This window comes from Ischnura elegans, chromosome 6, assembly GCF_921293095.1.
Source record: "Ischnura elegans chromosome 6, ioIscEleg1.1, whole genome shotgun sequence".
In the NCBI taxonomy this organism is placed as follows: Eukaryota; Metazoa; Arthropoda; class Insecta; order Odonata; family Coenagrionidae; genus Ischnura; species Ischnura elegans.
Window position 1 is genome coordinate 70,359,486 of NC_060251.1, and position 72,089 is coordinate 70,431,574.

Genomic DNA, 72,089 nt, shown 5'->3' on the forward strand with positions numbered 1-72,089 from the left:
GATGTCGCCGACTTATCATGAATCAGTGCTGTGGGGTACACAGGAATTTCATTCGGGGGGGGGGGGGGGGGGGCAAAACCATGGGGGAATATTTTTGAAACACAGAAACACAAGTGGAGGGTTTATAACGAATTTTAATTCGTTCACAATTGAAAAAACTTCGTGTCAAAGTAATGTTTTGTAAATTCATGATTTTTCAATATTTTGTTTTCTTTTATGAAGGAAAGTAATTGTGTTTTTATATCTCGGGGAGGGGGTTGAGGAGGAGGGGGCTCGAACACGCCGGACCTCCCCCATCCCTACACCACTGACTCAGTGACGTTATTGCTCGTTAATTCGTGAAGCGATAAAACTCAGTGAAGCATTGAATCTCTCTGGAGAAATTAAACAACAGTAAGCCGCAAGAGGACGATGGGCGAGGCTCAGGAGTAGCTAAAACGCGGTGACCCGCTTGGCAGGAGTGGGTGATGTCATCAACTAATCCTCTAAAGCGCTCACGGTCGATTAACGACGCAAATAGTTTGAAAAGACCTGCACGAATCGAAAAAAAGAAAAGAGCCGGTCTCTTAACCTTGCAAATACTTAATCGACAAAATTAATAGAGATGATAGAATAAAGAGAGAGAGCCCATTATAATTCGATTAACGCTAACTTTATATCTTGATTTTTTTTCTTCTGAGCTTTTGCTTATTATTACGGGGTAGGGGAATAATCTATAACAGGACCCAGTGCTCGTTTGCACCCTTCGGACCAGGCAATTATTCCATGCGAATGAGTGCAAAGGCTCTCCTTAAAAAATAATTTCCCTAAGCAAAAGCTTAACTCCTCCAATTACTCCCTTCCTCTTGCGTCCTAATCACCTAAAATTATATTTCTCCTCTCTTTCTCACTCACGTGGGATACGTGAGAAAACTGCGCCTCCTCCACCGTCTTTTTTTTGTTTTGTCTTCATTATCCAACGGACGAGGGCGCCTCCTCTCCTCCGCGGCGGATGTGATGTGTGGTGCGGTCGTTAAAATATTATTTCTTTTGTGGGCACGTGTGAAGGCTCGCTCATGAACCTTTATTTGTCTGTGTATTCCGCTGTTACCGCTGACCTCCAAAGGGGCGTTTATTTGCTTTTATTTGTCTCTAGGAGTGTGTATTCAGCGCGGTAAGTTTAGGAAGCAGACATGTGGTGGAAAGTTGTTTCTTAAAATATTTTACTGGTTAAGGTAGGGGTTAATGGAGTATTTAAGAAGTATTCTGGCACCCTCCCCTCCCTTCATGGACCCCCTCTTCAATTCACAGTGACGCCTATTCCCTTTCAGAATGCAGAGCAGATACGCCTCTCAGTTTTGTGAACGAGAAGAATGCGTTTAGTTAAAAAAAAAAAAATTATGCTACCACGGTCTGATGCTGTAAATATATATTTAATCCTTCGTTGAAAAAGCCTATTGCTATAATTTGTTTAAATTAATGCTTCGATATTTCATAGATATGAATAGATATAAGATGGCACACATTATTTAAATGATATAGCCTACCTTGACGAGAACTGAGCGTTATCTGAATCCAAAATGATTCGGAGGGTATTTCGATTACTCGTACCGAAGTATGCAATAGATAGGATTAATATCAGTCATTTTTATTCAACACAATATGAAAAACTGAAATGAATACATATATTTACCTTTTATAGCTCTTAAATTATCGCTATTTTCCATCATTTATTCAGATATAATTGATGACTTTGACGTTTTTATTATTAGAGCAATTTACCGATTAAGGTAGTTTTCCATGGAGTACTTAGAGAAGCGCTGTGGCCGCCTCCCCTTCTTTCATGTACTTTCTCTTCAATTCACAATAAGGCCTACTCCCATTTCATTCTATCCAAAAATCCTATTACTTCTTTCCTCTCCTTCGTTTACCTAACATTCTACCCTCTAACACTGTTTTCAACATCCTCTCTTCACTAAGTACTCAACCCATCTATACCTTTAGTCTCTTCCGTAAACACCTAGAAGTTTACTCTCCTCACCCACTATGTCCAGCACTAAGCCGTTCCTTCTCCTATCCGTCCACTTAACCATTTCCATTCTTCTCCTGAGTCACATTTTAAACGCCTTCAGTATTTTCTCGTCCTTCCAAATCTTCCACGTTTCTTCACCACTAAGTGTTGCATTCAAGGGCAGATCCTTTAGAGAATAAATATATTCAAGAACTCTTAAGGTGGCGACGTTTTCCAAAAGTAGCAAATTTTTTAAAAATATAACAGCTTTTATCGTATCATACAATGAGGAAGTTCTAAGAAGAGTAGTGGAAAAGAGAAGCCTTGAGATAACCAAAATAAGAAAGCGGAAGAAGGTTGCGGAACCCCAGAAGTTAGTAGCGCAGAGTTCTGGCAGTTCGCTCCTGCCACATCTGTGACGTATTTTATTGGGACGGCCTCTGGCAGGAGCTGATCCACGATTTTTTTCCCTCAGGGGTGGGGGAGGGGCACAGTGGTCTGACAGGTGTTCATATGATAATTAATATTAAAAATAAAAGAAAATATTTACTGTAGAAAATATTATCTCTGTTTTGATAATGAAGTTAATAGTATTGAATTAAATGATTAAGGTCCCATAATACACAAAATAAAAGGACGTAATGATAACCGTATTAAAAATATTGTCTTTTTTATAAGAGTTTGGGGAGCACGTGCCATTGTGCCTCCTCCTAAATCCGCCTATGGCCTCTAGCCTAGTCAATAATGGCGCCCCCATGTGCCTCTATCATTATGCCGATTATACAATATGTTGTTGGGACCATGTCATTTACACTTCCAATGAAAAGTGGCTTGTTGTTGAGGCCGCGGCGTAAGTCGGAACCAAGTGGCAGCACTTGCACTCCTCCCAGGCAGGCAAAGTTATGGCATTGAATTCCGAGCTAATTAGGGATAGATGTTTGGTGAATAAGTAGGATTCCATAGAAAGAAGGCCAAATCTTCATATTTTTAATTCAATAACCTTGGACCATGGGGTTGAGACCCAATGAGGGAGTGGTACAAAGAACTTCCATCCAGAGGACTCTGCCTCCACCTATGTAGTCTGTTAAAGGCAATCCAGAGGACTCTGCTCTCCTCCATCTGCTCCCATTGGCGCAAGGTCCCCGAGTGCGACATCTCCTCTAGACAGTGCCTAGAAGATGAGCCTGCGCGTGACCCATCTGTGGCCCACACCGTTCAAAATGGAATATACCCGTGTCCTCCGTGCCCGTAACCTACGCGTGGTAAAACCCGGGGACTTCGCAGCTAACGTTTTGAACAACGCCGGTCGAGTGAGAGTGATGACGTCATTTTTTAGTGGAGGAAAATTAATAATAGACGTCCAGGTGGTGCATCAATACTATTGTTCATAGGTAGTCACGTGATTAATAATATCGCATGGCGTTGAATCAGTGTATGTGAGCGTTAGTGGGTAAAATTTGTATCCTTTTGCCATGAAATTTAGCCGTATCAATGGGCGTGCCGAGCGTGGGTTCCAAGAGTGCCTTATCTCACGTTATCGTTCCAGGAGGCGCTGATATTGGGTTATTGGTGATTTGTGGTCAATTTTATGATGGCTGCCGATATTTTGTGAAGCTTCCTGAGGTCGAGTGTGAGCATAAATATTTAGATGAATAAAGGGAGAGGTGTTGTCTTTTTTATCTGAATACGCGAGAAAAATCAGTTGCTAGGGTTGACACCATCTAGTCACGCACTAGACTGTCTAAAAAGTGAGACGTGGGATTTTCTCCCTTTGTTTCGTCACTATTCCACGTCCCCAATTCCACGGCCGACTTAATGAATCCGAATCATTTTTATAAATTTGAGCTACAATATTTGAGTCTTGAAATATTATCCTGTTAAGGAGTCCTGTTAAGGATTTCTGGGTTTTAATACCGATAACCCACTTGAAACTTTCCCACAGCGATTGATTACACAGGTCTACAAAAAAATTCTCTTTGGAACCGAATTTTTGAACTGATCATTATTATATCTGTGATGCTGAATCGAAGTACGGAATATTTTTCTATCATCTATACTGTTGTAGCATTCTCATTCTTCAATCATTTAGATTTTACTGAAGTTTAGGAACTGATAGCGTACATGCTCACTCACATTTTGTATAGTTATTTTTACTAACGATTTCAGTTTATTTTTCCTTAGTATCTAGTTTATTTTTATCACAGAAAAAACCTTTTGAGATGAATTAAATATTTTTATACACTATTTTAACGAAAAGAGCATAATGTATTAAGTTTTCATATATGGCGTGCAGCATAAAAGTTCATTGCATCACAATGCAACTTCTAATAGGACTGTAATAAATGCAACTTCTAATAATGCTTCAGAAAGCTGCTATAGTTAATTTTATTTATTACTTTTATTTAACTTAACTGCCCAAAAACAGCCTTTACAACGGATATCTGGCAAATAACAATGATGGACGATCTCTAACACCATGCCCTGATTAGGGGAACCTACCTAGGTGCGACCAGAGCCTGCTACCTTCAGTACGGCAGGCGAAGACTTAATCCCACCGCCACCGAAAGGTTATATCCAGAAATGTTATCTGCTACACTTTGGGTTGTTATATTTTGTGTCATTTCTTTTGTCGCACGATCGAGGCTGGCGCAACCAAAGTTTTGTGTTGCTGTAAGTGCGTGGATTTAATTTTTACCGCAACTCTCTCGCTATCATGATTTTTCAGAAACATAAGCTTAAAATACTTTGAATGTTGTGGACAAAAATTTTAAACAGAGCAGAATGGTACTATTTAGCACTTGCTCGGAAGAGAGCCAGAAATCGGCCAATCACAGCTCAACAGCGAGAGAATGCAGCAGCGATGAATTAGGGCTGCATAAGCGCGGTGAAAATATCGATACCGCCACTTGTACCTGAAGACTCCTGGTGGAGTCCAGGCGGAACTGTTGTCACTCGAAGACAAGAATCACGCTACGACAACTCGAAAGATAGAGAGATAATCTAATATTACTTCAGTGTTGAAAAAATTTACTTTTTTGATACTTCCGCTCTGATTTCATTTGTGCTTGTGTCAGCATTGGATCTACCGAAATATCCTATGCCACTCGCAGTGGTGTGGAAGCTTAAAATAATGGATAAAGATTCTTCATTTTTAAAGAAGGTTCATTAATTAAAATATATTATAATTAATTGAAGTATATTTCAATTCTTTCGAAGGATTTTAAAGTGGCATTGAAGGCGTTAACTCCTCATTCCAGCATTTTTAACTTGCCGTTACTACTCTCTTGTTTCGAAGTGAAAAGCAAGTATGAGATCAAGTCGACCCTACTGAGTTTATCATCCCGATCTTTTGTGCAACACTTTAGGGAAATCCTTAAAAAAAAACAGACAAACTGATACTGACTTTGTAAAATGTGTATATCTAGGATATTTTGGGTTTCAACTCGGCAATTACAATAAAACTTGGGCAGCGCATGTAAAACGTATAATATGTGTGGAACATTTACGAAAGTGGGCCACTAGGAGTAACTAAATTTTGAAATTCAGTGTGCCTATGGTTTGGAGGGAACTTTTGAACCATATTGATGATTTTATTCTGCATGATGAAAGCTGATTAAATAAATCAGAACGATCATAGCAAGTGGATATATCCTAATATTGCCTCTGAAAGATGCCTAGTTCCAAAGTTGGATGAAGTACCTATTCCGAAGTATTTCCAGCTTCCAAAGCTCTGTTGTAATGAAAAAAAAATTTGAACTTCTTCTGATACAAATGATGACGGTGGTAGTGGCTATGAGGGAACATCCAAGGATATGAATATTCTTATTTTCTGTCAAGATGTTAGGGAACTCCTGAATAAAATGAATCTTCATGAATATATTCCCGATGATTGGTGTCCATGCATTGGCAAGTCTTACCGAAGTATGAAATGCATACTCATTCAAAATGGCAACACGTGTGTTTCATTGCCAATTGAAAATTCTATAAAAGATGAAAGGAGAATACGTCATCACTGCTTTGGCCATGAAGAAGATAATATATAAGTACATCAATGGGTATTTTGTGTGGATCTAAAATTGGTTTTTGGTAAAACTTTCTCCTAGGAAAAAAAAGTGGCTGTATGTAATATCCATGTTTCATATGCTTTATGGGAAGCCAGAGACAGAGAAAACCACTGGATGAGGAAGGAGTGTCTGGGAGAAGCCATTGTTGTTGGAGAGAAAAATTAAATTGAAAATCAATTAGTTAAATAAGATGAAATAATTTTTTCGACTGCACACAACAATAATCCTTTTGAAGCAGTTTTTAGAGGACCTTGATGAAAAGGAGCAGTGTTTTGTATACCTAGGAGGAAGAATTCGTCAAATCAGCTCAGAGAAGCTTATGGTTGGAATTTTTGGTGACCCAGAAATCAGAAAGCTAATTAGAGTTCCCTTGCTGCTCATGAATGAGGTTAAGAAAAATCCATGGATGTCAACTGCTAACGTTGTGCGGAAAGTTTTTAGAAATTCCAAAGCCAATAATTATGCAAAGCTACCAGATGAGATGCTTCAAAAGTTTAGCTACCTTGGATGCATAATAAGTGATAAGGTTCAGGGTTTACGTAGCCACCTTGACTATTTCTCGGAATATTTAGGAAAGACAAACGAAGAGCAAGGTGAGATATTTCTTCAGAGTATGAAAACTACAGAGGACCACTACTAAGGAGGTTGGGACACACATATGATGGCAGATTATTGGTGAAACCTTCATAAAGCCTCTTCTGGACAAAGTCACTCCAGAATTACTCGAAATGAAGCTTCAGAAGCGCAGACTTTTTTCAATGTTTGTTTTCAGGTGTGTTTGATTGGCGGTTTTTTGCTTACTTGACACATTTTGCGTGCATTTCTACATATCGAAGGAAATGGGGTGAAAGTTTTAATTATTCTAGTGCAGTAATCATAAATACAACTCTAATTATAATTGTAACAACTAATTATTGCAGTAGAATGTTTATTAACTTTAATAATTGTAGCTATGCTTTTAGGTCAAAATGAATGCATTTTTGCATTTAGCTATGATTTTCACGTAGAGTGATGATATAAGGGTGGGGGAATCAAGGATTCACAATTTGAAGGAATAACTGCCGGTGTATACATAAAAATATTTATTTGGGCCCGGTTACACGTTCACTTGATTTACAGCAAAAATATAATTACAAATACGTCTAGCTAACGCTGCCAGAGGAAATCCTCCCATTCCTGGCACCGGGCCCATGTGACTCCAGGTTGGCCTTCGGATTTCCAAAATGTATATATATAATTATTACAAATATTTATGCTATCCATTTTGCGAGTTTTTACCCTTCTACCATTTGGTCGGGCTATTTTTTTTTGTATTTTTTGTGCTGCGAGGAAAAAAATATAAAATGACAGTTCACAGTGTTTGAGAAATAGATTGAGCGAATAATTTCACCTCAGCTGCGAGGAAATGGAAAAAACAAAGATACAAAAAAGTACTCTTTTTTGAGATTAAAAAGCTTTCATTTTACTGATTGCGTTTTTTATTATAAAAATAATTATATTGTAGCAATGTAATGGAAGCACGCACGTCACCATTCGTTTCTCCAGCAAGTGGTTTATTATATAACTCTGCACACCCTGTTAATTTCTCCAAGAGAAAGCATTGAACTTGAATCTCACTTCCTCTATTTTCCTCTGAGTCCATGCTGGTGTTTTTCATGGTGGTGACAGGGTGAGGTATTGAACTAGGTTATCACTCCCTACATTGCCTGCCGCTATATTGGAGGCCAAGTTCAAGGTGTTGTCCATGCTGACGAACGGGTGTGAAGTGGAGTTGACCGCTTGAAGTGCATGCGTGTGGGTTAGTCGATCGGTTGAGAATTTTTGTCGATGAAGATGGCCGCTGTCGTGGTTGGTGGAGTATAATATAGGTGGCGCCACGCTGACCGTAGTCCACCGCTCGTCCATCCCTTTGGATCGCTTTGACATCCCGTGGTTTAGTTAGTTGTCTTCTGACGCCTATCTCCTCCTGTTGGGTCCCTCACCCTGGTCACCTTGCCTCTGGTTGGGCGGAAGGGATGCAATGTAGTCCAGCGCCCTCTGGATGGCCTCAGGGATTGGCGGCGGTGTCGGCAGGTGAGCTCCCTGTGTGAAAGAAAAAAGTTAGAAGGGTCTTCTCTCTACTTTCTTGCTAAGCTTTTTATTGGAGAATATTATCGTAGATTCGTGAGACGACTTCTACTTATGAACAGAAGTCAACTCCGAACGGTGGTAGGCCTGCTTACCATGTGTTTTCATTATGATTGGCATAATTTTGCTGATCATCAGAATGTACCGTTTACGCCTCGTCTAAAACGGCCTTAAAAGTTCAATTTATCAAAATGAAAAGGAGAATTCGTTGACATACCTGATGATGACCACTATGTTTGTTTACCAAGTTACTTGATAATCTCGAAACATCTCGTACGGATGAAATAAATCAGTGGAAGTCAACGAAGTCTCCTTTTCATTTTCGAATATCAACTTCCACATAGTTGAGCCTAATACCATTGAAAGAATTCAATTTATCAGTTTGGCTGTGGATTACTCGCTAAGCACGTAAAAGTTCCTTTCAAACTTACCACAGATACTTGTTATAAAAAATGTAAGACTATCTCGTAATGAGATTTGTGCACGTACTGGGAATAACAGTCTCGCATGAGTGTAGATGGTGCGATATGGGAGAATGAAAGACTGCCCATCTAATATGGGAATGCCCTGCAATCATGAGGGCTTGTTATAAATTCTTGGGCTCACTTCATATAGAGCCCAGGGAGGTGAGAGATCTTCCCATTGGGGTTCACTAAGATTGTAGGCCTCTATGAGTGATCAAATCATCGGTGATTGGCACAATAGACCCTAAGGTCTAAGTGCCCTGGGGGCTTAGCTCCCCTATTGATTTTTCAATCTAATATAATCTCTCTGGTATGAGATTGTTTTACAAGAGGCACTCACATGTAAACTGTGAGTACGCTGTAGATCAGAGCATACATATTATGTAGTCTTTTGTGTACTCCAGCGTGACTTGGAAAATATAATAGAACTTGTTGAAATCTGACTATTTACATCTTGTAGTTTTCAACGTGATTAGCATGGTTGCGCAGATTATAATGTATCCTGTCTGGCTCGTTTAAAACGGTTTTAAAACTCCTATTTTTCAGTCAGTGGATCGCTTGTTAGGCACGTAGACATTCCTATGCAATTTACCGCAGTTACTTATGGTGAAAAAATATAAACTCCAAAATGTAGTTCTTTTTAAATAGGGCCGTCATTAAAATATATTGTTTTATATATTAAAAATTGTAAATGTGGATGTATATTATTTAAATTTTTTAAGTTTGTTGTTAAAACATTTTTCACTCGATGAAAAAAATGAAATTATTTCTATACAACCGATCAAAGGAACTCATGTTTTAATGAAAAATACAGGGAAATGATTTTGAAATCACTGGCTGCCATTTTTGACGTGCCATAAAGGATTGATACGAAGAATAATGATAGAAGTGAATTGTGATTTAATTCAAAGTATTATTCAAGGAATATGATAAAAAAATAAGAGGCCAAAAAAGATGATGATGAAGAAAGGAATGCTAATATAATCTAGGAATTTAATGCATGTGATTATATCTGCGAGATAATAGTAAAATTTTATTTAGTTAATAGTATTGTAGGCTAGGAAAATGTTCCATCAATATATCAATTCAACAAATGGGATTTCTGAATCATAGGTATGATTGTTAGAGAGAAAGTACTTCAGGGGATTATGTTATACCTTTCCTAAGTCCTCCACTTAGTGTTAGTTCACGAGACTGGCTATCCCAGGAGAGAATGCTTACCACGTGTTTGCTGGTTTGGATTCACCATTCATCTCCTTCCGGCACCTTTTCCAATAGACAGCTGTAAATGACATTTTAGCGTACATTAGAGCCACTGAACTGTTAATGAGTACCTATCCTTTCCTCCACACCTGCACAAGCTGTGTGTTTACGTGCGTGCGGCCTAAGCGTTGTGTTTTGAGAACTACCGAAGGTGAAATATGCATTGAGAATTTATCATGCTTTGTGTCTGTGTTGCAAAAGATTTGGCATTCAAAAGATAAGCTTGACAGAAAAAGCGCTGAGATGTGCTTAATTTTTTTCCTGGCCGGAAATACATTTTGATAATATTTTACATTCCGTGCAAACGTTGTGCTTCACATCGTCAAACATGCAAATGCAGTCCATGCAAAAGTAAATTTAGTTTTTGGATCATACAGTAACAAATGGAATTTTAATCTTAGGTAATTTTAAGTAACTACTAAATCTTATACATTAATCCGCAGTATTTTTCCTTTTTCGTCAATGATTCTGGAGAATAAAACCTGCGTTTATCATATGAGTGACAATTTATTATCTCACTTATTTCACGCAATTAAAAACAATTTAAAACCGAAACTTTGCGATTTACTTCTGCGTGAAATCGTTATAATACGTTTTTAAATTCGAAAAATGATGCTACTGTTTTCAACTACCCCGTAAGTACATGTAAATTATAGCTAGATTCGGAGATAGAACATCGCAATTAATCCATCGTTGTTGTTAGAATAATCAGTGAATGTTACCTGATGAGGGTACCAAGGAATGCAATACCCAAGAAATGTCTTAATAATAGCGGGGATCAGTTTCTTACTTAAATTATTTTTAGATCCAATATTCACTAATTTCAGGAGCCAAATATATTATTTATTGCACGTAAAAGTTATCATTTAATTAAGTAGTGCTTAAGCCACTATGCTACGGCATCCTATTCAAGCTGAGCTTGAGTACGTGAACTGTAAGCATTTGCCATAGAATGAGGCAGCAGCTTTATTTTCAGTTAAGCAACTTTTTGCAAAGTGATTCAGTTATTCAATTTTAAATCAATAAATTCAATTGACAAAAGATAAAACGTTGGTACTTGAGGTAGTCTTTAACTATCTATTGCCAATGTTAGTCCAATAAAACAATCTCAATTGTCACACTGTGTCAAATCTTGGAAATATTTGAAGGAAACTCATGAAAATTCTCCAGGATATCATTGTCGGGTTAAAAATCTGTTAACTGAATAATTCGGCTCTCATAAGTTCTCGGTTCCCTTGAGCGCGCGCTGGTTAAATGGCTCGTTAAAGTTATAATGATCATAAAGGAACGTGGCAATGCTGGGGGGGCTGTTTCTCAACTCGTCCTCGGATTTATCCGTCTCTAGTTAAAGACTGCTTTCCTTGCCCAATTAGCGGTGCCTCCGTCCTAAACAGTTGCGCAGCGCAAACCTTTCCCATTGGCCCTCCGCAGCGAGGGTTCTCACGGGCCGGTCGCGAGAACACAAAAGGTGCGACGACCTTGCTGCAGTTGATAAAGGGAAAAAAAGTCTCACTCAATCTTCGCAGACGGCTAGGCAGTTAAAGTAGGTGCCCTTCCCAATATCTCAGCTGTTTCCTCTGACTACCAACAGTAATCCCTCCCACCGCTATATTCCCGCAATACTCTTCCTTCTCGTAAGTAGCCGAGGATGTGGAAACAGGCAATTTCGAACCTCAGAATACGTTTGAACAAGATGGATATTCGGCTTCTCTGCATGATCCTAATATTGGAATGGCAAAATTTTGGGTCACGTGATGGATCTTATGGTTCTAATTGCCTGATTCCGGTGATTGCATTTGTTTACACAATGATTACTTCGATTGGTTATTTCATTTTTTTTTAGTTTTATACTCACGAACGAGGAAATTTTGTGGAGGTTTTTAATGATATCCTGATTTTCAGTAAAAATTTACAATGAGAAATCTTATTTTTGTAGCGTTTATAATATAATTCATCTAGATTTCTCAGAATTACTGGGAATTTAGTTTTGATTTTAAGCGAATTATCTCCAGCAGTAGTTGTGGGTGAAGTAATCCGACGACCCCAAGCTGAAGTTTCAAAGTTTGAAATGGCCCATAGAAATTTACTGCCCCACTCTTACCGTGAATGTTTGACTTTCACACCCCTTAGGATAGGTTCAAGACAAGATCTACGTGTAAACCTTCAGGTTGAATCATTGAGTGAGAATTGTGAAATTCATCTTCGTGTGTGATTATAAGATTTATTGGTATATACGGCTTAGTATTTCATTAAGTATATATTTTTCACCTTTCTATTTTGATACCGAAGGTGAGAGTTTTATTTTTTGTCTCAGCTCTTGCGTTCTCTAAAGCCACCTTGAGAGTTTGTATATACCTTCCCTTGAGCTCTGAACCAACTTTTTGTTGTCTAAAGCAGCTGAGTTGGTACGAACATCACTATTTTAACTATTCCCTCGGAGTTACCTTGTATTCAAATAGAACATGTTAACAGTCAACGGGAAAGAAATGAGTTGACTAGCGTTCTGTTTCTCTCTTGGCGGCTAAATATTTTTTTCTTTTTACAAACGCTTCAAAGGAACGTGATAGGAATGTATTCCTAGCAAATTCGTGCAAGTAAAAATCATGCCATTGATATTTCATTCATGCATCAGTGTTTGAAAATTCTTTACCTGATGAATGGTCTCTTTATTTTTTTGCATTAATTTTTCAGTGCAGTTTTACATTAAAATTGATCATTATTTCCGCAAAAAGATTGCTGCTATACCTATTACTGCAGTTTAATTTGGAGATTTTAGATTTTAAAAAGAGTTACACGGATTCAGTTAAATGTGAAAGATAGATTGTTAACAATTTTAGTGTTAATAAAAAGCTTTAATAATATTTTCAAATACCGAATCAGTACTGGTTGATTAATGGGTGACTATTACTTTTTAAACTACATGTTGAAACAATGGGAAATCTTAGTTTTTAAACGTCTAAAGTATAATCAACTATAATTTGTCTTGGTTTCTCAAAAAATATGGTTTTTTTATATTGATTTAAGGAAACATTATCCCCAATAACAGGTGTACATTTCCGACAACCCCAAGCAAAAGTCTTCCCAATAGGAGATGGCCCCGGGAGTTCACCAACCCATCCTTACCCTCAATGTGCGACTTGCAAACCCCTTAGACTAGGTTCAGGGCGAGCTCTACCCTAACCTAAGCAAGGAAAATTACTATTTGTATCACTAAGTAAGAGTGAAAAAACTTTATGTGTCATTATAAACTTAATTTGTGTATTCGGCCAAGTAAACACGATCGCAATTGATTAATTTGTTGTGCAAAATTAGTACAGAGGGATACTGTTGGGGTGTAAAAATTATTCAAATGAAGTGAGTAGATTTACATATAAAAAGAGCGCTCCGAAATTCAGCACCTAGTGGCAAGCTTGGATGAGCGCATTGATAGCGTGTGGTGAGTATGGTGTAATGAATCGTGGGTGATCGTTTTACCTGTGGCTGGAAGCCGTTCTCGTCGGCGGTGTAGGTGACAGTGATGCGGGTGCCGTCGGGTGCGGTGTACGAGTAGGAGCCGATGGCACTCTGCGCCTCTTGTCCCTCCACGCCGCGGTTCTTCAGCTCGCCCTTCTCCTCAACGGCTATCTCGTTGCCAGTCTCGTAGCTGCGGGAGAAAATGGAAAAACAGAGAGGAAACATTAGGAACGTTGCGCCTTGCCAATGCGATTGAAAACATATATGCACGCTCTTTATTTTAGTTTTACTTTCAAAATCAACTTTTGAAAGAATAAATTAATAGAATTTATTTCTTCGCAGATATTTAAAAAATTAAAAGCAAATTATAGAAAAATAAACATAAATCAGATCCAAGAGTTCTCCTAGAGAATCGATCTATGATGGGAACACTAAGTTAAGTTCCATTCTAAAGCGTTCCATAAGGTAAAGGTTAACCGTTCCATAATGATATTATGCATAGTACAATTTGCAATATTGCGACATATGCATGGATGACCATAGATAAAACTAAAGTTATAATCGAATCAAAACGATGCACTTGTAGAATGGTAAACGCATGATTCGTTCTTGGTGTATTTACTTATATAAGCGATGTTGGCGGGAATTGTTCTAAATTACTCCCGGTAGAGTCGGAGGGTAATAGCCTGACGAAAGTTAGTCTACGTGATGGTGTCACGCAAAAACCACTGTTGGAATGGACGTGGAAAAATGTAACAATCATCTCTTCCCCGAAAGAATTCCCTGAGTTCAACGCGGGTTGGAGATGCTAAAAATCGTGTTGCGGGAAAACTTACTAGTAATCGGGGATTGGGGGAGAGAATTATTTTTCTCCATTGAAGGGAATGGAATGGACCTTGGTGTTAATTGAATTGGGTTTAAACCGGCCAAAAGGTTGTTTCTCTGAGTGATATACATTCAGATTATTTAATTAATAGAGACGGTACCTTTTCAAGAGTTTTACTTCGACTGATGCGCCACTTTCGTGGAAGAAACTTAATTTATATGCTCTTGTAACAAAAATTTGGTTTCTTCAGACGGTGTACAAGCTCTTATATTGATTTTTTTATTTTTATCATCATCGATACGCCGTGAAGCAAAGTACATCGTTTTCTTTGTCAAAACGGGTGTTTGATTTCTATCATGTATTTATTTGTACAGTGCGTAAAAGATTGATGTTTATGTAGTACATAAATTAGTGGTATTTCAAACAAAATGTTCTAGATATTTTCTAGGAAATCAAATTTTATACGCTTGTTGGTGAAGTTAATTAAAATAATTTGAAAATTTTCGCGAAAAAGACATTTATATGCTGCACAGCAACTAATCAAGATTTACTTCTGATTAAATAAATGAAAATCTTCAAGGTGTTTTCGGATAATTTGTGTGAACTTGCGTGTTATTTTCGTGAAATCCTGACTGGGAAGGATATATTAACCTCAGCGCTTTTTTTTCTTTAGATTTATTATTTTTGTAAGGTGGTTATGACAAATTTTCCGAGCATGAATCTCATTTTAGCTGGACAGTTGATCTTAGAGTACAAAACACTAACGAGTGCTTTTTAAATATGGCAACTGTAATTCCCAGTTGGAATGAAAAGGGCCCTATATGTGAGAATTTCACACGGCGCGGGGCCTAGACTCCATGCCAGCTAAACTGACCTTCAAAGAGGATAGGACCATCGCGAGGTCTTTTTAAGTCTGGGATAATTTTTCAAGGTGAGCAGAAATAAGCTTGGTTCTCTTCCCGTCTAAGTTAAGCTCCCATCTGTTGTGTCTTCGGAAAAATATAAAAGACGTGAATTGGCTGTGATCCTATGCTGCATTGCCGCTCATTACTGTGGTTAATGTTCTTGTTTTGTTCATAGAGTTCTTGTTTCTGGAGTATTTTGAATGAAAAAGTAATACTCTGGCCAAGTTTTATTTTATTAATGTTGCTATCTAGTATTTTATGTAATTAGTTTTATTTTCAAGTAGCGTTCACGTTTCTGGAATATTGTGACAGAAAAAGTTATACTCTGGTAAACTTTTATTACTTACTTGGGGAACCCTTTTAGTGCTACCTTTATTTTGAAGAATATTGGTTGTGGGAAGTATATACAAACTGTTTTATTGATACAAGTGTTTCACTGAAGTAGGTTATAAATTGAAATGAATCAAACTCCTTTGCAATTGTTTTTAGGTTATAGTAATTGAAATTCCTTCAGGTCAGAGTGCCAACCACGTATAACAATGACTATGCGGACAATATGGTTAAAATTTTCATGGGCAAATACATATAGTTTAGGACTCTAAGTAAATTCCCAGCTTTCGTAACCCTAAACGAAAACCCTACGATCATTTACATAAACTGTGCACATGTGTCTCTTCATACACTTAACTTTTGAGATATTTGGTCTCAAAATTCCGGACCACTCGCACCTCACTATTTAAATTTTCACCTGATGAGCCCTCTCGAGAAATGGGTGTTTAAAATTCCTCATCTGCGGTTCGACTCGCAAGGATTGTGGCGCCAGAAGTCTTAAGCAAATCCTTCATGGCTCCTCATGAAAACGTTTTGATGTTAAGGCTCATAATTTTCCATGGCAACGCATCCTGCTGTTTATGACGATCGAAGGCAAATCCATCCTGAGGATCTATTCTCATATTCCAGCCAGCCATGGTTATCTAACCATCCACAAAATCGAAGTTACGTATTGTTGTCACTGTCATTTTATCGTGGCAATTTACTGCGTGTTGAAACGATATCGATTTCCACCAATAAAGTGATCCCGAGACAAACAGTTGGTTAACAAAAACATAGCGGGATAGCGGTGATCGAGTATCGCAATGAGTAAACAAACTGATACAGGTTATTTTAAAACTAGTTTTACGACATTCTATCGAAGACTATCGCCGGAATCCATGCTGTATGAATGAAAGGTCGAGTCATTGCCTTTTTGAGAGTGAACTCGCTTGCTACGAACTAAAGATCATTATTTAATCTAACCTTCAGTTTTTTGGTCTCAGACGTGATTAAATGGAAACGAATTAACATGATGAAATGTAAAAATACTTTGTGATTCCGAATAAGTTTCAACGTAGCACGTAATCGTCTGGTACTTGTGCATATTCTCTCTCTTCGATATGTACCAGATGATGAATTACCACGTCGGAACCTAGGTTGTACAGTATTCAATTTATGTGAAATCAGTGGCGGATCCAGGATGGGGACAAGGGGGGAGGGGTAATTTTTTAATATTTTCTAAGTGGGGGTTAAAATTCCAGCATTAGCGGGGGGTCAGAAAAAATTACCATTCTATCGGGTATAAATTGGATACCCAAGGGGGGATAGCCCCCTTAAACCCCCCCCCCAAAGATCCGCCATTGTGTGGAATTACAAATATTTTTACATTTCATCACCTTTATTTCATTAATCCTTATATAATTAGCTAGAACTACATGAATTACTTCGTATGCTCTGCATAAAATTTTGTCATGCGTATTGTAATGTCGGATTTTTACGGCATTGTGATCAGTGGTTTCTATGAAATAAATTTAAAAAAAGATCAATTGAATGAATGTAGGATCATGAGCGCAATGTGCAGGAGTTTTTGATTGCCATGTAGAAACCGGAAATTCATGATTGAGCGCACCTGGTGATCTTCGTGTCGATTTAGGGGCGGGCGCCTCGCCGGTTGGATGGGCCAGCTTGAATAAAATAAAATTGCGTGCTCTCATCGGTCACGAATCTTCCTCGACACCTCCGTTCTTGGCATCCAATAATTTAATCCTTTTGTGCGGCGGGAATTTCGGGGAAAAAATCGGCGGAAGTGATTCCGTATTATGTGATCCAGGATTTCTGAGAAAGAAATAGGGGGCGAAAACATACTTCAAGCTTCGCAAACCGAGACATAACGTTTTATTTCATGCATATTGGTCGTATAATCACTTTTTGATCCTTAATAGTTATATAGTGTTGTGTTTGCTAAATTTACCATTCGTGATACGAAGGCTTTGGGTAAGCGAGTAATGTTTTCAGCAAAAACATCATCATTACTATTTTTTCTCAATTGCGGTAAGTATCTTACACAGGACTATAGGAACAGAATTTAGATATTGCACATAACCATGTATGTGTCGATCGTTCCTTTCTAGTACGGTCTCATGCATGAGAGAAAAGTTCATACATTTCATTTTTTCCATTTTTTACTTCGGCATTCAGGGTATTTGATTATTTTGCAAAACTCGAGCTAAATGTATCGTATTTTATCGCAAATCCGGGAATAAATTTTCGTTGTTGGGATATGAAAAGGACTATCAGTAGACAGTAAAACCAGCTTGGATGGAATTATACTTTTAATAAATTACTCTTCAAATTTTGTGTATATTTCTTACTACGGTTAATGAAAAGGATAGAGGTTAATCACTCAACAATGGTATCCAGCTGACTGAAGCCCGTTGTAGCTTTCTCCAAATAGTGCATGAATTGTTCTGCTCTTTCAAATGATGTGGAAGAAACGTTTCCCTACATGGTTGTTAGACCCTAAGTTCTCTGCTCCATATTTCACTTGAAAACAGGAAAGAGATTTACCTTCGGCATCTTATCGCCGCGAGCCTTATAGGAGGACCCTAGGAGAAAGTACATGTAAGAATTTTATTACTGTGTCACGACCGCTAGTATTTTGTGTTCGAGTTTCTACCCCTTCAATCACAATAATGTCAGTTCTGCCCTGTACTTTCACCTAAATACCCGCTTGAATTGAAGGAAAGATGTCGCCATGCCTTATAAATATCTATAGAGAGATAAATCTAAAGTTAGGTTCATTTCTTTGGTCAGTCTTTTGAGGATGGTCAATTTTAGTTTTTTTCTGTTTTAGATCGGAAGCTGTTTTAACATTCATGGTGCAGGAAATGTAAAAGTTCGGAATTCTACAATTTTCATATAAATTATAAATTTATTTCCACATGAAAACCTGTCTGTATGCTAAGATTCTTTCAATTCTTTTCTTGTTACTGAATTATAACGTTTTGACGTTAACTACAAAAACTACTGCATAGATGAGTAGTTAATGATAAGGAAGATTTAATTTGAATTCTGAGAAAAATCTCTGGTTTTCAAGAATATATCATGTATATTACGGGCTGTTGTCGGAGGCTTTTACACAAATAGTCCTGTAAACAATTTTATGACTTCTAATCAGATGAGGGCTTTATTATATCTCAGTGCTGGTCAAAGATTCTTCATGGAGCTTATACTTTCGATTAAACTTAAGCTCTTGATAAAGCAATCACTTCCAGCTGATGACATCATCTTCGTATGTCGTAATTGTCGATCATGAGTTCGATTAGTCGAACATTTATTGGTATTTTCGATTGATCGGACAATGGAAAAAGACTGATGTAGGCGCTACTGGTTTCAAAGGAGTGGAATAAAGATAAGAGAGAAATGTGTATGCAGCAAGCCTTTTGCGATATCTTCCACGGATTTCTCTGTCATTCATATCTCTACCGCCGCGACGATCTAAAGGCCATATGTCTTTTATAATAGGAGGAAAATAGTCAAGGAGCACGCGCTGCGCTTATCCTGCAGGAGCTATTGTTTTCTGGTTTGAAACCGGAATTCAAATTGCCTTAGAGCTACTTCGGAGATTCCCCCCAGGCCATTAGAAGCTGGAAAGAAGAAAAAAATGGTCAAGTCAAGCGTGAAGAATCGTCTCCACGTTCTTCGAGAGAGTATGCGTCCTTGGAGAACTCAATGAGCTTCAGTAGGTGCTCATCTAAGCTTCTAAGAGTTTTCTCCTTTGAATATTTGGTCGCTTAATGGTAGGGTCTCTCCTAACGAGTCGATTGAAAGCTTAGGTATTTTTGCTGTGGACATTCCTATGCGTACTTGAGTCGATAGAGCAGTAGCATGCGAATGATTAGCGTATTTTAGCGTAAATTAGCCTATAGCTCGCCATTGATAGTACTTGTAGGAATATAATACCTATCTTACATGCATTGCTTTTAATATTTGAAGAAGGGTATTTTACTATTTCCGCCATATTTTTTCAGAGAGTGGCCCTACGTGGTCTACGGCAAAAAACATTAAATTCAGATTTATGAGGTAAAAATCTCCAAAACTGGAAAATCGTGCATCTAAGTTAAATAACGGAAATATTAGTTTTGACAAGTTATTAGTTTTCGATTTCTGCCCGCTGTGTTTCCCTTGAGGCTGAAATGACCCTCAAGATACAACCTATTTTTAACTCGTAAAAAATCATTTTAAAACAAATTAAGATATGAATCACAAAGCGGCACTCATGCACGTAGCTGAACTATGGGGAAAGAGTTTTATTGATAATTTTTGGGGCTACTACAGCTGTTTTGATTTTCTTCTATGAATGGCAGGTAATGACAGTAGCATAAGTATCAATTCATGCGGTAAAGTAGAGAAGATGGCTTTGCCAACTCTAAAAATGGAAAGTGAGGAGTAAGCGTTGTTAATTTAGCGGAATCAATCGTGGCTGTGATTCAGTCAAGTATCGAATCACGTATGACCAATTGATTGTTAGTCAAGCAGCGTAAACTGAAAATTCATTTATTTCTTACGGGATTTTTTTCTTCATTAAACTTACAAGGTGTAAAATTTGTAGCTTCGTGAAATATCTGGGCCATAGAATAATTCTATTTTTTTATTCTCATATACTCAGCAATTTTCAAAGTTACTTTTGAATATTAGCAAAAAATGTTTTATAAATCGAATGATATGGAGTCTTTGTTTTCGCTTTCCTTTTATAAAGTGGGTCTCATGATATGTTATAATGATATTATATCTAAATCTCGAGAAAATCCTTGTGAAAATTTTCCAAACACTTTCTAGTGGAAAACATGTAGTATTCCGCTTTACTAGCTTTTATTTTATTGTCTTTGAACGAAATCGCTGCTACAAATCTTTGTAAATTACTGGACTGTCACTAAAAATTGATTTTGTAAAGTTTTAGTATTAGAAGTTTAAAAAGGGGGTTATGACCGCTGAAAATGAGGTGGTAGTAGCAGTTAATTGAACTTAAATATGTTACTCATGGAATTTCGTTGTAAAAGTCTATGCTCTTTTCAATCCTTAACAGTGATGTAGTATTTTATCGTGCCATTGGAAAACTTGCGTGAAACATTGAAGCTATTAGGTTATCCAGTAATGCTTTCAACTAAAAAGTCATCAAAGTTATGTTTTCTTATTTTTGGTGAATATATTATACGGGCCTGCATGAATGGAATTTAACATTATGTGATTCATAAACTTCACTGTTTTTTTTTCTCACCTGTATCTGTAGGATCCATCGTGGTTGACTTCACTCTCGTACTTGAGGATGGGAATGGGCGTAGTGTTGGAGCCCGGCTGCTGAGGCATTGCCATAGCAGCCACCATCAATGAAGATGCAAGGATGAGTGCCTGTTTCCATAAATAAAAGAGATGAAAATCTTAGTTGCATAAATTTATGGCAAGGATAAAGATAATTCTACTGTATTCAATTACACTGGTAAGTTCCAGTATCAACTGTTGCTCAATTTATTTGAAGTTGTATTTTTGTTTATGATCAATAAGTTTTTAAGTTATATCCAGTTTCATGGGGACATCAAAAGTGTGTGAAGAGGGAGTATCTTTGACATTAAGCTAAGCCAATTTATTTGATACGTACTATTTTAACCATTTAAGCAAGTTGATTTAACTACATTTTCATCATTAAAATGTGATTTAACTCTTAATAACGTTATAATGGTTTAATAGCTTAGGCAGTCTTATATCTTTGACAACATGGACTGAGTTAAGCATAATCATTTTTCTCTTGCGCTATCTCATTATTGTTGTGTTATCTTACTTTTGGAATTTATCATTAAAAGTGAAACCACAAATACTAAACACCTCTTTTGCTAAATCCTACGTGGGAGCCAGGGTAAATTGCTGACCTGCGGAAGCATTCTCTTTCATACAAATCAAAATGCCGTTGGTCTTTTTCTATTAAATATGCGTACGCTTTGAATTCGAATAACCGTTTCTCATGTTCGTAAGCCTTCAAAATCCCATCTCACAGTATTGAGCGTTGAAGAAACTCGTTTTTGATTCGTTACAGTAAGGGTTACCAACTTCGCGATCCTACGAAATGATTGATGTTGGAAGCTGATTTAAGACTTCTCATTACAGTAGTCTACTTTCACTTTTTTCCAGCTTAATGAGCTGCGAGTGAAAAAATTTGCTGGGGTTTATCAAATTGAGCATGGCGTTCTATCTGTTTTAATCTCATAGCGTATATTTAAATTCATTTTACGCTGGTTATTATTGAAGTCGTCGGAATATTAGGTTGTTTACTAACTTTCACGGCTATTATTTGCAAGAAAAATTGGCAAGTTTAAATTAACTTTATCCAAGGTCTTCAGCTGTAGAAGTCTGAAGACTACTCGGCCAGAAATTAAATGAATTACAGCCTAAAGCTAACTTTCTTCCTCGCCTGCCCATTTTAAAGGTGATTGAAGATCACAATGTATAGACCAAATCTAGAATAGTGGAGCCTACCCAAATTTTTCAACTCGTACAAGATTCCGATTTATTAATAACAATTTATATTCCGCAATTGACCACTATCGCGTCTGTTGATGCCAATTAAGAACCCATCCGGTATACCAAAGGGAATGAAGACGTTCGTGGAAAAATACGGCGAAAGGAACCACTGAACTATTTAATCGAAGTGTACGAATTTAGCAAAAACTAAGAATAGAAGCATATTCATTTGGTAAATGTTGGGTTTCTTTCCAAATCCTATAACTTTTATTTCTAATGATAAATTAATTAGAAGGCTTTAAAAATGCATTCAAAGAATTAGCATTTCTAATTGAAAGTGTCAGTTCCATTAGTCTATATTTTATTGACAGCCTTTTCTTTGGACGTGAAATTACCCACTGCAAAAGATATATTTGATTTTATGGGAATCTCTCTCGATTAACTTAATCATTCTTGGCAGAACTCATATTTCAGAAATTTTCCATTGATAAGATTTGATTGTCCGCGCAATGACTTGGCGGCATTTCTCTTCACATGTGTCTCCGTGATGAAATCCTAGCCGATGCAAGTGGATATGATGGTTGGAAATGACGTGATGAAGTGACTTGTAAGCTTAGGCGACCTTGAATTCTTTTTTACGAGTGTCGCCGCTTTAAACGGATCGCCTGATATCATCTTAACGCTTCTTTACGTTAGGGAAAATCCTCTCATCGTAAGCGAGAACTGAATTATGCAGGCATGCCGAGAAAAAAATAGGGGAAAATTCTCATCCAAACTCGTCGCTTTCTCTCATCCCAAAAGGAAGAGCATCGTGTGAGAGCAAATGAATTGGTAGAGCTATCGTTCCATAGGTGTTTATGTCTTCGAAATAGGCGATCACGTCTAGCTAGGAGGCGTAAGTGATGTCGTTTGGAGGTCCGTAAATCCCAGACTCATCCTCCCGCGAGACATCAAGTCGTCTACTTTACGATCTCATCAGATAATTTAGGTCCTTTGCGTTCATTTGTCTCCCTTTCTATCGCTGCATCTTCTTGACCTACCCCCGCGTATGAATGTCTTTAATGCGTTTTACTTTCGATGTGCACTCCATAAGCCACATACCCACTCCCATCTTCGCGACATGCGAGACAATCTCGGCGAAATGACACTTGTTGAGACAAGGGTCTCGGGTGTACTTCATCACCGCTTGTATTACTGCGAGTGGAATTTTGAGGTCACGAGGTTTCCTTGGTTGAAGTTGCGGCAGATCTACACATCCCCCACTCCTCCCTGTACGCACCGCTGAAAGCGGAAAAATCTGCGCCTCCATAGAGAAACAGCGCTTTCCCAACCAATGTCGCACCTCCGTATTATATAGTGTCAACAGTGCCAGTACAAGGTGATGGTTATCTTAAGATTATCCTCATTTGAATTGAAAATCCAATATATATTGCCAATATTTGCCAATTAATACAAGGATAGTCTGTGGATTACCATTGACTTGCGTCATCTCTCGTTGTTCTTGTAGAAAAAATAGAAGAGTTAAGGATCGAAAAAGCCGTGGAAAGAGGATAACGCAAATGGAACGGCATTTTTTTTATTTTGATGGATTTACTCTGATATATTTTTTCATTTCGTGAAATGATGTGGTATAAGTACATTGCTAGCTTTCATATCACATTCCAGACGTAATATATAGTATACAGACTCGGTAAATTTCTTTGTATATACTGGGCGCTAAATCCTCTGTCTATTTATAAATGGAGATTATGGAACATATCTGATGCTTGAATGGGAAGAACTCCCAGGTTTCACACTGTTTTGTTTCTTCACGCTTTCGTCCAACATTTCAACCAGTAACGCAAGTGCGGAGTCAAAATTATTTGTATATTTGATCCCTGATGACGGTCGGCGCGTCGCTAGTCGAAATGTCGGAAGATGTCTCGAAGATACTAAGCTGTTGTGGACACCGAGAGATCTTCAACTAAAAAGGGAACTACTATTAAATATAATGAAACTCTCTGGAGTTTTCGTCGTGGATTAAATTTCCTGTCCATATTTTTCAGCGAACACCTTTTCCCTTCTGTTTAGGCTGTATATGACGACTTCTCACCAGCCGGATTAGTCATTAGAACTTGAGGAATAAAATTCTTGATTTTACGGAAATGTACGAAAATATTTTATAGATCTCTATGAAAATATTTCATGGAACTGGAATATATTTTACAGAATTGGCAACGCAAGTGTTGAGGTGGTAGATTGAGATTTTATCTATCAAAAAAATGGAATAGGCTGTATTTATACGTTTTCTTCCTCGCAAATTTTGTTATATTACTAGCAGCCACGGTATGTATTGCGCTATTTTTTAGTGACTGCTGTTAAGTTTAGTTCAAGTACATAATTTCCTCATTTAAGGTCCTATATGCTCAAAAGCTACCGTGCATGTTTCCAAACCTGGTTCCCTCCCCACCCTCTGATATTGTAAGGACGATTGCATCAGGAGATTTTTGGTGTGCGTATTCTGCTAGTAGCATGACTAGTCCTTGACACTAAAGTTATATGCGTCTTTGATTGTTAGCTCTGGAGCTTTAAATATCTTGTTGCGTTCACATCCGTGACTCGTTTATGATTGCTTGTTGTCAGAGAGCATAAGTAATGGTTATATTTTTCTCCCAAGTCGCTGTTGTTAGGATGGATGGCACAGGAAATCGATGATGAGGTTCCCTATCCGTTTTGAAACACGATGAAGTAATTATCTACTGAAAGAATGGCAGAGCGATGTTTCATTTTCAGCGCACAGGTTTTCCCCATCCAATTATTTTAATATTTTACGCTTGAGCTATTAAATGATGTTGGGTTATCGGAACCGGTATTGAGTATAGAATTTTGCCGTGCATAGGGCCATTTAATTTGAAATAAATGCCGCTGAATGAGAATCAGTAAACTGATTATGATTTTGTGAATAACGTCTGCGTTGGTGCATGGGAAACTTAATTTGTCCGCCAATATATTTAACTGCTTGTATTTCACTCAATATTAACTGCATTAATATTCCCTAAAGTAAGTAGAAAATGAAGTTAAATTGGAGTGAATATACCTATCGTGACTTTATCCTAACGCTTTATTCCTAAAAGTCTGGTAAAGAAATAATGATGGAAGGACGTAACTCTGTTCTGCGGCATAATTATTCCGCACATCGTAATAATGTGGTGCGGTGAAACGCATTGTATGATTTAAATAAATATCCATGAAAAATAAAGTTTGGTATGAACCATCTTTTTTTTAATATTCCTGTAATGAATAGGCAGAAAAAAATATTGCTTATATTGATTGTAATGGGTAAAATTTTAACGATGATACCATTTAATTGATTTGGTAAAATTTGAAATTTGTAAATAAATAAAACCGCATAAATTAATTGTTCTCATTAGATAGTGATATCTTAGGCCCGTTTTATACGCATTTGTTTTGTAAAGATGACGATATATTTCCATGCTAAGTTCTTAAGTTGCTCGAGTTGTTTTGAGTGACATATGTTAATATTTAAAAAATTCTCAAGATCCGAATTTTTTAAATAAATATGGATAAAAATTGGCTAGAATATTTGTTTAATTTCTTGGCCACCTATAGCCGAAATAGCCAAAGAGATGTATGTTACCTATGTACTTTTTTTACTGCGAATGTATGCAAGAATCCTCAAAGCTCAATGTCCCCCCCGCTTCATATGCACCTAAATTCCCCATGGTAATTACCTCCTTCCTAAATAAGGACACAGCTTTCGCTTGCTTATGCTCTTCGCCCACTTTTGTCTGATTTCCACGGCAAGGAAAAAAACCTACGAGACGACATGGGTGTAGTATTTCTCTTCCCAAGGCCTGTGTGAAGCTCGCCCGCACCCACCGACTTCGCAATGCGTCACGTGTGAAGTAATCCTCCCCATTGGCTTCACCTAGACGAGGCCCGCGTCTCCGCTATACCCGGCGCCTTTGCGACGAAGACACTTGGACTAATGTCACCGCGGATGCTCTTTCTTTCTAGCCGCTGGTTGCAGTGTTAGGAATGTGACGTGCTGCCTCCTCCTAACTAACTGCTTCACGGGATGTCTTCGCGATCCGGGTGAATTTACACAATTTTTCCCTCCTTTATCCACCGTCAGTGACGTAATTGTGGGAATAATGCCGACTAGTTGGGACGAGGCGTCTCGCCTTCAGGTAGGCGACTACAATGGGAGGTCGAGGGAAACTCTGTTGCTCGGGCTGCCACGCTTTCAGGATACTCAGATATTCGTGACTTAGGTTCAACTCTGGCTACTCCCCCGTTGCCTGTATCCAAAAATCGCTAGAACTTCGTGTTATTAGCTCTCAGGTCAGTTAAAAATGACAGAGTTACATTTAAGTAATTTCAATTCAATATTCAGGTCGTATATACTATCCAAAACACAGACATTTATTTAAAAATCCGTCAAAAATAACGCCAAAAAGTACTAAGTAATATAACTTAAGTGTTGAATACTTTTGGCGTAACTTTTTTTTAATATTTATGTCTTTATATCCATTCTAAGGTATGGAGCATCGCATCGTTTCGCATGCCCGAAAACATTCTAACTAAGGAATTGGCTCTAAGAATGGCGGTGATTAATTTTTAACTGAAATATCTTTTTGTCGTAATTTTTTGGGGGCTCATAAAACATGAGGTTGTCAAGTCTTGGGTTTCACTCGTAAGATTAATTTTGATGGCACAAAAATGAGTGCCCTCTTCGTATATTCGGAGAATCCTGACTTGAGACCATGTAAAGATGGACAATAGTGTTTCGTTTAGAGATTTTGATTCAAAATGCACTCGATGAAGACTTTGTAGCCACGGGCTTACTAGAGGCTAATTCTGCATTAACCTACGAAAAGAAGCCCAAATTTTGGTGTGCCTGCTGGAATTGTGGAACTAGCAATTTTTTTTACGGTTGCCCTTCTTCATGGAATATTTAGTACTAGCGAAAGTAATATAATATTAAAAAAGGCTTTCTTTTTTAATTCGGAGTGAAACAATAGCTAAGTTAAACAAGTGGAAAACGTGCCTTAGTGAATACATCCTTATTTAGTGAAAAATAATACCGATAATCTATTGAGAGCATATATTTTGCCATTTCCATATCTATTTCTTTAACTTAAGTCCTAACAAAAGGGTTACGAAATTGAATAAACTGTGAAGTATGCCTAAGAAAAAATGTTTTGAGAAAAATAAACCGTTAAGTTTGCTTAAGAAAAACCTTATCATAATACAAAATGTTTTAAAGAATTAAAAAGAATACTTGAATAATTAGTCGAAAGGACGTTTTTTGGAATAAAAATAAAAATGTATGAAACATTTATCCGTCAACTCTCTCAGGAATTGTTCCAATAACTCGTTTATCCTCTACTTTGGTAAATTTATTTTACAACTGTTTGAAGTTAAGCAGTTTTAGGAGAAATTTGAGTTGAAGTAGGGCTGTAACGTCATCTCGGGAAAAACCAATGTGTAATGATATTAAACTCGCTCGAGAATTCACAATTAAGTGGTCGTTCTTTTATTCTATATCTCGAATGCTTGAGGGGTCTAGAAAATTTTGGATCGTATCCAAGCTTCATTGGAGACTAATTGTGTTTGTCCTGAGTCGCAGTGGTTGTTACTTGGCACATTATACATTGCCCTCTTCGTAATAGCCAAGAACAGAAAGAATGACCAGTACGGCCCAACGTATGCTCCAAAATACCCTCTTTTATCAATATTACAGAACGATCGTGAGTTTGAAGATGCACGTTTCACTTACTTTAGCTGGGTTTTACTCTAATATCCGAAATGGTCAGCTCGCACATTTGGTACCGTATGTATTTATAAATGTTGTTAGGAACGAACCAACCTTTTGGTTATTAAAACTTCCTGTGTGATGGAGTACCTCATTGGAACCCACAACGGTTGAAATCCACCCACAATCGGTTTCAAAGATAAGTAAACCATTTTAGACTAGCTACGTTGGTTTAAACTTCAAATGAAACATTTGTCAACTACAATAACTACTCATATCAGCACTTGTAACATAGATCGTTAACAAAAGAACTTGGAAAGATAAAATAGGCTATTATTATCATCTTGCATAGATTATTGCAAATCCTTAAACGTGTGTCACATTAGTTTCGCGTCAGAAATTCTTAGCAAATTTGGAAAATCTTTAGCCTTAGCTCACTGGCTAAATATTTCAATCTCCGTTAATTTACGGAATTGTCGATACAGTGGTTGTTTTCGTGCATCTTTAGCGTTTATTTGTTTATCATTAGCCGTTGCTAACTCGGGATATCGAATGAATTTAGCCGTCATTGCTACAAATTCGGTATTCTAACACATTAAATTGCTAGCTGTGGCCAATAGTAGCTGGTAAGGAGACCATGTCAATGTGCCTGTGCCCCTTAGCTAAGAAAGAACCGGCGAAAAAAAGAACCGACACTTTGAAGACTTGCCGTCACATTATGAACAATAATTTTGAAGTACCCCTATGGTTTTTCTAGGCCTAAGTCACACTATGGAAAATGATATTGAAGTACGCCTGCGGATTTTTTTAGGCCTAAGTCACTATGAACAATAATGCTGAAGTACGCCCGCGGTCTTTCTAAGCCTAAGCGAGTAATCCTTCGCAGCGTAGTTATATGATTGAATACCCACGGGAATCATGGCTGATGATGCTCCTTTGTTTCCTCCAGCGGCGACAATCTGCAGCTATATCTCCACTCCACGGGATTTATCCTCTCGAGATCCTTGCACACCCTTTACAGTTCTCTCTTCTGTCCCTGGCTGTCGCTGTTGCTCAGACGAACGTTTTTGACTCCCGGCCCAATGCTCGCGGACCCCTATTTATACGGAGAAACGGCAGGAGGTAGTGTGGAGGTGAGGAGGAGAGGTGGGGAGGTGGTGGGGGGTGGAGGAGGCGGGGGAGGGGAGGGGAGAGACGTGTTGTGGGTGTGGGAAAGGGGGTGGGGGTTTAGGGAGGGAGAGACACCCCACTCACCCCACTCATTCCCCCCTCCCGTATTCTTTTCGCATTTCCTCTACTTGAGCTCATCTCTCCCGGGTGCAGATTCTCCGCACCACCCCCACCTGGGGGGAGCTAACCCTTTCAGCCCACGCTTCGAGCGACCCCCCTCCTTCCTCTCTCCCTGTGTCCCATCCTTCTTTTTCCCCCGAGGACATCCAAGCCCATCTTCAAGTCGCCGAGAGATGGGGTACAGTCCTCAAGTTTGTCCTCGAGGTGAATCTCTACCCAAGCTGGGGAAATTGTGACTCGGATCTATTTTCCAATTAGGACAAGTAGCTGATTTTTGTCCTCTTTAACGAAGTTTGTGTGGAAAAAAAGAGGGTAAAAATTGACGTCATGTGACGATATTATGGAATATTGTCAATGAATTTGGCTCTAAAGGTATTTAAAAATAATTTTGTTTGGAATAAATTGCATTAAAATTTGGATAAGAATTGTGAAAAAAGTTGTTTTCATAGATATCATAAAATTCATGTTTTTATAAGGAATAGATTTGCTGTCATAAATTATATAGTGCAACATTAATCACTTAGTAATGTTCCTGAAAACGTAATTCTTCCGACCCTGGGTTTCAAATACTATATAGTCATTATAACAGTTGAAACCCAGGGTTGGAACAATAAGGTTTTGTGGAACATTAAGTGATTCATTTCGCACGATGGATATGTGGTTTCACTAAGTGAAGCATGAAAACTTGATATGCAGTCATAAGTTATGGTAAATTTATAGGTTAATGGGTAAATAAATAGGAAAATATAGTTTAATATTCGTTTACCTAAATCTAAGTACCTGATGTTAGCAAGGAATATTGGCACGGTTTGTCCTAATCGCAGCTTTCAGTCTGATTCTTGCGTGTTTTTGAGAAAGATGGTCATTATGGTCGCAAAAAATGGCAAATTCAATGTCAATATTCATTGAGGATCTTGATTGTAAAGTATTGAAAATCTTGAAGAAAAATATCTGAGGATGGAGTAGCTGAGTGGAGAGCTGTGTGAAGTTAGTCCTTAGGATATCCGTATGATGCTGGTTTCATTGATGACATTTTTTTATAAGATTTGACCGTGACATAGGTTAACGATATTTTACGATACCCTTCAGGCCAATGATGGGAATAATATTCATAGATAGCACTTTCTGTTACTTTTTGTTTATTGTTGATGGTTCAATGCCTTCCATATGTATAAAGTCATAACTTATCTGCGGAGTAATTACAATATCTATTTTTTAGGAGCAGTATTTTTTCATTATTATTTTGAAATGTTGTTTTAAATACCTCCAGTATTATTAAGAAATAGTTTTTATTAATTTTTCTCCAAAGTCACTATAAAATAATTTTGTAAAAATGAAATGCATCAGCTTTTGGATAGGAATTGTGGTAATCGCTGTAGTCGAAAATATCGTTCAATTGATTTCTTAGAAATTATGTGCTTTTACAAATTTATTGAGGTTAGTACTGACATCAGTTCAAACGGTCATCATAAGGCAAATCCTTAGACGTTTGTTTCTGCTCAGTAAAAAAACACATTCAAGAAAAAACCGGAGGGAAAATACGTTGAATAATAAATTTGAGTAGATGTACTCCAATTTAACTAGTTGGGAAAAATATTTTAACGCATTTAACAGCCGTATAATTGAATGAAAGGAGTTAGGTAAAGCACTTTTGTTACATGTAAATCGTAATCCAGTTAAAACGGTATATTCATATCAAAACAATACCTCAAAATTAAAAAAAGGTTTGAAAAAATATGAGTATTTTATATTTATATGCGCCTATTTTCAATTCCCTGTCACTACTATTTATTTGTGGACGTATCCACGTGGCACTCTTCCATCAATTGCCTAGCGTGAAAAATGCTGACTTCAGTGTATATATGCATATCCTAGTCGTAATGAAGTCACTGCATATATTTTAAGGTGTTTCCACACTCCGGTGACTAAGATGGTGAGGATGATACGGTAATCGTTGTATTTATCCTTATTTTACGATAGCCAATTTTAATTCTTTTTTTTTCTTTTTTGCTATAGATTATTGGACACTATTTGGTCAACCAAATTATGTTAGAGATCTCATTCATGGAATGTATTTGAGACAGATGAGGACAAATCAGCTATGCAAAATACAACGGCGGTGTAAAATTATTAATATGGATAGACGGATGTAATTTATTTTCTGTAGGATAAATAAAGTTCGTTCAGTTATTGTTAATTAGGAGTATTGATTCATTAGGCTAAGTGCCCCTGATTGGCGTCAGGTTTTCCATATCTTCCTCTGCTGCACTCAAAAGTTTTTGGGCTAGATTTGAAGTTGTTCCCATTAAGCTAATGTAGATTACAATAATTAACAACTATTTTCCTTACAAGGTGATGGTATTATAACTGATCGCACTGTAGCTACTTATAATATACTGAAGAACTACGTTATCCAATATTCCGGTGAAAATTAAGGATTCTTTTGGATTTTCTAAAATTGGTATTGCCCTGTCAAACAGAATGTTTTACCCTGATGCATCTCATATCGCGGACTATAGCGAATTTCACTCACTCTGAGATTCCAATTCCTTTCCCCAAACTACCTAGCCTCTCGATAGTTTCTTTATTTTGATATCCTCTCTTATCTCTGCGCATGCGCAACCAAAAACCGGCGGCAAAACTACCAGCACAAAATTATTACGTGAATGGGCTCCTTAAATAAAGATTTGAACGGTTTGATATCAATACACCGAGTTGTTGTTGGGACCAACTCCCTTATTTGTTCTGTTTAAGTGCAGTATTGAGGAAAAATTCTAGGTTTTCTTCTTGAATCGAACCCGGAACGTTTCGGTAAATGGCCGTACTCATTCAATCAGCGAGTCCTCCTGATGGTTGGTTTGGGTAGAGCTCACCCAAGGCTGAACCACAGGTGTGATAATATTTTATTTTAATTTCATACATGCCAGATCCTTTCCCTGGGCACTTCGAAATTTGAGAATATAGTTTGGGCCCGCTTCAGTTTGATTTGAGCGTGGGCCGATATAGGTAAATAGCCATAAGTTCTAGGCTTTCCTGCCTACCCCGTCATTGTCGCGTGTGGTGACCTTTTATTTTCAACCCCAGTACCTTGACGGTAGCATCCCACCCACCGTGCAACCGTTCGCGTAACATCCTGGCTCGACTACCCCTTTTCCCTCTCCCAACCTCCTGATTCCCCCTGGGCTAATCCCCACCCCCTACCCTCCCTCTACAGCACCCAACTGGCTAAAACTCTTCCCATTTATTCGTAGCCTCCCCCGCTTTTCACCCACCCCCACCATTCCAGCAAGTTACGATCTCCGTCGTTGGATTTCTACTCTTTATCCACCTCAATCAGGAATCGGTCGGTCTTCTCTCCGATCAGCTCCTGATGTTCAACCCACAGATGCTCGGTTTCGCAGATAGGGTTCGTCTGGTCGGCCTATAGGACCAGGCACTTGAGTCTTCGTCTTCGGAGTTGAACTCTAGCTTCCTACACGAAATCTCCGTGCGGTTTCGGCGGAGATAACGAGTTCAAAAAGGGAACTCCGTCATTACTTTCCGTGATAGGTTAGATAGATAAAGACAGCCGTTCGAGCCTTAACGGGGATTGCATCGGGATGTCGGTATACGTGAGTACGTATTGCGTTACGTGGCGTGCCGGCGGAATCGCTTCAATTTGTGCTTCTAAGGATAAGAAAATCGTCTCAAAGTTGTGAAAAATCTTGAAAAGTGATGAAAATTTTGGCTTTTGGCTCGGTGATTTAATGTGTGTTGTGTTCGTCTACTTGGCAAACTTTGTATCGGTTGCTGCATTGAAAAGTATTTTATTAATACCAAGGCTAATGCAAATATAACTTTGGGTGCTAGTTCTGCATGTAAACGTTATCCACATAAGTTATAAATCGGCTAAAAATTGGATAGTCATTGAATTAATGTAAGTGTAGCAGATCTCAAGCATATTTTAGAATTTTTGAGAGCTCTCTATAGACTTAGCGTTGTTTTCTCTTATGGAGCATTATCTTTGAAATTTTAAGAATTGAATGTGACTGTTATTTTTCATATTCCTCTATTGTTTTGGATAACTCTGCCGTCTTTACTTGAATTAACAGTTAAATTCTTATTTCATTAATACCTTTCCTTGGTTATTCCATTTTATTATGCATATTATTAATATTCCACCCAAGTTATGTGGCGTTGAAACGTTAGCAAGCCACTTTAAGAAAACCCTTCAGCGGTTAGTAAAATTTATTGAATTTGGATAGCATATTTTAGATTCGGGGTTAAAATTCCTTTGGATGTTTAATTTCAATGAGAAATACTTCGATGTCCATTTTTAATGTAGCGTTACGCACTCTTATACTATTTTAACCGTCGCAATACTTAGTTGGAACTAGTACTGGGTTTTTTGCTTGACCGTAAATGTCACAATACTTCTTTCGTCTCCGAGATTCACCAGAACAGTCGGAGCTTTTAAGTTTTTCATGCAGGAAATATGCCAAGCCTGTATCTAATATTACAAGTTCAGTCGTTCGTTTTTAATTATAACGAAATTTTAGAATGAATTTAGCATTACCGCGTATTTAATGGAATGTATAGCCCACGTTTTTCTCAATATTGTTAAATCGCAAGCAAAAGAAAGTAATTAAATTTCGAATTACTGGCTTCCAATTTTCTCAGTGAATATATGCCAATCAATTACGTAGACTAACATTGATTTTTATTTTTCTAAGAATAGGTAAAAATAGGTGCCTTTTATTACCTATTATTCATTATAGGAGAAGACAAGTCAAAGATAGTGTTGTTCCAACAGGGATTGAAGTTGAAGATTCTCTGAACTTCTTTACTAATGTTAAGGAATCGAGTTGTTGTGTTCTTCTGGAGGAATGCAGGGTAGTGCAGCTTAATGAACGAAGTTTTGAGAGACTAAAACAGGATGAGCCTAGTACTCTTCCCGAAAAAGAAACATATCACTGGAAAAGCCGAGTATTCATTGGTGAGTGGTCAGTGGTCTTGTTTTGCTTTCCAGTGCTGTTAATAATGTTCCAATAATGTTCTTCACTTTTGCTGCAAATAAAAGGAATAAGTATATTGGGATTTGATTTGATCCGTGGGAATTACACGTGTAATTATTTAAAGTTATTAGTTCTCAACAATTCAATTAACAATTAACTAAAGCAAAATATTCTTAAGATTGAGTTGATTTGATGGGCATTGCGGAGGAATTTTGCCACACGCACTTCGTCCGAATTCCGCAAGTGAACAAATATACCGTGGTTCCACTTCCTAGGAAACTTTATGCTGCGATTTTTTTTCTTCCAAATCGAGAAGACTAATGAAATTTATAATTTCTCCTCGTCGGATCCTACCTGATTGACATGTACCTGTAAATTTGCTAGTTGAGCGATAGGTATTTGGGGTGAATTCACTATATTGTATGGGACGTTAAGAGATAATGTTTTTTTAGCATAAATATCCGATGGTTTTTTGGAGGTCTTAATTTATATTCATGCTTTATTTTTCGGCAGTCATTACGTAGGTTGCTTACATGTGACAAGTGAAAATTAATTATTTGTCATAGTGCAATCAATCTTATTTAGGGTTCTCTTAGAATACTATTGAATGGATAGTGGTCTAAATAGTTACGTGCTAAATTGAGTGCTAAAATTTTCATCTGTGTTTACCCTTAACCTTTGTTTGACAAGGGAAGAAGCTGTCACGCTACCTATTATTGAAAGGGTAATTGTTGAAAGAATAAAATATTACTGCTAAAAGGGGGATCATCTCAACAGATTTCAATTTAATTTGTTCTAAAAATTATATTGATTCTTTTTTCTCGGAGATAACGCAATCTGAAAACAATATGGTTTATTAAAATAGCTCGCAATAGATAGCCACGCGACAAAAACTAAATTTTTGGATCTTGATTACAAAATATTCGAAAAATTTTGGTAGCAGCTTTTTGAATTTTCTTTGAATTTTCCCGAGGGTTTTTCCCTAAAATTTCCTTCACGGCAATAAAAGGTTCTCCTGCAAAGTGGCGAGAAAACTTCTCGTCAGAGATTCCCCTCGTATTGCGATCGGGTGGAAAACGACTTGCTGGCGGGGCGATCGAGGCCATTCCAAGCGGGCCAATTAAGTCTGTCACCGGAAGGAGCCGTGAGTTTTCGAATCCGACTTAACGAGACCCAGAATCATTCATGTTACGTCTAATTCTGTGCTTTGAGATCTTCGCTGCGAGTACCAACCGAAGTATCTTAACTCTTTGTCTTTGTAAGGCAGGAGGATACGCAGTTGTTAACTAACGGCGAGAAATTCGTGAAAGGGTATCGCTCAGATTTCATAACATAAGTAAATAACATAAGTATAATATAATGCAATGTTATAAGTAAACACCGAAGTGATTAGCCATTTGCAAATGAAGGTCATATAGAATTTAAATGTTGTTAATTAATGGAAAAAAATGTCGTGAAAATCTGTATCACTCAGGCTTCACTACTAATGATGCCGTAAATATGCCCACATTTTGGAAGAAAAAACGACTTATACATTAATAGATTGTGTGCTTGTGTCGGTCGTAGTTACATACTTGTTGATACAGCTCTCACTTATTTTCGACATCTTTTGTTATTGCAAGCCTTTCCTAAAGCGACTCTTGGAATCCACTAACTTTTACAGGAATTACATTCTTGTGAAGACTTTCGCAGTGTGGTGAAGATTCAGCGAAGAGGTAGGTTAACGGGGACCTCTCCGTTGATTTTCACGGTAATTGACCGCTCGAGATGACCACTGGAGTCTGGGATGTTAACTTCTAAGCTTAGATTGTTTGAGCAATGAAGAACAATCACCTTCAACAGTGATAGAGAGAACTTCATCTTAGAAGCTCTATATTTCCAGTTCCGAAAGAATAATTCAATAAGAGAGAAAGGAATATTTCTGAGCAAATCGATATGAAAATCAGGTTTTTCCCAAGAGAAATAAAGAACTTTACGAAATGTTAGGTTGAACTCAGGTAGTGACATACTTACCTCGTAATGCTAAAAAAAGAAAGCCACTTACGCAATATGAGTGAAAGAGTTAGTGTTCCTAAATTTCAAACTATTTGACTATTTCGGCAGCTTGCCAAATAGTGTGTAGGTCACATGGAATATTCTTATTCAAAACGGCGGTTGGCTATTTTTAAAACATTCATGAGTATATTTTTAGAATTAGCGTTTTAAAGGTAAAAAAATCCCTTATGAACTCGTATGCCACAGACGTTTGCAGATCGCGGGGCCAGGGTATAAAAATGTATGCCCGGTCTTAGAGATCCGCCGGTGGGCTTACTGCGTGTTGGAATCAGAGCTCAAGGATATCAGTCATCTATAATTAAACCATATCTTGCTTACAGGTAGTTCTATTTCAATTTAATATCGCCTATTTCATGCAGTAACTATTTTGGTCAATTATTTATTCTGTGTTTAACAATGTGAGGTGTAGAAATAAAATTACGTTTCCTTTTCCCATTAAAGTATCCTTATGGACGTTTTAGTTCTTACCCATTATCCAAAACAGGCCATTTCCTATGCCCGAGGCCCTTTCAGCATTTCCTTAATTTGTTAAATGCGAATCTGCCTGGGTTTGTTGGAATATGTCACGATTACTTGCACATCATTATTCTTATACCAATTTATTTTCCAATTATATTCGCTAATCCACCGAAGCATCCTGCTGGAAATAAATTCTTAATTTCTCTCTTCAGTTACTCTCTTTGCTCTGCGCTACACCCTTTGATTTTCCATTCATACTTATTGTCTTCACTTCGTTTTATTTCGATTATGTTCTCTGCGCGGTAATTCTATCTCTAGGTAGTTTTAAATGAGGAGAGACAGCTGATTATTGAGCTATATTTTAGATAAGTAAGACTAGATTCGTCATCAAAGCTCGAGATATATTCGAGTCCTATCACTCAACCTAGGTATTTGAAATATTGCTGTACTGATACTTTTGTGTGCGTGAAAATCGTGAATAGTTATTATATTCCGAAAAATATTTCCAATGAATAACCGGGTTACCGAAGAATTTATAAATATAGCTATTTTTAATACCTGTTTTTTTGGGGAGTTAGGCATCCTTTAAGAAATTGATAAATAATATCATTTACTATTTATGCGCTTCAGCGAGTTCACCCAGTGATTGGCTTCAACCTTATTTAGTCGTGTTTCAGCCTGATGTATTGGAGTGGTCCGTGCAAAATTTATGATTTCAAATTCATGCCTCATGCGGAAATTGACTTTCAGTTTGAATATCAACTCCATTTGGTATTATGTAAATAAAAAATTATAAAGGCAGAAGCTACTACTTAATCAAATTTGGTCGTCGAGAAACTTTTATATGAGTAAAATTCGTCTTTAATGGGATTTCGGGTCGATTAAAAAAGTTTGCCCCGATCAGTAAAATATGCCGTGAAGATTATTCATTAATATGTTATTCTGAATACTGAAATGTGTGGCCTAGCTAGAAGTTGATATTACAAATTGTTGAGGTAAGTTATCATTCTCCAGGCCATTATTATGGAGCTATTTGGGATTCCTTCATTACACTTTGCTCACCAGATTAAAAAAGAAATAGATGTAATAGGTTACCATTACCCATCTCTTTGAACTTCGCACCTAGGTTAATGCTCTTAAAATTAGCAAGATATGTTGACCTAGCATGAACCAGATATTAGAGAGGAGCTAATTAATATGTAGCTGCGATGCAGCTGTCGAAAATGAGGTTAAGTTAAATGTTTAAAAAATTTCAAATTATCGCCGATGCCATCCAGGAGGTGAAATCGTGAGCCATTAATCTTTGCTGGAGTCGCAATACGTCTTCTTGAGACAGATTGAAGGTACGCCCAATAAATGCAATGCAGACAATCTAGTGGAAGTGACACTACGCATTGGTCCTTCATCGATTCCTCGTTTGCGCTAGGAAATGGTTAATTTGCAAGCATTTCGAAAACCAGCATTTTATCAACTTTTTGGCGTACGTGAATAAATGAAAGTGATATTGGTGATGTTACCGATAGTTAGGCGTGCATGGAATGAAGCCATTAAATGGTCTGGAATAGCCGTATAAAATTCCTTAGTTTATCTATGATTTCGTATGTTGATGAACTCTTCTCGGGAAATCAGCCGGATCAGGATGGACATTGCTGCCAACGTTTCAATAGCCTTCTATGCCATCGTCATTAGGGCGAATTCTTGAAGCGAAGCGGGTCAGGATATCGATTTTTGAAAAAAAGCTGGTGAGCAAAATATGGGGAAGGAATTTAAAATATCTCCATATTATTGGCCAGAAGAATGATAAATTGCCTCAACTTTTCGTAATACCAAGTGCCACACATTTCAGCATCCAAGCGGGTCATTTTGATAGCCTTCTATGCCATCGTCATTGAGGCGGGTTCTTGAGCAAATTCAGGGCGAATTCTTGAAGCGAATTTGCCCCGATGACGATGGCATATAAGGCTGTCAAAACGTTCGCAGCAATGTCCATCCTTACCCGGCTGATTTCCCGAGTAGAGGACTCATCAGCAAGATTCGCTGGGAAAGTACCAAATCCTTTATCGATTTCGTGTGTTTTTAGAACCTGCATGTGTACGTTTCCCAGTCTTCTTGATGCAGATTGAAGTCACGTCCTTGAATGCAATATAGATAGTCTAGTGAAAATGGAGCCCTAGATATTAGTCCTCCATCGGTATCTCGTTTGCGGTAGGACGTTGTTCATTCTAAAGCACTTTGAAAACCAATATTTTCTCCACTCTTTGGGGTACATGAAATATTAACCTCATATTGACGATATTACTAGAATTTAAGCGTATATTATTTGGCGTACGTGAATTATTAACCTTTTATTGGTGATGTTTCCGGATGTTAGGCAAGCATTGGACGCGGCGATTAAGTGGTCTTGAATAGCCGTATAAAATTCCTTTGTATATCTATGATTTCTTATGTGCTCAGAACCTGCAAGTGTAGGTTTCTCATCACATTAATTTGGCCCCTCGATTTTTTTCGACGGCGTGATTAATTAATCTCGTGAAGGCATTCATTCCCTCGTTGGCGTTCGGCCCATGCCAGTCTCGTGTTGGAGATTCCAACCCGTGCTCTCGCCTCCAAACATTGGCCAACCGCGTGGAGAGCTTTCCACTTCCTTTGTTTTCCTTCTAACCTCTTATGGGATTTAATTTTTTCCTCCATCCCCCGCCCATCGCATTCAATGTAACGCTTCGATTCCGTCCGTTATCCACCTTGCTCAGTTTCCCAACTCGCATCGGGCACTCATCATCGGAGAGAGGGGGCCGAATCATTGGAAAAATCTCTCCCGCCCCAACCGTGCAATCAACACCCCTTACCCACTCCAAAACCTTCTCTCCCCCCCTCTATCGGATTTTGCAACATTCCCAACCCTCTTTAGGGGAGAATCTTCTCCGGTTCCCATGGTCCTGACACTTTTGCTGCCCTATTCATGACAGCAAACCCTAGTCATCTCCTCCCTCTCCGCATCGAGAGACTTTGAACCTCCTCCAACCTTAGTTCAAGACGGGAAAAACCTTCACCCACTTGTTGTGCTGGTGTTTTTTCCCTCTTTTACCATCGAAAACCTTCCTCATTTTCCTCCCGCTGATGATTCCCTTATATTCCGACATCCCAATTATCCTTCCCCTCGGTAACCTACTCTTCAACCATGAAGATACTCACCCCTACCACTCCCCCTGTGGACCAGCGTCTTCTCCTCTCCTCCGATTATTTCTCAATCTTCACTTTGCCTGCCCCCAAATCTATGCATTATTAAAAGATCCCTGAGGTGATGCTGCTCACTCTACTCGCTAGCTTTAAAAATCAGGGAAACATTCAAGGTGAAGCAACTATAATGATATTTTAATTGATTCACCAGTTATAGCTTTAAGTTTCTGACTCAATGTTTTGGAATCTGAGTCATATTTTCTGCTTCGTAAGGTATGCGAATTTATATTTTATGGCTCTGCTTCTCAGTTTGTGGTGAAGGATTAAAAAAATGAGAAAATTAGTATGAAGTAGGAGAAAATTGGCATAAAGAAATGGTTTCATGCGTCACAGCGTTTTCAAGTAAATTTACTGAGGATCTAGATCACATATAAGTGGCGGACATGGATGGAAAGTATATGCAGGTTTCTGGAGGAATCAGATGGAGAAGGATAATTAAGATTAAAAAATACTGAAATTTAGAATAATTCTTGATAATGAGACAAATGATTTCCAAGGAAAAATTATAAAGAATCCCGCTATACTTTAGCTGGAATACTGAAACGTATCATTTGAATTTCATCTTAATAAGGCAAGTTTCCCTGTTTGAAATCCACTTAAGTCCTCGCTGGAAAAGTTTTTCCCTGACCAAGGATCTTTTTTAAAGTTAAGCTTTTCAGTTTTTGACTTTCGTTGAAGGGTAACGTTCAGGTGCATGGTTTAAAAAGCCCTTTAGAAAACTTGACGGTCCAAGTTACCTTTTCCTCGGAAAATCTATTGGAACACAGCGCAGGCTACTAATATGTGAGGAATGAAATAAATTTTTACTCCCGCGTAGGGTTGATTCTAATTCATATTTCATCACATTCATGTATTATTTTTAGCCATCAACATCCTTCCATGCCTTGTGAAACAAGGGATTACTCAAACTCATCAATTGCATGGTGAGAGAAATAAAATTGGGTTGCAACATAGATGGGATATGGGTACATACCTATGTGAATTTGGCTCCGTGATTAGCTTCAAATTCGACCGGTAATCATCGATGCGCGTGGGAGTTGAATTTATTTCAAAATATCCCACGTTGAGGTGTGAGAAAGAACATCTGATTGTAAAATGTTGTGATTGCTGTATTGGAGCCTTGGATTGAGGCATCATCTCTTCGCATTCCGTGCGTCTTGTTTTGACACCTCACTTCACAGCAATCGGGCCCATTCTTAATGTCTTCAGAGCGTGGAGGAAGAGAAATCAGGAATGGATAAGCGATTGAACCATCTATACATGCCGTCACTTCATCCCCAGCTGCAAAATACCATTCTTTCCTTCTATGTTTAGCAAATAAAACAAAATAAATTATATTTTCATGAATATCTTATAATGTTGGCTTTCATACTTTATTTATTCGTAATTGCACTTTAAGAACTGGCATATTTTACGCTAGCTCTTATGATGATCACAGACCAAGCTAAGGGATAACGTTACCGAACATCTAGAGACATTGTCATTGGCAAAGATGAATGAAAAGTAAATGCTGGTTTGTGTACGAAACAGATAGGTAAGAACACGATGAAGTATTTTTTAAATATGGAATAATGTCTTGAATATAGGTGAGAAAAATCATTTCCAACGCAAATATTATAAAGATACCCACATATGTTGAAATACAAAAACAAAATACAGTTTGAATTTAAATTGATGTAACTCAATTTAATGTGCTTCTTCGACCAAAATTTCCCGCAGAATAATCACATGTTTTTGTGGGTAAATTAGTCATCTGAACCTGGATATTATTCTTATTTTACCTGTAGGTACAAGGCCTTCTTGATTTCTGAGAAAAGCGTTAATGAAAATTATAATTTCGAAATAATTTTTTGTCTCAAAATATCATGTATCATTTACTAGATAGACGACAGCATGTATATTTCGTTTGCGATATATGCCCAGGAGATTAACGGCAAGGACTACGACTGTGGCAGTTAGGTCCACAAGTGGGCGCCGCGGCCGGCAGGGAAATACTAGAGAAACAAAGTAATTTCTCGGCCGAATCTTTTGGGTAGCAATGGTATGGAATAGCTTTAAACAATGAAATAATATGGTTGCCGAAAATCGCCGCTTTGCTGCCGCTAAAAAGGAATAATAGCGGCGTTTAGTACTCTAGGAAATATGGTTATGGAAACTAGAATATAGATTTCGTTTTTACATTAACTAGAATGAAAGTTTCTAGATGGTGGAAATGGCGATGAAATAAGTTTTACACCTTTTTGAATTATTCGAAAATGAGCGATGTAATGGAAGCCAAATAAATAAAATTAAATACTGTTCTGAAAGATTTGCTGTCACATGTTATTTATCTAATTCATTGAATTAAATTGACCATTATATTAGTTTATGCTGGCCTTGAAGCTAGAATCGGATTTTTGTGAGAATACCTGCTTTTTGATTAGCTTTGCTACGAATGAAATATTTTCCTTCCAAATATATTTTATTCAGTGGAAGCGTAAATTTTATAAACATTGATACGGTTACAATTACTTCACTGGAGATAATTGAGAGATTGATTTTTTCCCCCTTGTAGCATTAACCCATGTGATGGGCATAAAAATTTATGCATATTACATCAAAGTATTTTATCGCAAACCCGACCAATTTCAGTTCCTAATGGAATTTTTTTAGGTAACATTGGCATTATGACATTGTAACCCTTCAACTGTAGAACATCAGTGCATCCTAGAGAATTGCCTGGCACTTTCGAACTGGTCGGGCTAACAATGTTGTGTAAAAATTATACACATTTTATTCTTTTAAATGCTATATCTCCCTATCCTGAATCCATTCTTGTTTAAATTTAACAGTTAATTTCCATTGTGCGGGGGTGTCGCGATTACATAATTTTGTGGTTGATGGCAAAATTTAGTTTCCCGTTAAAGAAAAGACGAAATAATCGTGTTCGTCGTTTCCTGGGAATGTCAATGCTTCAACGCGGTGTTTTACTCATTCATGCGGGTACAGCATTAGAGAAAAGGTCGATACGCATGAATTTTCTCATTACTTGAGTGCAAAAATCGCTAGGTTTAGGGGGGTTTAGTGGCGATGCCCTTCTCAAAAATTTCAAAATTCTGTCGGAGAAATCACGAATGAATTTCTTGCCCCATTTCCTCTTCCCCCTTTATGATTTTCAGTGCCACCTTCCTGTACTGTGTTGTGGTGAGTTTATCCCCATTTATCCCTGACAGGTTAAATCTTCGGTACTTTCCCATCGCTTAAGCAGTTATCATCATGTAGCTATAATTCACATTTCTTATAGAAGAATTTGTGATGCTTAAATGTGTAACGCTTGTGTTTAATTGGCATTGCATGGTTCGTAATTAAAACGGCTTTTTCATTGATACTCCTTGATTCTAGACGAAACTTCCTATGGTAACAATGTGTTATCCTAATGAATTATTCTCCCACCATATTTTAAATAAATTATCATTCATTCGTTAAAACTGCTAAATAACAAATGCTGATGGAAGAAGTTCTGGAAAGAAATGGAAAATGGGGGGTGATAAACTCTCTTAGGCCTACTTGCAACAGATAAACATTCCCTAAATGTTTGTAATGAAATTAATTGGCACATAATAAGATCTGTAAGCGTGAATTCCCTCTTTAAAATGTTGGTCATTATTATTGAAGCTCTGAACCTGCATACTAAGCTTTACGTGAAGCATATTGAAAATCTTTGATTACATCTTACTCCAGCTGTTATTGAACTTACCCCTGCTGTTCACAGGAGGGCTTATTCTTTTTCAATCTATCCGTGAACCATATTACTCATCATTACTCATAATTACGATGCTCCCCCAACCCCGCTTACTTAGCATATATAAAATAAGCACTGTTTCCAATGTCCTCTCCTTATCCAGTACTCGATCCATACCGACGCTTTTATTCACTATCGCGTCTTTAGATTTATTGCCATCACCCAAAAATTCTAGAAATTTCTTATTCGAGAAATACAGCGGAAAAATGTTGGAAATAATCTACGGAATCTGATTTCCGCTGATTGGAAATATAAAATGTACGAGCTTTTTAATGTTTACACTTAGAATGATATATTTATGCAAGATACTACTTGTTTAATTGTAAATTATATCATCCTATTGTAATATCTTACTTCTAGACGAGATAAGGAAGAAACTGAAGGTATGAATGGAGGGAGTACTTAGCAGGAAGGGGATGTTGAAAACAGTGTTAGAGGGTAGAATGTTAGGTAAACGAGGGAGAGGAAGGAAGAGAATAGGATTTATATATGGAGTGAAAGCAAGTAGTGAAGCATATTGTGGATTGAAGAAGGAATTGGTAGAAGGAAGGAGAGGATCAAAGGCTGCTTGTTAAGTACTCCATGGAAACCTAACTTAACAGGTAGAATACTTGAATAAAACTCTATTGCACCTATTCCATTTTCTAGCATATCGAAGTTTCTCAACATATGCTAAGGCTCGCGACTGTCGGCTTTTAATGTACCTATGCAATTGGTTGTATAATATTTAAAAAAATGTGTTTCCCACTTAGAACAATTCTTTAATAAATCTTATTTTACACAGCTTCCTTCAACATAATTTGAGACTCACTCGGCTATCCGTCGCATTCAAGTAGGTTTCCCTCAAACCGTTCCTCGTCCACTTTGCCTTGACACATCATTGACCCCACCGAGCCGAATCAAATCACTGTGTCCGTGATTGGTCACGCTACACGCATTCCGATGCTATTGGAAATTGGAAAAATTCACGTTAACCATTCATACTATTCGCGGCGATCGTATCCTGAAGTACGTTACACCTTGACATTCAGGTATCATTTCTTTAAGATCTTGGTATGTAGTTATTGTGCACGAAAAAGGTAAAGAGAACCTCATCTCAATGGCGTCTGAATTCGATTGCAGGATGTTTATGTCGAAAGGTTAACCGTGCTTCTGCGTGATTGATTCGCTGCTATTTATTTGTCACGAAGAAATATTTTCCGTCGTGATAAAATTTTTGGCTGGCAGATGAATTGACGTAGCAAGGCGAATTTTTGGATAAACAAATTTTAATTCATACTCGAATTGTTTCCTTGGATTGCTAATATAAAATAAATCGGTACCCATTATTTTCATTGGGATAAAAGAACCCGATTTCAACAAAAGATGCCTCAATATTTCAGAAATTTGTAAAAGGAAAGATGATTAGTATTTTAAATTTAATTCTGTACGTAAAAAAATAGAAATATATTTTTAAGTGTTTACTGCCTTCATATTTTGGAGTGGAGAATATATATTATATATAAAGTATATATAGAGTATTTCCATTTTAAATTTGTCAATTGAAAAACTAAATGATATTTTTGTGTGTGGTTGTCCGGATTAATTATATAGCTGATGTCATATTGAAATGGTGCTTAAACGTCCATGAGGAATTTCCTTGCGAACACCAAATTGAGAATCTCTAATGCAGATTAGATAGTGAAATGGCGTAGAAATTCTTGCGCATGTAACCATAGTCCCAATCGCATTTGCTTGGGACGAAAAGTAATACCTATTGACTGTTACATCCCTATAAACGCATTTCTTATTTTTAAAGGTGCCAAGTACCTCTAACAACAATGTTTTCAACTTAGATATAAGTTTAGGCATATTTTCACGTAATTATTTTCATTAAAATATGATATTTTAATGAGTAATATGCTTGATAATGTTTTGTGACGGAACCCAAACGCCTCATACGTGGGCTGCGGAAAAAACTTCTAGCGTTCACGTCGCAAAATCATTCATATTTCTGATCATCTATCATGATGACCAATTTTCCGCACCAAGTAACCATGTGAGATCTTCGTCAATTATTCTCGCACGTGATAGGAATACTTATGATAACTATGAAAGTTAATGTCTTTGACGTCGCTATGAGTATAGAGCCATTAGCGAGCCCATAGAATGTTGCTGACATGGTAGAGGGAGTTTCATAATTATATGTATGCATTGGATAGGATTTTTTTAAAAGCGTCATTAAGGAGAGTTGTTTTGCTTCTAATAAAATACATCCCATGGCATTTTCTTCTTTTTCTATTGAAAATCCTTTGGAATTTCGGCTAGTATATAAGATAAATTTTACTATGTTCTATACGTTTTTGATGTTAGTGGATAATTTTGACGTATAAAAGCTGTATTTTCACGAAAGATATAAAGATTGTTTTAGGAGATAAATTGTTGTTGCATTCTAGTATATTAACCTCCGCTGTTTTTTGTAAAATATGCAAATGATGACTTGCTGTTCCATTGTAGAATCAGATAATACATAATAGCTCGCTAATCGGAGTCCGTAACTATCACGCTTTCAGTGGAGCTATTTTTAATATATTCCTTATGATATTATGATGATGCGAGAAATTAGAATAGTTTCACATGTTAGCAGAAAAAAATTTCTTATGCACTATTTATCCTCTCGTGGCTTCATAGTGACCTCGTCCGAATTAACTGGCTTTACTCGTCCTGCTGTAAAGAATTTTGACATTAGAGCCTTCTACTCTCTAACATCTTTATAGTATTATGAAATCTAGCTCCCTGATTTAGTTATAACTTAGTCTCGAATATATTCTCCAGTGCTGGAAAATACTACGCTTCGATTTTCGGCTGTTAGCTAAACTATTTTGATGCTACTCGTAGTTAACCTCTACAGAATTTAATTTCAAGCGTTATTTCTTTACAGTAAAATACGCACCGTTTTACCTCAAATGGGTTTTGAAAAATGCGTTTTTTACAACGATAACGCTTACCTGTTTTAGAGTTGGTACGTTTCTGAGTAGCTTTTAAGAATAACAAAACTTTTGGGAATAAATACCATATCCACGCTTTATTACGAGAATTAATTGAAGTTATTTGGCGTAGGTTAGTTTCTAACCTGACATTTTCTAATGACTTATTCAATTGGTCGAATGCAATTGCCTCTACTCCAAAAATTCCGTCGCTTAAGATTTGGAAAATGAACTCCCATTTTATACGTTCTTTGCACACTTGTATTGAGTGGTATACGTAATACATTTCTGGCGTTTTAGCGCAAAGCAAGTCGCATACTAATGTTCAACTAAAACTTCATCATGCAAAAAAGGTTAAGAAAAGACTTCGTCTGGCGAGATGATGATACGCTGTATCGAAACCGGTCGCAAATATATTTTATTTTATGAAACAGCGAAGTCTTTTCTTAACCTTTGTGCATCATGAAGGAGTTTCACCATGTTACGCCAACCACCATCGCATTTAAAACTTCATCGTTCCGACTCTGGGTTTCGAATAATATATAGTCATTTTCAAGGTCTAGATATTATTTTACTAGTCGAAACCCACGGTAGGAATAATAAAATCTTTTGTGAAACATTATTTAGTGATTTATTTAGCGCTTTCATTTTGTAGTTCCACCAAGTGAAGCCTAAAAACTTAATATATATTTGACGTTTAATTTTGATTTTGTTTCACGATTAATTTCTAAGTAAAGATTAAATACTTTGGAATTTTTCTCGGAATTATCTTAAAGAAAATTATGGGTTTTATTTGTTATAGATGCATTAGTATAGTAGAAATAGTAATATTTATCTATATTCATTTTATTTATTAATATCGTGTAATAATATAGAAGTAGTAATGTAGTTTATTAAATTTATTATATAAATAGGTGTTATTTTGTTTATCCATCTGAAGTTATTCGTGAACTTATTTATCCGAACTTTATTTAAGCCATATTTTAGTACATTCATATGTACCCTTAGACACGATGGTTATTGCAAGAAATTTACGCCCATTGGATCAGCGAGACGCTGCGGTTTTTCATTGACTCGATGTTTTTGCATACGTGAAGCCAATGCTCCATTGTCCTTAGCCATTCCTTGGCTATATATGGTGTCGCAGCGGATGCGTAACGCTAAAATTTAAGAATGACTCCTCGAGATTCACGTGTTTCTTGATGCATTCTAAAGGATTTTAACGTCTATACCTTTTCATGATTTCTCATAGTCCTGTTGGTTAAAAATATCGGATACATTAACAAGTTTGGTACTGTTCATTCATGGTGAATTTCATCGGTACATATCTCCTATTCATAGGAAAAAAGCTCAGTTTAATATACTTGGCAAAGGTTAGTTGTAATAGCCCTGTACATGAACACTGCCTGTGTAACATTTGAAGTGGGTGCTAGTGAAAGCTCATTGTGTTGCAATAGTTTCTTCATGAAAACGCAAAAAAAACGTTAGCGTGGCGGTTATCGTCGTCTTTATGATCGTCACCCCTTGTCAGAGACGGCGTACGCGTTTCAGACATTGAGGTTGCGTGCCAATTGAGCTGAGAATAACAGTCAAATAATTCTTCGCACGCTACATTAATGGCTGAGGACTATGGTGGAAAATTATAGTTATGAATGGAGTTGTATTCTCTTTGCTTCCCAAAATCCTCGGGGGTATTTTTAAACCTCAGAGCATTTATATTCAAGAAGATGAGTTTGCCCTCTAAGAATACCTTCTATAGAAAGAATCTAAGGTTATTTTCTGAGAAAAACTCGTGAAAAATATGCCTATTTTTTATTTTCAACTATTCTAAACAATTTTTTTTATATCATTACATTTATCTTAACGCACACGTTATACAGGTGTGCACACTTATGGCTTAAAATATTGTTTGAAAGTGAATAGGTAAGCCAAGACATTTACAGAAAACATTATTATATGCCAGTCAATCTAAGTAGAATATGAACAGACCCGCCCAAAATAAGAAAAAACGCAAGCACTAATTATAACATGGCTCTGAATGCCCAATCAATTATCTAAGCTCAATTGCTTTATATGAATGTGCCCAATTTTTTAAAACTCTTATGTGAAAACTTAAAACTTAACTTAAAAATTTTTATATGAGGATATAAAAAGGTAGCAAACAAGTTAACAAAACAAATTATTATGCGACATTTTTTTATTCGTCGAACTTAAAAGATTCAGCACTTTAATAGAGGTTGGAGAGGTTATAAATCAGGTATGGGTGGTATCTGATGGCCATTTGACATGTTTTAATTACTAGTGCGAATGCTAAGTGGAATTTGTGTTGAATGAGATATGAGTTACCCTTTTATATGGAAAACTGAAAAAATTTTCGCTGTATTAAATAAGGGGAAATTGAGCTCCTTTTGTATCTATTGCTGTACTGTCTGATTGACTGCGAGGAATCTAAAACATGCTCAAAATTCATGTAAATGGGAAAAAATTGCGATATATTTCAGACTCTAAACTAGGAAACAAAGAGGTAACATGTTTCATACGAGTAATATGTAGTATTAAAAAAATTATGCGGCTAAAATTACTCAATGACGTGTGTACTCGTGACTTCTTGCAGTGGAATATTCCTGTTATATCATCAAGGTTCGAAGTTTATCGCGTAGGTATTTCTCGTGTATTCCAATAAATTATATATTTTTTCTTCATTTTTTAATGTAAAATAACCACTTATGATCGAGCTTTGTGAAAAAATAGGAAAGCCGTGACATATTCATGCGTATTATTTTTCGCGCAGACATTCTCTCTCAATGTTAAGGAAATCGACTATTGACTGTGTACAGCATGAGATTACGTTAGATTTTCTGGAATTCTATGGATGACGTAAGAATTTTTAACATCTAGTCGATATTCGGGCGACACAGCTGGTAATATTTTAGAAGTGACAAAGTACGTATAGGGGAAATATTTTCACTAAATATGATTTTCCGACTCCCAATATGGTAAAAAATTGTGTCTACTTAAATTTTTACTGGTGAAGATGCCTTGGGCCTCCATAAAAAACTCGTTTCAGAATTCTGTTATGAATTATATTTGGTCTCGCAGGAGTACACGCAGAAATGTTTTCTTTATCTTTGAATCCATCTGCAGTGTGCATGGAGTCAACATTTGATTTCAACTCTCCGAGAAATTTTTCGCGAATGTCACCTTGTGCTCCTAGGAATTTCTTAACCCTATCTAGTTTCTTGGAAATGATACGGTAATCGTTATTCCATAAGTGTAGCTAGAAACGCGAGATGATCCGTTTGTTCTAAAGGAGTTGCCGTGAGATAACCCGCAACCAAGGATCCAATCTCTTTGTTTTTCAAGGGTGAGGACACTGTCATTTTTCGTCTCGTACAGTACATGCTGGAGTCTCATATGGACGTGCTAGTTTCCGGGGTCAGAAGACGTCCCGTGCTGTGGAGTCACTGCCCTTGAAGACCTCTGTAGAGGTTTTCCTCAACATCTCCATGACGGTGACTCTCAGTGCTGCACGTTTTGTACTCTCCTATATTACATACATGTCTTCATTATTTTAATTTAAATGTCTCTTATCTTGAAGATTAAGAATTGGAATGCTATTGTCTTGTTCACCCGCACGAACTGAAATTTTCTTGGTCCTACGTGCGGGATAAGAACGGTTTTCTTTCCGCATCCCAATTTTGTGGTAAGGAATGGAATTTACTCCCTAGGTTAGTTACTTTCACTCAATTAACTGGTGAACTAACGTACATAAGTTTCAAAATTTAAATAGTGATGACTAGTGGTGCGTAGCCATGAAATTTGTTCAGGGGGTGGGGGTTAAGAACCAGAAGGATTTTTTTAACCAGATTACTAAATTAGAGGATTTTAAACTGATTGTAACAATTTTAGTAATCGAAAAAAAATTCACGTTTCAAAGAAATCTTTTGTAAATTCATTATTTTTCAATACTTGGATTTCTTTTGTGATGCAAACTAAGTGTGCCTTTATATATAGGGGGGTCCGGACCCCTTATTACGCCACTTTTGACAGGAGTAGAATACTATGCTTATCCTTTCGTTGGAAGTGAGAAGAATAATCAACATAAACAGTTGCGTGTAATTATTGAGATATATACGTATAGGGGGATAAATTTTGTCGACAGTAGTTGAAGCACTAAATTCCGGAATAGCATAACCCTATTCAATAAATATCTGAGGCAAACCACTTTTTCTGGTCCTAATGGGGGGGGTATAATTTAAGGCAGCGAGGTCGGCTTTGTCTTCCAAGTCTTCAACATGCAAAGTCCTTGTGATAGACAATTGAAAAGGTACGGTTCTTTTTCATACAATATATTTAAGACGACCGGTTTCGTCGCAGAGGCGACATCTTCAGATACCAAAATGTTTTTCTTATTTTGTTGTTTATTTGGTTGCTATTACAACAAAACAATAATAATAATTATTATTATTAATAATAAACAACAAAATAGCAATAGAAACAACTATTTCTGCACCTGAATATGTCGCATCTGCGACGAAACTGATCATCTTAAATAAATAGTGTGAAAAATTACCATACCTTTTTTACTGTTTACAATGGATTTAAAAAAAGTTACGCCTGAAGCCATCGAGTTTATCCTTGTGATAGAATAAAAGAGAGTATTGGTTTGAGGTTTGTCAATCAAAAGAGGAATTCAATTTAAGAGAAGGTCAAGCCAGGCTTACCTACCTTAACCGTTTTAATACTTCTTTTCAGATATAATTTGAAATTCTATCTTGTTGAAGTCGATCAAAAATTTTACATCTTCATCATCAAAGTCTGCAATCTTAAAATTGATGGAGCGCAGATGCCTTCTTAGTATTTTTATCTTGAGTATTTTATTAACATAGTTCTCTCAAACTTAATGCTTTTAATTAGGCCAGAGCAACTGTTTACTAAATAAGCCAGCATATGCGTACGCCAGTAGAGCATCAATTCTGGGGTCGTTGATTGTGATGATGAGTGCGGCATGCTTAAAGAATGCCCTAAATTTGGGAATATTGGTGAGTATTCTATCTATAAGGTGGCGTAGGAGGAGATCGTCGGTCGTGTGCCATTCACTTATTTCTCCTTCAATTGAATTTCAATTGAATCGAAAGGGAAAATTAACGGTGGTGCAGCGATTGAGTGGCATCCTTAGGAGAGGATTGCCGGAGGTCGTGGTTTGTAGGCTGTGTATCACCAGGCTGATGCCAGAGGTGGCGAACTTTCTTTACCTTTTAAGATAGTCGCGGTGAAACCGTGACTTCCGTCCCATGTGCGGGGGTGTAGCCGCGGCAGGCATCCAGGCGAATATCGCCGACGGCTCCGAGTCCGGCACGCGCCTTTGGCCGCACCCAGCCACGCGACGAGCGGGCACGACTTGGTTGTCCTCTGGGGAGAAGATTCAGCAGAGACGGCTATGGTTGAGTAGGGAAACTAACCGAGAATACTCTCTGACTATGGAGCCCTATATATCTTACGCGAGAGACTAAACGCCTACAGATGTAGAAGAATGGATCCTTCAAAAGGATGGCTGGTGTTACGAATTGAATGCGGTCAAATGTACACAATATTAGCTTTCGAAAAAAATTATGTATATTTTTTCCGGCTGAATAAGTATAGTTTCCAGTAGTTAGATTATTTAATGAAATTATTTTGAACCTATAGTTGTGGAATTTGTGTGATTTATATATTTGTTATGAATATTTGATTTCCTATAATTTCCTTGAAGCATGCACATTATTAGCTTTCGAATAACGAGTCAATGTCCTAATTATCCGTTGTAATAGAGCCTTTAGCGATTTTAGGTAAATTATATCATTATTATCAGGATGCCCATGTCATTATCCATTGCTTTGATTTATTCACATATTTGTCATAAGTATTTAATTTGGTAGAAAAAAATTATGTTTAAAAGAAGTGTGACCCTATGTAAGTCATCACAGTGGTACTCTTGGGTCTTGTCAATGTTAAAAAAGTTTTCCTGAAATTAGTTATTTGCACACGGCGTAGCCCTTTTCTGAGGCCCGTATCCGTTATTGTTTGCCATCATTTACGGAGGTCGAATAACATACGGCGAATATGGTATCCGAGTGATTATTTAGAAGTTGGAACGTTAATCGTACGTGCTCGTCTTGCCTTATTTGGATTTCGATGTTATCTTTCGATAAATGCTGCATCTATTCAGATGTCATGGGGTGGATTCCTCAGCATACGGAATGGATGGAATAGATGCGGATGTGAACAGTTTCTGCGTTCTTCCTTTTCATGATTTGTCATTAAAAATATCGCACAGTATGCGTCTTATGGATGACATTTGTTTGAATATTTGAAATAGCCTAGCCTTATACTTGTGTCCTGTTATTCTTCGTGACCAAGAAAAATACTGATTGAGTTCCGTTCACATAAGGGTTGAGATGCTTGCTTTGTTTGCTATTAATTACAAAGGCGAAACAATATTGATTGTTCTGAATATAAGTGCAATGAGAATAATAGAGATGAAGTCCGTAATACTCGCCCTTTCGTTAATAAGCCTATTAATATTGATTGGCGTCACGTCGCTATGAATGTCGAAGAATTGAGTCCTTAGCACGGTATACAGCAGTAGGAGAGTTTATTTATTGAATGTCGGCGAATAGGTACGGAATATTTGCTTCCAAGGGCATTTGATATGTTACGGTGTACCATTTTAGACCAATCAATATTGTGCAAGGTTGTAATTGACCTTGATTAACAAATAAAATCATGATAAAATTTAATACATTCTTTGTTTATTACTTTATCCTATTGTGAGAATACGTTTTCTTTTATCCTTTCAACTGTGCTATGGGCATTCGTTTTTATCTTAATGGGCATAATGGCTTTTCTTATCTGAATGGTGAAATATGAAATGTCAAAAAAAACGTGTTGTTATGGCTTACTTTATTGTCACAGCATTTGTCTATTTTTGAGATTATTTCATGAAATTAATCACCTTCATAAAAAGTTTGATTTTTTTATAGGTACTGACGTATTTTTATGCCGCAATAGACATTTTTCCGTCAGTAAATAATATTATTTATTGATGTTTCATGTAATTTATATGTTATTCACAATCGTGTTAGTTAAGCTACCGAGGCGTCATTCTTCCCTGTGGATGTTTTTGGACACTACCGGACAAGGTGTTGCTGGACTGCTGAGCATATGATGCCACAAGCAGTCCAAATCGTGCGCACAGCGCCACAGCCGGAGAGGAGGCCCGGAAATAGCCTAGAGCGAACACATAGAGGTGTTCACTCTAGACTAGTTTAAAGTATACCGGGACTAGCCACGGTGATAACTTATACGGGAGTCACCCGCAATGCACAATCGTGCGAAAGATCCACAGCTTCTGGCATCATATGCTCAGAAGTCCAGCAAGACCTTGTCCGGCAGTGTCCAAAAACATCCACAGAGAAGAATGACGCCTCGGTAGCTTAACTGTCTAAAGCACTCGACCGGAAATCGGGGGATCCGGGTTCGAATCCCGGTCAAGGCAAGGCAAGGCGGATGATTTTTTCTCTGTGGATCTTTCATACGATTGCGCATTGCGGGTAACTCCCGTATAAGTTATCACCGTGGCTAGTCCCGGTATACTTTAAACTGTTATTCACAAGTTGTTTTTATGAAATAGACTTCAAAGCTCCGCCTCCATCGCTGCCGAGTGACAGAGACTCTGAAATCTATTAGTTACATTCATTTAATGACATTGATAGTTGGTAGGGTTTCCTTCAGCAATTCCACCTGTGTCCTTCCTATCAAATCATTTCGAAGGGTTAATGGGACCCATATCAGTGTTTTCCTTGAAGATAAGGTTAAAGTTCTGGGGGAATCTAAATACATGAAACTAGCAATACCTAGATATATAGAATAGAAACTTTGAGATGCTTTGGAAAAATCATTGAATTCGGAAACCATTCTCCCGTTTGTGAATTTATGACCAGTACCATTGAACAATATTCCCTACAGGTCCTCAATCCAAATTATCTTTTAAAGTGAATTCACGAGTGTGTATCAAAAAAATTCCTTGAAGGAGCAAGACATGGCTTACTTAACGAAGCATCATTATTTATCTCATGGGATCAAGGCTAAGCAGCTGATTTTTTTCTAAATCCTGGTTAATTATGTAAACGAAGTCTCCAGTTCCAGAGGATCATCCTTAAGCCCGTCTTTTCAACACAGTTTTGGAATTTTTAAGTGATTGAGCGCTCGTATAGAAAAAATTGGCCACCACTTCTTGCAACTCCATAGCTTAATTAATAAATATACTTTGTTTTATGATAAAAATTGAATGATAGAATTTCTATCGTTATAACTTGGTATTCCTTTCATCCCTAAGTAAATTATTTGAAAGAAATTCAGTGTTTACGTTCGGGAAGCCGAGTAATTATATTCCTCACGAAAAGATAATTTTAGGCTCTTGTGTGCTTCATTCGTATTGGGTTGAAACATAGTGATTATCACGTCTGTAAGTGGTCACTCAAATCTTCCGTGTCTCGGAACTCTGGCCATTATGAGAAAGAACGTAATGATTGTTTTCCAAGATTTTTAAGCATACTAGTTATGGTTTCTTGAACCATAATTTTGAAACATTTTTTAATCCTACCAACATTCAGCTCCTCAAAATTCCCATGCAGGTACACAAATAATGAGAGTTTCTAAGAAAGTCGGTCCCTTTAATTGAAAAATTCTTTTATTTTACGTATTCAAATGCTTATTTGTGAAAAAATCAGTCGTAGAAATGATTTCAAATGCGTAATCTGATACTTGAGTGTTTCCTGTTGTGTTATAACGGGAACGTTGTTGATTGGTGATGTCGTGAACTGTTGGAATTTGCAATATTATTAGGGTTAGACCAATTAGAGCTAAATGGACTTGTCAATCGCAAAAACAAATAATATTTTTCTATCTATAAAAATCTACCCCATTAGTGATTCAATGGCATTTTACACTCATTTTTCCAAGCACATACAAGGAGGAAGCTTGAGCATTGAATGATCTGTGTATGCTTTAGTAAGTCAGCAGAACTGTTATCTAAGCCATTATAGGCGTTCGTATGCATGCTTAGAGTAACAATCCTGGGATTATTGATTGTGACGATGTGCGCGGAATGCTTAAATAGTAGCTTAAAAGTATCTTAAGATATTGACGTAGAATACAATGTGCGGAGCCATTTCAAATGGGTAGAGACCTCTGACGAAAGAGTCTCGAGGGTTTTTCATTCTTCCCATAGTCCCAACTCCCCACGGTTAGTTTAGCTTACAGAACCGTTCCTGATGACGCAAGTTACTGACCTGATTCGTCATCTTGGATGCAAAAACTTTATACTCATTTTTGTACTTTATATTAAATTATTTTTCAAAAGATTTTCGTGTCTGAAAATATAGGAATCTTTACGCATAAGTACAGGAGGTGAGCAATGTACTTCCATACAAGAATAATGAACGGCCATTTTCCCAAAGAGTGACTATTTTGCTTGCACTCTTGTGCGATATCGCGATTGATGCTAGGTACTCTCTTTAGTTTAGATAACTATTCATATGTCGTTGTCCATATTTGATGTTCATAAGGCTTTGATTGAGAAGGAGAACATTGGATAATTTATAACCACTGAGGCCGCAGCGAAATTTCAATTTTCTATTCTATGGCATAAGGTATCTTAATAATAGTTTGCTAGTGGCCATGTGATATTTTAAGTTTATTTTTTATTCTCTCTGCTTACTACTTATATTTCGTTTCACTCATTAACTTTCGCACTTAAAAGTGAGTAACAGATCTGGGTCTCATTGAGATGTAAGATATTTTATGATTTTAGGAATCAAGATTGAAAACAATGCGAATTGATTACATTTTGCATCGTCACGTGATATTATACCTGAGGCGTACGACTACTCTCTGTGGCTTTCTTCATTTGACCATGATATTTCGAATTGAGGTGTAATGGGTACTCCTAGAGTTAAATGTCACAGTGAAGTTTTACGCGTATAGTTTTCAATTGCTTAAGTTAGTTTGCTGTTATGTTTTGCTAACCCATTTTATAGGATCATCGGGGATTGCTTATTGTTTTAAAGGTCAATGCCTTCGATAATCATTTTCAATCACTGACGCACGTGAATCCCCTTGGGGTGATTCTTTTTTTGAAGGACGAACACTTCAAGTCACAAAATCTATTCATCCAGAGGATATTTACTCATGATATCATTCAATTTTTAGATCAAAATTGATCATTAATGGGATGTTGAATGGGGATGAGAGTTATATGGTTGTACTTATGAGGTATAATTTTTATGTAAGTAGTTGTTATTACAGTTCTAGAGGTAGGATTTCTGAGTTAACGCTGTGATGAGAAAATCTATTGAAACACTCCGATCGTAGGATTGGTCGCGAAGCTGTGATCCGATTGGTGCTTTTTGGCTGGACTCGGGAAATGTAGGCACCGGGTTTCTCTCCTTTATTCCCAGCCCTCATCATATTCCTCACCTTTCTTAATGTCGTTCATGGTCTGTGCCATCCTGAAAATGAAATATCATTTCCCCATGTCATTTGTGTCACTTTAGAGCGTTTCATCTTACATCTGCAGCTTAGAATTTCTATAAAGTGTGGCAATGCCCTTTCTTTAAAATTGGTTATCCTTTTCCCTGGAACCCATTGAACACGATTGATTATTTTACATTACTAGATTTGGTATCTGTGATTTTTCACCCACACTATACACCTTTTTAATTTTTTTCTTGCCGTCTCATTCTTGCTCTATAGAAAATGTTGAGATAGCGATTGGCCTCGCATCCTATTGTTAATGCCCTATTGACATCTTCTTCTATTGTTGTTTATTAGGAAAGATAATTTCCACATCATACCGAGGAAATTTCGTTTAGAAACTTTTATGCTGTAAATGAAGTATAAGTCATGCTTTCATATTGGTATACTTTATTATTCCTAGTTTTATATAATATTTAGGAGCAAAAAAGGAACCATTGTATTTATTAAATGGAGAATTTAACCAAGCCGCATTGGGATAAGGCAACGTTTTTTGTCATTTTCCTAAACTGTGCTCCAAACTGCTCTATGAATGTGAAATGTGCTTGCTCAAATTTAGTTAAAAAGTGGATATTATCCATTGAAATACTAACGTATATGAACTGAAAAGTAGGAAATTTCTATTTTCTAATGGTTTTGAGCCACGTATCCTCTATAAGGCTAGTTTTTTTGCTTGATGTTAGTTGCTACGTTGGAATATCTTTATTTTATATGTTGAATAGCAGTATACCTACAGCTTCAAATCCTCTCTAAAAATATATACTATCGCTATACAATTCCTGGCTTTATATACCTTAAAATTCGTATGGCATACCATCATGTTCAAATCGTATTCTTTGGCCCTCTATTTTCGTTGGTAAGTTATGTGCGTTAGCATAGGCGGATCCAGGGGGGGGGGCACCAGGGCACGTGCCCCCCCCCAGACCCTTAAAAATATGATAGATTTTTAATACGATCCCATTATAATTTCGTTCGTTTTGTATAACAAGGTATCCTTGTGCCCCCCCCCTGAACAAAATCCTGGATACGGCCTTGCTTGTGCCCCTCCCAGAAAGAAATCCTGGATCCGCCCCTGTGCGTTAGATATATTAATCTCCGAACCCTCAAGAATATTTTGCTTGTAGGTATTTTATCAGCTATTGTAACTGTGTATCCTTTTTTTGTGCGATATGTTTTATCTCAGATGCAGTCATCATGAGTACCTAGCGTACGCATTTTGGGTTGCACAGTGTTATCATAAAAGAATGTTGGGGTTTAGTACACGGTTTATATGAAAACAGAATTGATTACAGTTTACTTTTTTCATTTTTCAAAAATTTTGTCTCAAACAGTTTTTTTACAGAATTAATAAATGCCAATATATTCCCCCATGGTCACTCGACAAGAGAGAAACCCGACATCAGCCTTCTCATAACGAAAGACGCCATGGGACCTCGGCTTAACGTCCCATCCGACGGACGGAGTGTTGCACTTGAATTTCCCTCCTCAAGGCACTCTAGCAGGGATCGGGCAGCCTCTGAAAAACCTCTGTTTCCCTATCCCTACTATCTTCCCATAAATTTCGGACACCGCACCATTCTTTTATGATAACCCTGCATTACACTCCATCGTTATAGGTCGCGAGAGCTGTTGTAATCACTTAAGCACCTGCTGCATTACTCGTATCTAAGGATATATTTTTTTAAATTTTACTCGGTATTTTATCGACCTTTTGCCAACATTTGTTCTCTCATGTACACACCTTATCTCCTCCTGACCCCTCAAGTCCCCCAGTGATTATATCTCATCATGTGATGACTCGTGTATTTTGGCGAGATTTTCGATATTTTAGGGATAATTTCGGTTCCTCTTTCGGCTTTTGTTTCGGAAAATAATCGCTCGGCATCTCGTGACGTAATAGAAGGCAAAATTGGCGGAGTGGACGTGTTGTCTGTGTGCCCAAACCTATTAATTTTGAGAAAGTGTGATTCTCCAAGTGTGCCCTGGCCATTAAGTCGTCGGATGGCGACGGCAATTTTCGGTTGGGTTACGAAAATCCACGTTTCGTCACTCCGGTGCTGCGATTTCTTTGAGCCCCTCTTTTGCGGATCCAGGGGTGGGCGCGAATAATGGCATTAGGAAACCCTTTTGAATGTGTTGTCTGTCTCTTCCGCCGCCCACTTCCCCAATCACCTGTCGGGCGGAGTTTCGTGGTCATTAGTAGCGCCGTCAATCCGTCTGCTACGGCTGTCACATCACCCCAGCAAGATCTTCCGTTTCTATCGCACAGCACCCCCGCCTCAAACTGTGGTGGTGAGCCATTATATTGGGTGCGCGGAAAATATTTATTTGATGTTATCCAATACTTTCATTCTAATGAAGTCAATAGTGGATGAATTTACTTTGTAAAAGTTGTACAAATTAGTAATAATAAAGACTTTTACTTATTGTTAATATTATATTTTATTTTACTTATTATAAAGTTATTCTTGATAACGTCGAAATTGGTTACCGAATATAAAATAAGTGTGGAAAGTACAAAATGTATTTTATTATTACTTGTATTCTAACTTGAATACTACTCCTTTAATCCGCTACTTTCACAAAGTGAATTTTAACAAATGGTTTATTGGTTAAAATTCATTGGTTTTAGCTCTTAAGAGTTTAAATATTTAAGAGCGACCGTAGAGCAGGAAAATGGAGAGGAAGTATAGATAAATGACTGATAATGACTTGGGAATAATTGTTATGAGGTACTTAAATCCCTGCTGAAATGTAGGATGCTTTTAAGGAAAAAAAAATAAAATATTGCAAAGCTATAATACCCCTGGTAGTTCTATACGGGTATGAGACTTAGGCATTAATTAAGAATGAAGAGAAGAAAATGATAGCCTTTGATAACAAAACATCAAGAACTATCTATGGCCCCATTAACCTTTCGTCGGGCGCAATGGATCTGACGGATGCAGCGTCAGTTTATTTTTATTTTCTCCGTGCCGCTTGGTGGCATAGACCGTTAACGCTTATAGTAGCTGTTTTTTTCACAGTCCATGCGGCCTAACACTTTTCGCATTTATGCCGATAGGTCAGTGGCGGATTATTCAGCATAATTAATTAAAATAGTGGCACAGCAAAGGTAAAATAAAGCATTGTTAGATAAATAAGATGGCGAAAGAGAAAAAAACTGATCTCGCTGATAGAAAAAAACACTGATAGAATTCACATTATAAAATACATTCCATATAAAAATACTTGATAGCCGTAAGAGTATGTTAAATCGCACCCTGATGGATAGGTCTGTATGACGGCACGTTAAGGGGTCAATGCATCATAGCACGAAAGACATTATGTAAGTGTGTGACTACACTAATAATGGTGCTTTAAATTTCAAAGGTCACGATACCACTGAGTCATGCTAAGAGTAAATCATCTTTTTCGCATCTGTGCTTGTCAGGCACATTGCGCCCAAACTCAGCAATTCCAATATGGCGCATGACGGAAGGTTAATAAAAATGGTGTGTGGAGGATCTGGACGAACAAAAGGCTTGAGGGACTGTATTAACCCTTTCTAATCAGCTTAAGGTTGGATGGCGATATTTGGTGGAACTTGTTCGCAGGAAACATAATGAAATACACTTTTGTATGTTCCACAAGAGTTTTTAATCCCGACCTAGGTTTCGGCAGTACACACTGTCATTATCAAGGTGAATATACAAACATTTTGCGAGCTTATATAGCTTAGGGAGAGGGGGCTAAGGCAGGGAGGAGGTGGTGATGGTGGTGATGGTAGCTTTCCCCTCCCACCATCACCACCTCCTCCCTGCCTTAGCCCCCTCTCCGTAAGCTATATAAGCTCGCAAAATGTTTGTATATTCACCTTGATAATGACAGTGTGTACTGCCGAAACCTAGGTCGGGATTAAAAACTCTTGTGGAACATACAAAAGTGTATTTCATTATGTTTCCAACCCTTTCTAACCCAGAAGTGTTTATGGGAGAAAAAAAAATCCAAGATTTTTCATTTTGAGCACTTTTACAACCAGTGATAACTGTCCTGGCAGCTAAATATTTCGTCAGTAAAGTTTACACTTCCAAATAATATTTAGTTTAGATATCTCCTAAATAGAGCTGAAAGTTTAAACATTTTTGATGTTGCTCAGAAGCTACATTGGGTTATAAAGGGTTAAGACTCAGTTATAACAGCCCAAACAAAAAGGAGAAGGCAGACATGGGCTGGTCATGTGAAGGGGAGAGAAAGGGACTCTCAATGCTTAGAAAAGTATCAGAAAGTTTACCATCAGGAAAGAAACGACTTCGGCTGAGATGGCAGTACCAAGTTCGGAGGAACACATAATAGTCGAGAGCAGAGACGGCATGGATGGAAGAAAGAAAAGGATGGCAATTTGTTGTTGATGAGGCCAAAACATTGCTGATGTTTGAGTGGCCACATACTTAAGGTTAATTTTTTTTGCTGAAGTCGCCAATCAAATGCGATATCACGAATCTAATTTTTCGTTCACTGTAGTTTTTTCTGCTGCCGATGTTGGTGTGGCCACAGACGTAAGGTTAATTTTTTGGCAGTAGTCGCCAATCAAATCCGATATTATGAATCTAATTTTTCGTTCACTGTAGCATTTTCAGCTGCCGATGTTTGAGTGGCCACATACGTAAGGCTAATTTTTTGGCTAAAGTGGCCAACAAAATCCGATATTACGAATCTAATCTTTCGTTCACTGTAGGTTTTTCTGCCACCATTTCCTGCGAGATAAAATCCTAATTTAATGAAAAAAATGAGATAAGAAAGAAACAGGGCTTCCACAGAGCCAGTAATAGGCTGGTAGGGGGTGTTAAATGACGTTGTATTGGGATGAATGCTGATTAGGTGGGGGAGGAAAAGAAAGATAATAGAATTTATGGATAGGATGAAAGTGAGTCGACCTTACTGGGAAATGAAGAGTGAAGTTCAATTTCGGGGAGGGGCAGATGCTTTGATTCACAAAATGCTCCATCTAAAAATACTTTAACTGGTGTATCACTTTAATAATTGTAGACATTGACCCTGTTTTTCCATTAAAAATACTCCTAAAAGTTACGGGACAAATTGTTATGCAACCTCGTCGATGTGAACTATAATTTCTATTGCTGGATGGCGGAAAAAATTGGGCCTAAGAATGTAGCAATTTGTCATGTTTTCGAATTTTGTGTTGACCATGAGGTCAGTTTTAATGAAAAACGAATTAACGTTCTTTTGAAGTAATTCAAATAACTCTTGATATTCAAGCGGGCGTAAAAATGCTATTTCTACTTTGAGGAAATTGTGGCGAACGCTTGAACGTAAAATGAGGAAAATAATTTTTTTGTGTTTGGCTCAATGTACTTTTGTGTTTATTTAGTCTCGGAATTGAAACTTTATTCCTCATACTTTTATCTCTATCAATAGTCAAAATACTTTCGCACCTTAGCCAGCAATTTTAACCTTTTTTCTTTTCTCGGTATATTGTATGTTACTCTTGAACTTCTCTACTAGTCTACATCATCAGTCAACAATCCTAAGGTTGATTTTACGCAGCTCTCCAGTCCTCTCTTCTATCCGCTAGCCTTTTAATTGCGACGTATTTCTTCTCTTTTACATCATTTATAACCTGCTCTATGTAACTCATTCGGAGCCGTTCCTTGCCCTTCTTCCCTTCCACCTGTCCTTCAAAGATTGTTTTCATCAGGCCATCAAGCCTCATAATGTGGCCAACTAAGTTGTCCCGTCTTCTGCATTAGGTTTTTGGGAGACTTCCAGGAATGGCATTAGAAAATAAAAGATTGCCAAAACCAGTAAAATTTCGATAGTTTCGTATCCAGGAGTGAAATGTAGAAACGAAAAGAAATCGGAGTGAAAACTACTTCGGGTCGATACTAAAGTAAAAACTGGGACGAAACGTAACGCAGATAATGTTTCGCACCCTAGGGACTACGTACTTCACCTCCGAACAGTTTAGTTTCGTCTCACGCACCGAGTACGAAGTATGGTTGAATGAAGTAGACGTTCGGCCTACCGCCATTAGATGCATGTGGCACTCATATTTTTACCACTAGCAGGAGAACAGTGAACACAAACTGGCCATTGGATTTTTAAGGTCGATGTTTCAACCTCTCCAAACGTATGTCAAACGCAATGGGTCGAACCTATTCTCCTTTATCCACCTCCACTCAACTTCTGGGATCAAAACATAACTATGAGCAGAGGAGTTTCGATTAATTTAGTTTCGTTCCTGGGAGTAAAGTTTCGTCCTCCGTCGAAATTAAATTCCTTGGTGATTTTAATTTCGTGCGGGAACTAAACTGAACCTAGGCTTCGTATTTTCGTTTCCCTCCGGGTCGAAATGAAACATTTTCTTTTCGTTTCATTTGCCATCCTTCGAGACTTCTCTTTTCTCCCACTTTTCTTAGCACTTCCTCATTACATACACGGTCAATTCATTTACACCTCTGTACTAAGAGTGTGTTTTAATTTGAAGGGAACGGGTGAAGGGAGCTCTTGAATGTCTTATTTATTTCGTAGGAAGATTCGTTGCGTCTTGCTTACTCCTTGATTCTTCGTTAATTACTTTGGATAACTCCCTTTTCTCTGGAGGTCATATTCTCGAAATTAATCTTCCCCATAGCCATAAACACATGGCATGCTTATTAATTCATACATTAGTGTTACCTGGGTGGTCTCCTCACCCAATCTCGAGGCACATAGCACATTGGAAAATGTGCTCAGTTTTTTAATTAGTGACTGGCTTTCAGCTAATCACCCACGTCGCAATATTTTCCGTTATGGCTGTAGTTCCGTTAGAGCTGTAGTTATTTTCCGTAAGTCTCTCTTATTTGAAGCGATGTAACCGCATTTCTGCGGCTTCCATGTGGGAACTGCAAGTACAGCGAGGTGAATTGAATTGTTTTAATTGCTTAATTGATTTGTTTGAATTGCTGTAAGATTGACGAAATTCATTTCGTAGCTCTAAAATTTAGTTGATAAATCAACGGTTCAATCCGCAAGGCGATGTTGTTAATCCAAAATGTTACCACTTGTTAAATTATTTTTCAACATTAAAAATTTATATCACTCGTTAAACTTGGATGGTTTTATCTTTAATTTCGTGCTTGGCTGTAATTCAACGGCTTTGTAGTTGAGAGATCAGAGCGTTTTGCCATTAACCTGGTTTCAGACCCGATCGAAGAATTATACCAATGCTCTGATGGGGTCACCAACTCATAAAAAAATGACCGGCAAATTTGGCATTTTCGAATTTTAAACTTAAAAGAGAATGGCTAAATGGGAAATATTATTTCTCGTCACAACTTATGTTTCCATTCCATCTCCTGAATTATTTTAATGAAATACGATTTCGGTTGTGAAAATACTACCATGCCGACGACGTAAAAAATATTTCCTTGACCTGTTGTGTTCTGGCACTTATTGAAAAGTGTATCTTTTGGGATTAATTGTTGTTAGTGGTTATTTGCAGGCTCACGGTGCACTGAAGCATGGAGGAACATCTATAGATTCCCGCTGCAAGTCTGGCGCATTCTCTCGAGTCACAAGAATTCACCCAAGAATCGACCGTCTCTCTCCGTCAACTCGAGCCATCTGCTAAACATCTTCTCGAGAATGGATGTCTCACGACGTGTGTCGCCGCAGGGATTTGGAGAAGACACCCTTGGTCTCCGTGGGGCGGAGGCGGAAGAGGCACTTAAAGTCTGTCAACGCGACTCCTACATCTCACGGCTCGCCTTTCACCCCGATGTCAGAGAGAAGAAACTCCAAGGAGACCTCCTGGGTGAATTTCACCTTTCTGGCAGAGGTATTTTATTTTTTAGTTCCATCTTGTGATTCTATAGTAATCTATTGCTTCACTCTCTGACCCAAGACCATGGATACATTCCCACTCGCAGGAATTTTCCTAAAGAATCATTGACACATAAATTCACCCGGGGTTGCCGCCAGGTTTCGTCAGATACAATCGAGAATATTGTTTTAGTTACGGAGTTAATCCCTGATAGTTTGTTAGACGCCAATAATAAAGGCATCATGATGCTTATTTTTAAACTAGACATATAAGAGCATTAATGTTCACGCTTAAATATTAAGATGACAAAGAAAAAAAAAATAGATATATATAGTCATTTAACTCGGTGATTACCTCGCTGTGCGATATAAATCCTTAATCGGGGGACCGATTGTAGGTAATGCAAATGCCATCGTATGCTGAACGGTCTTTGCTTACAAACGAGGCGTTTCAGTTAAGAGCTTCATAAGTAAATTTGCTTTACTGAAAATATATTTTTTTAAGCAATATTGAACATCATTATTAGATAATTGTCGACACATATTGCGAGATATGGGAAGTAAATTACCTAGGTGAAATTGGAATTTTTTATGAGCCCGCATAAAAACTGTATAGATCGTATACTGAATCCATCGTACTCCGATCCCATCGCAAGGTGAGGGATATTGTACTAACCATTGACTCTATACACATGTTTAGGAAACTATGGTATATATTATTAGTGCAATATTTATTGCTCTATTGCAAATTATTGCTCTATGATAATTATAACTTTTGCACAATGATACCTCTAGCTCCGCTCACTGGTCGAAGATTATGAATACATTTCGCCAAGTAGGCAATTACTTTTTTATTTTAGACAATTATTTTCTTTTACATTATTCTTATGTATAAGCCCAGTAACATAATGTTGCTACCTTTGGCTTGAAATTCTTTGCTTCAAAGTAATAGAAATTTTATGCAAAGAACGAAGGAAGGAGAAGGAGTGGATGACATTAAGTATTCTCCCTGTTACAAATGCTCAATGCCCTGATCAAGACCGAGAAAAATCAACGTTGAGCAAATATCTCACTTCTAATAAAAAAGTAAGGCGGTAAATTAGCTTATAATTCTTTTGATTTGACTACTAGCTAGGAATAAGATAATTTTTTCATTTTTTATCTTCCTTAAAATTTCAAATATTTCTGTTAAAAACTTGAGAAGAGCAGAGTGATGCCTAAAAAACTTTAAGCGATTGCAATTAAGAGTGTACTTCATCCCTTTTCAATTGGATGGAGAGAGGAAAGGGAAAAGAAATCGAAGTACCTGGATGTATATTTCGTAACTGCGGGCATTCTATTTTTCTTTTGCCATTGACGGAATTTTGTTGTCTCGTGATTTCTCTATTTTGTTCTTTTGCAATTTATTACTTTGATAATTACTGTGAATAGATATCCATCCATGTGCTACATCTCCTGAATTAAAGGGAATATTTTATTTTTTACTTAAGAATCCATAGCCTATAAGAATAACCTTGAAACTTACATTTCTCCAACATTAAAAACGTTTCTAAATATAGTTTTGAAGATAATGAATTATAAACTGAAGGGGTGCGATTCTGTAATGAACATCGATTTATTATTTTTATAGCAATTTTTCAAAACTTACCCTGAGTTCCCGCTAGGTTCCTTCAATTAATATGATCAAGAACATTGTTGAAGTTACGTAAATACTCCATAATAGCGTTTGATGCCAATAATATAGGTATAGTGGCACAAATTTTCGAACCGTACATGTCAAAGCGACAGTATTCACGCTTCAAAATTACAATGACACACATATGTTTTCCTCATTTATCTCAATAAATAAATGAATAAATTAAGCTATTGCATCTGTGTAAAATTGCATTTTTTATGTCATCAATCTCCTTTCCTAGGTATGTCCTCAGACATCTTGATTTTTCCTCTATGAAATTATGTACGCAGAATTTTCTCGGTATAACTATGGATATAGCATACGAAGTATTAAAATATAGATGGAAAATGTGCATCAATGACATGTAATAACAACTTATGAGCGTAACGAAACAACGTCTCATACTCAGCCACCTCAATAAGGTTTCGAATGTGAGTTCAGTTAGTAGAATATACTCACCAACGGAGATTTGGTATTCAACTTCTGCATGCCTCTGTAATTGACCCTTCTTAATTTGCTCCGAGACAATGAATTGGATAATTACCTATTCAACGCTTTCAGGTCCGCATAAGAACATGAATAAGCTTGCGAACTTTTTTAACTCTTCCAGATTGCTAACTTAGATAACGATCACTGGAGGCAGAGGTTAGAGATAGCAGTAGAGCAAGGGGTATAGAGTGTGAATGTCCGAATAATCATTGTGTTCAGCTCCGAAGGCCATTTTCCAATGAGCCGTCTTAAGAACCACTTAAGGATCACTTGCCGGGAGAAAGAGGAAGCAATGAAGAAAGTCCTCAAGGAACTGCAATGCCATTGGAATCAAAACAACTTTTTCTCACGTCCTTTAATGTTCGTTGCGCTTGCGAGTCTACGTGTTTCTAAAGGTGAGTCGTAGCTTCTGGAACTGATTTTTGTGAATCCTTTCCTTTCTCTCGACGTCATCACCATTGTTCATCTCCGTCGAGATAATCCGTAAACAGCTGTCATTGGCGTGGGGAAATGATGACTAATTGAGGATGTGTTTATCTTTGTGTGGTTGTTTGACAGTTTCCTAATTTGACTTTGAGAATATTCCTTCAGATATTGTGTCCAATTGTATCCTTGATTCTTTAGTTTGAGATTAATGACAGAGGAAACAAGGAACTCATCTGCAGTTAATTTATTAGCGGCGTTTGTTAAAAGTTGCGTCTGAACTGTAAAATTTGAAGTTCCTCGCAACATTTTAGTTCATTTGAACCTAAAATTCTACATTTTCGATCGTGGTTATGGCCACAATATTAACTGTGCCTTTGGTTCCTGTTATGCAACAGCTATGCTAATGCTAGTTCCTAGCCAATCAATAGCAATGTTTATTTCATTTATAGGCTTTGAGACCTTGTAAATATTTGTTGACTATTTAATCTAGGTATAAGATGCCTCGTATTTTTATACGATCTGGTTTGCGAATGATGCATGATTTTTACGAGCAACGAATAAGCTGAATGACGTTTTAAGGGAATCGATTGTCCTATAGAGTAGTTTCTTGCTGGGAGATCAGTTAAAATATTTGTTTATTTGAATTTTGTTTCTCGTTTAACCTGAAGAATTTATTCTCACAATCAGTCATTTTGAAATGTTTCATTTTTTCGTGGTATTAAATTTTTACTTCTTATTCGTTCGTGGCGTATAGGCATTAATATTTAATCAAAATGCAGGAAATTTATTCATAGGTAAATGGCAGAATTAAATATTTGATTTTGGTCATTTTGTCATTAGTTTGCCTTACAGCATAGAGAGAAGCAGGTTTAAACATCTCTGAGTGCCGGATCAAACCTCAGTTTTTTCAATGTCGCTTTAAAAATAACTCGTAATTCTTTGGCTTTCATGAATTATTTCCTTCAGTCTTTCTTTTAAATGCCCTTAAAGTCATATATTCCTCTGAGGCTTGCCTCCCTGATGAGGTTCTCATTGTTACGCTAGAGAGGCGTTGAAATCATTCGTATAATTCTCGTTCTCTCGCCTCTTTGGAATTAATGAGTGTTCAGCAGACAGTCCCTCATAAAACCCACCCCATTACAAGTGGTAATGAGGCAGCGATCGTGATGGCCCTCAACCAGATCCGCGGGCGCCGGCCGCGAAAAGTCAGCGGCGGTGCGCATAAAGCCTCGTTCGCAACAACTTACCTTGACGTAACTTGGCGTGACGACGTTAGAACTTTGTAAGAGAATTTACCAGTTCACGACTACTTAATTCGAGATGAAAAAATGTGATTTTAAATCGAGACAAATGTAAATCAGATGCATTGTGATTGAAAATGATTTTAAGAAACTTATTGTATAACTCTCACTTAGTGATTGCACTGAAATCAAGTATGGATTGCAACTGATCTATTGATGCGCGTTATGAGCTGCGATTAATATAAAATTTTTAAATTACCAGTCTTATTCATTCACTGATGCAACATGGAGATTATCAGTGAAGATTTCTGAGCGTTTTCCCCGCGTAAGGTCCTCCATATCTCCTTCCGACGATTCCATGTGCAACTCGCATATCGTCCTCAGGGATTCAGAAATCCAATCATTAAAATTTATATATGATAGCCGACGATCCATTGACTGAATTCATTGGATTCCTGGATCCCGGAGGAAGATGAGCGTGTTGCACATCGAAACATCTGAAGGAGATATGGAGGACCTTACCCGGTGGGAGACCCGACAAAAATCTTCACTGCCATTGCTCGCTAGGGAAAAACCGGACATAACGACATAAAATTTGGTCCGATAGATGAGGGCACGGCTTACCCTAGACTAGTAAGGTGAAGCCGTGTGATAATTTACCTTCTTCTGGGTAGGGGGCCAGTTATTTTCCCTTGACTTCTTCGGACGTCAGGAATTTTTATCTTGGTGTGTCCGAAGACTTAACCCCGAATTTAACGCCTGGGCCCTTTGGTCAGCACCTAAATGCTGTTACAAATAGACTATCAAATAAATAAAATAATAAATAGTAAATTATTGATGCATCATTATATTAGGAGAACGTAAAATCTGGGATAATAATTGATCGACCGTGCTAGTAATGTGGAAGTTTTAAGAAGGTCGGGAGAGAAGAAAAGCTTCATGAAAACCTTGATAAGAAGACGAAACAACCAAATGGGCCATAAGGAGTGATGAGTCTTGAGGTATGATTGTTAAGAAAATCTTCGAGGGACAAGTAGATAGCAAGAACGGATAAGTAAGACCTCGAACAAAATGGAAAAGGTAAAGGAGGATGTGAAAGAGACGAAATACTTGAAACGGTGTGAAAAGAATAGCTGATAGTAGCATTGAGTGGAGAGCTGCGTAATACCAATCTACGGTTTAAAAACATTATTCAGTGAGGAAACTTTTAATACACAACATAAAATAAAACTTGAACAAGACCAGGGTTTCTACGATTAAGCGTCATCGTCAGGCGGTTGACCACCACCACCTGAAAATGACGCTAAGTGGTTGAAATCCGGGTCGTGATAAAGTTTTATTTTATGCGGTGTACTAAAAGATTCCTCACTGAAAAAAAATTGTGATGGAATACTAAAACGTTTCCCAAGATCGTGTCTATTCTTTTAATCTTAGGACTGTTCACCGGATGAAGTAGTTTCACAAAATTATGTCTGGCATTATAAAGTGTACATTACTTTCCGGGATCGTCATCAGCCAAATTACCTCGAGTTAAGTTAAATATCGTAAGGTTTCCCGGCGAATACAGTTGATAAAATTTTCTCGGGTTTTGACACCGGGTAAAGCTGTGCAAGGCCAACGTTTCGATGAAAAACTCTCTCATCTTCATCAGGGTTAAGGCTGACTGAAAAATACTTAATACTTAATGTTATTCTTTATAAGTCAGTCACAGTCCTGATGACGATGAGGGAGTTTGGCCTTAAACAGCGTTACCCGGTGACAAATCCGGGAAAATTTTATTGAGTTAAATGTTGCGAACGAAGATTAAGGCCGCAAATCCTCGCTGCGGCCTCCGGGGAAGCCGCGATATAATGGGATCGGCGTGACGGGAATTGGGTAGGGGAGAGGAATGATGAACGCGTGGTAATTGGAGGAGAGTCTGCGGGATGAAGGTAATTGTTGAAGGACTTTGCAGGAGTAGGTGCAGGGCCAAAAAGTCTTAAGTTTCAGTTGAAGTATCCGATGCCATTCAGGTCATCCCAATCCGAACGTTGTCTCGACTTACTCATTGACATTCTCATTCATGAAACTTTGTGGGGCAATTAGCTAGGGAATTTGATTATAAGTTAACCCCTTCCAGTTCGATTTATTTTCCGAATATCGTGCTCTTACTCCACATTAATTTTTTTCTGTGGTTTTCTTTTAAATGGTAAGTAGTTAAATGAAATTTTGTGATTTGTAATCAACGTAGAACCGAGAAATAAAATGTGATTATTAAACATGGAGAACACAGCTATTTCTACTCCAAGAAATTCATTTTAATCCTTCCAATGTTACCATGTTTCATGAAATATGAATTATTTATATATACTGTGAATGTTTTGACATTGTTAAGCTTTCAAAATAATTATGCTGTTCCTCTAAATTGCGCAAAAATTATGAAAAACCGATGACGAGATACACTCGTCATTGCGCGGTTTGGCATCGAAAGTTCATGACGGGTTAGACTCGTCATTACAGCGCAAGGGGTTAAATGAAGTATTGCAGTATTTCCTTTGAATTTATTTGAGAACGACGCGTTTTTTTTGTGACAGCATCAGTCTCAAGAACCATAAAAGATAGGGCATTTGGTTTCTAGCTCATCCTACCACAGCATTGTTGCGTTCTTGACTCGAGCCTTTGTATTAATGAGGTTATACCGCTGTTTGCATCGTATTTTTTCTTCTAATATATCGTTAAAATTGCCATAAGATTTGTGTTATAAATTTATCATTATTTTATAGTTTTATCATAAGAGGCTGATTTATAATAACTGGTCAAAAAGGAAATGCCTGCAGCCAAATATTTTGAGTTACACGCACAACTCATCTATCTCAATCTTTCTTCACTACGGCTTTCGCTAGTGCCCTGCCGCCAAATGATAGCGTTTTCTGTATTTTTACTCTGTAGGGAGTGGTTAACAAAATGGAATATGTTACGTAAGTCATTTGGAGGAGGCGACCGATAGCTTAGGTTATTTGCGTCATGGGGGAAGGGTATGGAAGGAAGGGTGGAGAGAAACCCGGCATCGGCATTAGCCTGCTTTTAACGAAAGGTGCCAAGGGGATTAGGAATTAACGTCCCATCCGACAGACGGAGTAGTGCGCTTGAAATGTCCTGCGCATAGCTTTCAAGCAGGGATCGGGAAGTCTCTGAAAATTCTGTCACCTCCGGGATTTGAACCCTAGCTCACGGGTTGGGAAGCCAACACTCTGGCCACCACACCAACCCGATCCTCAAATGGAATATTCATTCTCGAAAGTTTCACATTGCCTCGTTACAGTTTTTGTAAGTCCTTGGATATTTTTGTAATAATGACGTGCTCTTACGCACCGGTCAAACGACATGATTAATAAAATAATAATACTACGGTGAATACTAATGGAATCAACGTCTTAAACCAAA

General features: G+C 37.5%; 1 protein-coding gene across 1 annotated transcript; it reads right to left on the bottom strand.

Moving 5' to 3' along the window:
* Window positions 1-7,121: 7,121 nt before the first annotated feature.
* On the bottom strand, window positions 7,122-28,753 carry LOC124160973 (endocuticle structural glycoprotein SgAbd-8-like). The gene is made up of 4 exons (XM_046537111.1): window positions 28,587-28,753; window positions 20,683-20,813; window positions 13,383-13,551; window positions 7,122-8,136 (listed from the first exon to the last, which is right to left on the bottom strand). Exons 1-4 carry the CDS (start codon window positions 28,593-28,595, stop codon window positions 8,011-8,013), a joined length of 435 nt encoding a protein of 144 aa, XP_046393067.1. The 5' UTR covers window positions 28,596-28,753; the 3' UTR covers window positions 7,122-8,010.
* Window positions 28,754-72,089: the final 43,336 nt, after the last annotated feature.

Coding starts and splice junctions, on each gene's coding strand:
- LOC124160973 (XM_046537111.1), bottom strand. Junction 13,552..20,682: donor GATGGATCCTACAGATACAG/GTGAGAAAAAAA, acceptor TTTCTCCCGCAG/CTACGAGACTGGCAACGAGA. Junction 8,137..13,382: donor AGAACGGCTTCCAGCCACAG/GTAAAACGATCA, acceptor TCTTTCACACAG/GGAGCTCACCTGCCGACACC.